The sequence below is a fragment of the Hemitrygon akajei genome, chromosome 28 (assembly GCF_048418815.1).
Source record: "Hemitrygon akajei chromosome 28, sHemAka1.3, whole genome shotgun sequence".
In the NCBI taxonomy this organism is placed as follows: Eukaryota; Metazoa; Chordata; class Chondrichthyes; order Myliobatiformes; family Dasyatidae; genus Hemitrygon; species Hemitrygon akajei.
Window position 1 is genome coordinate 6,760,310 of NC_133151.1, and position 71,788 is coordinate 6,832,097.

Consider the following 71,788-nt stretch of genomic DNA (forward strand, 5'->3'; position numbering starts at 1 on the left):
GGCAAGGGCCGATACAGCTTGGCACCAGTGTCGTCACAGGAGTTGCCGGATGGAGGTTGAAGGCAACGTCGGACTGTCTTAGGGACTCCAGCTCCGGATTTGGCCTCAGGTTTTACTCCTGAAGCCTTTCCCATGAGTGAGTTTGGCCGCAAGGCAGCCTAGGTTTGAAATCGGAGTTTTCCCTCTCTTAGATGGGCTGCCTTCCCAGGCTGAGGGGCTCCATCTACCCGAAACACTGGTTTTAAGGTGCCAGGACCCGCCTTCACCCCTTCTCCTGTCACTAGAAACAGTTCCGCCGGGCTTAGAGGCTAAGCCACATGAGAAGGCCAGGAGTTGGACTTGGTTGTCGGAGGCTGTTTGAGGCGCATGCCGTGAGGAGCACTTTTAGGTCGTGGGAGCTTGTCCCCACTACCACTCCTCGGCTTGATAACCTTGACAACCAGATGGTAGTTAATTGATCATTGTGATTAGGCTAGGGTTAAATCGGGGGATTGCTGGACGGCATGGCTCAATAGGCCAAAATGGCCTCACCATTCCTACTGCCTTTTTTTTCCTATTTTCTGCACTGGTTATTTAATATAAGTGCACACACACACACACACACACACACACACACACACACACACACACACACACACACACACACACACACACACACACACACACACACACACACACACACACACACACACACACACACACACACACACACACACACACACACACACACACACACACACACTTTCTGTAATTCAGAATTCAGAATCCAGAGTTTAGAGCTTGGGTCTGAGGACTAGTTTTTGATTTGGATTATTGTTTACTTCAAGTGTTTGCATGATTTGTGTTGTTTTTCCCTTTCTCTTGTGCATCGGGTGTTGGTTGTTTTCTTTTGTTTGATTCGGTTCTTCCAGGTTTCTGCCTTCGTGGCTCCCTGTGAGCAAACCAATCTGAAGGCTGTATAATTTATGCAACACACACAAAATGCTGGAGGGACTCAGCAGGCCAGACAGCACCTATGGAAAAAAGTACAGAAGCGTTTCAGCTCGAAACGTCGACTGTACTTTTTTCCGTAGATGCTGCCTGGCCTGCTGAGTCCCTCCAGCATTTCGTGTGTGTCGCTCGAATCTCTAGCATCTTTACTTTTATTGTCACCAAACGATTGATACTAGAGCGTACAATCATCACAGCGATATTTGATTCTGCACTTCACGCTCCCTGAAGTACAAATCAAAGTCAATATAATAAAAATTTAAATTATAAATCATAATTAGAAAATAGAAAAGGGAAAGTAAGGTAGTGCAAGTCAGGTCCGGATATTTGGAAGGTACGGCCCAGATCCGGGTCAGGATTTGTTCAGCAGTCTTATCACAGTTGGAAAGAAGCTGTTTACAAATCTGGCCGTACGAATCTTCAAGCATTTGCAGATTTTCTCTCGTGGTTCTATAATTTTTACATTCTTTGATAATAAATGTTTTTGAATCTTGAGTCAGAATCAGGTTTAATATCGCCGGCGTATGTCACAGTTCCACAGGATCTTTTCTTTTCTATTATCGTGTATTGCATTGTCCTGCTGCCGCAAAATTAACAAATTCCATGACATACGCCAGTGATATTAAACCGTATTCTGATTCTGTACTCAATAAATAAAATCTGTGAACGTAGACTCAGTGGGCACTTTATATATAGTTACAAGACGAACCTAATCAAATGACCAGTGTGGGGTACATCAGTGTCAATAAACGGGATTCCGATTCTGTAAGCGGAACAGCAAGTTACTGTGCTGGAGAAGACATAAACCGAAATATCCCACCCCACAAGAGTAAGCAGTCGACGTGTTTCGGGCCGAGACCCTTCATCGGGTCCTGAAGGAGAGTCTCAGCCCGAAAGGTCAAGTGTTGTCTCTATCCCGTAGGAGGCTGCCTGGCCTGCTGAGCTCCTCCAGCACTTAGTGTGTGTGATTGCTCCGGATTTCCAGCTTCTGCAGATTTTCTCGTCTTTGTGCTGACACTGTGAAGCGGGTGAAGAGGAGGAGGGGCTAATGCCTGGGTAATTGTCACACAAAAGCCACCCAGGGAGAGGTTTGAGGAGGGGGAGGATCAGTAACTCACAGTGATCTGTGTTTTTCAGTCGGAGATTTCATTAAGCATTCTGAGTGTGCAGACACAGTAATTAGATCAACTTCGACCAGATCCAATTCACCGGTGCAAATTGTCTCAGCCGGCACACTCTCTCACCTATGAGTCAGATTAACAGTCCAAATGCATTATCTAGAGGTGACCTGATAGAGGTGTATAAGATGATGAGAGGCATTGATCGTGTGGATAGTCAGGGGCTTTTTCCCAGGGCTGAAATGGCTAGCATGAGGGGACTTAGTTTTAAGGTGCTTGGAAGTAGGTACAAGGGGGATGTCAGGGGTAAGTTTTTCCACACAGAATGGTGGGATGCACTGCCAGCGATGGTGGTGGAGGCGGATGCAATAGGGTCTTTTAAGAGACTCCTGGATAGGTACATGGAGCTTACTAAATTAGAGGGCTATGCAGTAGGGAAATTCTCAGGAGTTTCTAGGTCAGCACAACGTTATGGGCCGAAGGGCCTGTGATGTGCTGTAGATTTCTGTGTCCTATGGCATTCGCTGGTGCCTTTCGTGAGGGGGACGAGCTGAGACAGCTCAGAATTAGAATCAGGTTTATTATCACCAGCGTATGTCGTGAAATTTATTAACTTAGCAGCAGCAGTTCAATGCGATACATAATCTAGAAGATAAGAATACAATAATAATAAATAAATAAATAAATAAATAAATAAATTACAGTATATGTATATGGAATAGATTAAAAATCGTGCAAAAAACAGAAGTAATATATATTACAAAAGTCAGGTAGTATTCATGGGTTCAATGCCCATTTAGGAATCGGATGGCAGAGGGGAAGAAGCTGTTCCTGAATCACTGAGTGTGTGTCTTCAGGCTCCTGTACCTCCTCCCTGATGGCAGAGGGGAAGAAGCTGTTCCTGAATCGTTGAGTGTGTGTCTTCAGGCTCCTGTACCTCCTCCCTGATGGCAGAGGGGAAGAAGCTGTTCCTGAATCGTTGAGTGTGTGTCTTCAGGCTCCTGTACCTCCTCCCTGATGGCAGAGGGGAAGAAGCTGTTCCTGAATCGTTGAGTGTGTGCCTTCAGGCTCCTGTACCCCCTCCCTGATGGCAGAGGGGAAGAAGCTATTCCTGAATCGCTGAGTGTGTGCCTTCAGGCTCCTGTACCCCCTCCCTGATGGCAGAGGGGAAGAAGCTGTTCCTGAATCGTTGAGTGTGTGTCTTCAGGCTTCTGTACCTCCTCCCTGATGGTAACAGTGAGAAAAGGGCATGCCCTGGGTGCTGGAGGTCCTTAATAATGGATGCTGCCTTTCTGAGACGCCACTCCCTGAAGATGTCCTGGGTACTTTGTAGCCTAGTGCCCAAGATGGAGCTGACTAAATTTACTACCTTCCGCAGCTTCTTTCGGTCCTGTGCAGTAGCCCCTCCATACCAGACAGTGATGCAGCCTGTCAGAATGCTCTCCACGGTACATTTATTGAAGTTTTTGAATGTATTTGTTGACATGCCAAATCTCTTCAAACTCCTAATGAAATACAGTCACTGTCTTGCCTTCTTTATAACTGCATCGATATGTTGGGATCCAAAGTTCAAAGGAAATTTTTATTTTTTAATTTGAGAAAGCGTGGAAAAAGCTCTTCCAGCCCCTTGAGCTTGCCACCCAGCAATGCCCCGATTTAATCCTAGTCACGGCACAATTTACAGTGACCAATTACCGTACCAACCAGTACGTCTTTGGACTGTGGAAAGAAACCAGAACACCAGGAGGAAACCCGTTCAGTCACGGGGAGAACTTACGAACTCCTTACAGGCAGTGGCGGGAATTGAACCCAGTTCACCTGAACTGAGAACCATGAGATTTGTTTCCTGTGACAAATACGAAAAAAACACAGTCGGATCAATGAAAAACCACACATAACGAAGAGGGACAATGGGACAAAGTGCAAAAGATAACAAACTGTGAAAAAACAAAAAAATAATAATAACAAATAATTAAGTAACAAATATTGAAAACGGAGTTTGTACGTTCTCCCCGTGACCAAGTGGGTTTCCTCCAAGTGCTCTGGTTTCCTCCCACATTCCAAAGACATACCGGTTGGTAGGTTAATTGGTCATTGTAAATTGTCCCGTGATTAGGCTAGGATTGTTGGACAATGGGGCTCAAAGAGCCAGAAGGACCTACTCCGTGCCATATCTCAATAAATAAATAGCCTGTAGAGTCCTTGAAATTGTGTCCAAGGGTATCAGTTCAGTGCTGGGGTGAGTGAAATTGTCCACGCTGGTTCATGAGCCTGATGGTCGATGGGTAATAACTGTTCCTGAACCTGGTGGTGTGAGTCCTAAAGCTCTTGTACCTCCTTCCCGATGGCAGCAGTGAGAAGAGAGCATGTCCTGGATGGTGGGGTGGAGGGGGTGGGGGGGGTGTCTGCAGTGTCAAAAGGGAGAGACCAGGGGGAGTGTTGAAAGAACACCAGACATTTGAGATGAGGAATGTGCAGATCCTGAAAACGAGCCTGATGAAGACCCTGAGACCCTCCGGCGGTCGGGCCACAGCTTTCTACGTGATATACAAGTTTTCGTACAAGCCAGAACGGTACGATGGAGAGAGCAAGTTGTTGCCCATGCAGCAGGCTCCCCATCTCCACGCAGCAGACGGATCCAAAGGAACGGCAGGGACCAGAACAGTTTGTCACCAGCAGGAGTTGCCAGTCAGGTTGGACTCAGCGTAGGACTGCCTTAGGGACTCCAGCTCTGGATTTTTCCTCAGTGTTCACTCCTGAAGCCTTCCCCATGAGTGGGTCTAGCCACAAGGTAGCGGAGGTTTCAGCTCAGAGTTTTCCTTCTCCCAGATGAGCTGCCAACCACGGCTGACGAGCCCCATCTGCCTGAAGCGATTGGTTTTAAGGCGCCGGTAACCCGCCTTTGCCCCTTCTCCTGTCAGTAGAAACAGTTCTGTCAGGTTTAGTAGCTAAGCCAGACGTGAAGGCCAGGGGCTGGACTTGGTTGTCAGAGGCTACTTGAGACTCACGCCATTGGGAGCATTTAGTGTTGTTTTCTGCTTTTTTTTGTGCTATATCAGATCTCGAGGCACAATTATTTTGTTCTCCTTTACACTTGTGTGCTGGAAATGATGCGAAACAATCTTGAAGAAGTACGTGCTGTGCTGAGCCCTTTAACAATAGAGGGAGATGTGCTTCTCCTGCATCAGGCAGAGGCTCCTGATACACACTCAGCTGGAGCTGCTCAGATACCTGTCGAAATGGGGCTTAGCACATTAAAAGATAAGGAATGGGGCTGCATGTATAATTGTTCTGGACACAATGCCTGTGGTAGATAGCATTGTCCCGCAGGAGATATTGTCTATACCATTGCAAGCCGATAAAGTACAGTGTAGAATTGTTGAAGGTAGCTCAAGATAGGGAGCCCTGGCTGGCTAAAAAGGATTATGCTTTTTTTCTCTCTTAGCTCGTTCTGGGTCAGAGTTACACAATGGGGATTAGCTGCATAAAACTAAGGAGGCTTTTGCAAAGTGTAAGGACAAGAGATTCTGCAGATGCTGGAAATCCAGAACAACAACACACACAAAATGCTTGAGGCTTTCTGCAGGGCAGGCGATATTTATGGGAAGAATCTCAATCAGGTTTACTATCACCGGCGTATGTCGTGAAGTTTGTTAACTTTGCGCTAGTGTTCATGGGTTCAATTGCCCATTCAGAAATTGGCTTCTGTACCTCCTTCCCGACGGTAGCAATGAGAACAGAGAACGATTTTGGTGATGGGGGGTCCTTAATGATGGACGCCGCCTTTTTGAGGCATCGCTCCTTGAAGATGTCCTGGATACTACAGAGGCTATGAGTTTCGAACCCTCTGTAGCTTCTTTCTACCCTGTGCACCCCCCCCCCCCCACACACACACACACATACCAGATGGTGAGGCAGCCTGTCAGGATGCTCTCCACGGTACATCTGTAGAAATTTGAGTGGTTTAATTGACAAACAGAATCTCCTCAAACCCCTAATGACATATAGCCGCTGTCTTGCTGCCTTTATAGCTGCATCAATATGTTGGCACCAGGTTAGATCCCAGGAACCTGAAACTGCTCACTCTCTCCAATTCTGATTCCTCTCTGAGGATTAGTTTGGGTTCCCTCGTCTTACCCTTCCCGGAGTCCCAATCAGCTCTTTGGTCTTACTGACATTGAGTGCTAGGTTGTTGCTGTGACACCACTGAACTATAGTAGCTGGTATATCTCACTCCTAGACGCCCTTTCGTCACCATCTGAGATTCTGCCAACAATGGTTGTATCGAATTTATAGAAGGCACTTGAGCTATGCCTAGCCACACCGTAATGGGTATAGAGAGAGTAAAGCAGTAGGCATACCCTTGAGATGTGTCAGTTTTGATTGTCAGAGAGGTGGAGGTGTTATTACCAATTGGCACAGATATATAGAAATTGATCTGTAGTAGTTGTGAAGTATGCAAATATAGCTAATAACTAATGTCAGGTCCGTATGTTACGAATCAGTGGTTTCCCATTGTTCTCCATTTTCTTTTCTGATTGAAACATATAAGATTATTAAGGGATTGGACACGCTGGAGGCAGGAAGCATGTTCCCGCTGATGGGTGAGTCCAGAACTAGAGGCCACAGTTTAAGAATAAGGGGTAGGCCATTTAGAACAGAGATGCGGAAAAACTTTTTCACCCAGAGAGTGGTGGATATGTGGAATGCTCTGCCCCAGAAGGCAGTGGAGGCCAAGTCTCTGGATGCATTCAAGAGAGCGTTAGATAGAGTTCTTATAGATAGCAGGGTCAAGGGATATGGGGAGAGGGCAGGAACGGGGGTACTGATTGTGTATGATCAGCCATGATCACAGTGAATGGTGGTGCTGGCTAGAAGGGCTGAATGGCCTACTCCTGCACCTACTGTCTATTGTCTATTATTGCCTTCTGGTTAGGAAGTCGAGGATCCTAACCGCAAGGAGGTACAGAGGCCCAGATTCTGTAGCTTATCAATCAGTACTGTGGGATTCATGGTGCTAAACACTGAGCTGTAGTCAGTAAACGGCATCCTGACATGGGTAATTCTGCTCCTATGTCTTATGGTCGATCCTCAGGTGTCTGTATTGTCCAGGTGATCTAAGGCTGCGTGAAGAGCCAATGAAATCACGTCCGCAATAGACCCATTATAACGATAGGCAAATTGCGGTCAGCCCACGTCCTTGCTGAGGCAGGAGTTGTTTCTAGCCATGACCAACCTAAAAAGAGAAATAAAGCATTGATGTTTCTGGCCGAGACCCTTCGTCAAGTCCTTATGAAGGGGCTCGGCCCGAAGCTGACCTTTCACCACATGAATGGTAAGGCTCTCCTGACGGATTTTTGAGTCTTCCTTACTACTTCGGAAGTCTTTGGATGGAGGGAATAATGCTGATGGATTGGATTGCATCATGGCCTGGTACAGAAGCACCGATGCTCTTGAGTGGAAAGCCGTGAATAAGCCCCAGTCCATTTTGGGTAAAGCCCGCCCCACCATTGAGCAGATTTGCACAGAGCCCTGTCGCAGGAAAGCAGAATCCATCATCAAAGCCCCTCACCGTCTCCTCTTTCTGCTGCCATCGGGAAAAAGGGACAGGAGCCTCAGGACTCTCATAGCCAGGTTCGGGAACAGTTATTACCCCTCAACCATCAGGCTCTCGAACCAGTGGGGATAACTTCACTCAACTTCACTTGTCCCGTCATTGAAATGTTCCCACAACCTATGGATTCGCTTTCAAGGATACATCATCTCATCTTCCCGATATTTATTGCTTGCTTGCTTGCTTATTTATTTATTGTTTGTTTGTATTTGAATAAAGTTTGTTTTCGTTTGCACATTGGTTGTTTGTCCGTTCTGTGGGTGCAGTCTTTCATTCATACCACCATAGTTTTTGGATTTATTGAGGGGTCTGTAAGAACATGAATCTCAGGGTTGTACATAATGACATAAGACCATAAGATATAAGAGCAGAATCAGGCCATTTGGCCTATCAAGTCTGCTCTGCCATTTCATCATGACTGAGCCATTTTCCCTCTCAGCCCCAATCTCCCGTACCCCTACATGCCCTGACCAATCAAGAATCCTTCAGCCTCTGCCTTAAATATACCCAATGGCCTGGCCTCCACAGCCACCAGTGGCAAAGAATTCCACAAATTCACCACTCTCTGGCATCTATATGCAGTACTTTGATAATAAATTTACTCTGAACTGTGACCTGCTGAGATTTGCGTTGTGTATTGAAGTTCCAAGCGGACGGACAGGGACTCCAGAGCACGAGGGCAGTAACAGTAGCCTGGCAAAATTCAAAGTAAATGTATTACCAACATATATGTATGTCACCATGTACGAGGGGTGATTGATAGGTTTGTGACCTAAGGTAGAAGGAGTCAATTTTAGAAAACCTAGCACATTTATTTTTCAACATAGTCCCCTCCTACATTTACACACTTAGTCCAGTGGTCGTGGAGCATAAGGATCTTGGACCTCCAGAAAGTGTCCACAGTAGGGGTGATTGATAAGATCGTGGCCTAAGGTAGAAGGAGATGAGTTATACAGCTCTCGTTAAATGCACATGCAGTTCAACTCTTTGAGTGATCATGCAGAAAGTTTGAACTCATCTCCTTCTACCTTAGGCCACGAACTTATCAATCACCCCTGCTGTGGACACTTTCTGGAGGTCCAAGATCCGTATGCTCCACGACCACTGGACTAAGTGTGTAAATGTAGGAGGGGACTATGTTGAAAAATAAATGTGCTAGGTTTTCTAAAATTGACTCCTTCTACCTTAGGCCACGAACTTATCAATCACCCCTCATATAACCCTAAGATTCAATTTCTTGAGGGCATACTGAACAAATCAGAAGAATAACAACTATAACAGAATCAATGAAAGACTGCCCAACTGGGGCTTACAACCAGAGTGCAGAAGGCAAAAGCTGTGCAAATGGAAATAGAAATAAACAGCAATAAATAATGAGAACATGAGATGAAGAGTCCTTGAATGTCAGATCATTTTTAGTGGGAAGGGTGGGGTAGTGTAGTTATCCCCTTTTGTTCAAAAGTCTGATTGTTGGGGGTGGGTGTAGTAACTGTTCTTGAACCTGGTGGTTAAAGAACATGTATATTAAGAAGTTAAATTAAATAAATAGTGCAAAAAAAAAGTGGTGAGCTAGTGTTCGTGGGTTCAATGTCCGTTCAGAAATCGGATGGCAGAGGGGAAGAAGCTGTTCCTAAAATGCTGAGTGTGTGTTTTCAGGCTCCTGCACCTCCTCCCTTCCCGATGGTAGCAATGAGAAGAGGGCATGTCCTGGGTGGTGGAGATCCTTATTGACGGATGCTGCCTTTTTGAGGTATTGCTGCTTGAAGATGTCCTGGAAGCTCGGGAGGCTGGTGGAGCTGTCTGAGTTTATAACTTCCTGCAGCTTTCTTTGACCCTGGGCTGCAACCCCCTCACCACCCCCTATACCGGATGGTGATTCAGCCAGTCAGAATGTTCTCTGTAGTGTATCTGTGCAAATCTGTGAGATGCAACACTGAGCATCATAAGAAGTCATTCCTGCCTGTGGCCATCAAACTTTACAACTCCTCCCTCGGAGTGTCAGACACCCTGAGCCAATAGGCTGGTCCTGGACTAATTTCCACTTGGCATAGTTTACTTATTATTATTTAATTATTTATGGTTTCTATAATGCAATATTTCTACCTATTCTTGGTTGGTGTGACTGTAACGAAACCCAATTTCCCTCGGGATCAATAAAGTATGTCTGTCTGTCTGTATCCTTGGTGACATACCAAATCTCCTCAATCTCCTAATGAACTGTACCTGCTGTCGTGCCTTCTGTGCAGCTGCACCAATATGTTGGCCCAGCAGAGATCCTCAGAGATGTTGACACCCAGGAATTTGAAAATACTCACTCTTTCCCACTTCTGATCTCTCTGTGAGGACTGGATCTTACTGACGTTGAATGCAAGGTTGTTGCTCCGACACCACTCAACCAGCTGACCTATCTCGCTCCTGCACGCCTCCTCACCATCCGAAATTCTGCCAACAATAGTTGTGTCATCGGCAAATAGAACTAGCCTAGATATGAATCATGGTCAGCATGGATTAGTTGGGCCGAAGGGCCTGTTTCAGTGCTGTGTGACCCTGTAACATTTTTTTCCCTTCTTGCAGGTTTTGCATTTTAACATCCTGTTAGTCCCCTGGTTTAGACAGAACTTCTACTGTGAATAGTTTCTTGTGGAGTGTATCTCTGTGGGGTCAAAGGTGAAGGTTCAACTTCAGCTGGGCAAATAGAATGGCTGCAGTTTTGTTTGCTGTTCTTGAGGGCACTGAACTGTACTGGAGTGTCTCACCGATCTGCATGAATCTGTGTGTGCCTTCCAACTGCAGCTCCTGTCACTTCCCCTCCCACGGAGCAGATAGTCAGGGCTGAGGGGGTGCCACACTGTGGGAGGGGTGGTGAAGAGGGAGTGTCACACTGTGGGAGGGGCAGTGAGGAGGGAGTGTTACACTGTGGGGGGGCAAGGAGGGAGTGTCACACTGTGGGAGGGGCAGTGAGGATGGAGTGTTACACTGCAGGAGGGGCGGTGAGGATGGAGTGTTACACTGCAGGAGGGGCAGTGAGGAGGGAGTGTTACACTGTGGGAGGGGTGGTGAAGAGGGAGCGTCACATTGTGGGAGGGGCAGTGAGGATGGAGTGTTACACTGTGGGGGGGCAAGGAGGGAGTGTCACACTGTGGGAGGGGCAGTGAGGATGGAGTGTTACACTGCAGGAGGGACGGTGAGGAGGGAGTGTTACACTGTGGGGGGGGCAAGGAGGGAGTGTCACACTGTGGGAGGGGCAGTGAGGATGGAGTGTTACACTGCAGGAGGGACGGTGAGGAGGGAGTGTTACACTGTGGGGGGGCAAGGAGGGAGTGTCACACTGTGGGAGGGGCAGTGAGGATGGAGTGTTACACTGCAGGAGGGGCAGTGAGGAGGGAGTGTCACACTGTGGGAGGGGCAGTGAGGATGGAGTGTTACACTGCAGGAGGGACGGTGAGGAGGGAGTGTTACACTGTGGGGGGGGCAAGGAGGGAGTGTCACACTGTGGGAGGGGCAGTGAGGATGGAGTGTTACACTGCAGGAGGGACGGTGAGGAGGGAGTGTTACACTGTGGGGGGGCAAGGAGGGAGTGTCACACTGTGGGAGGGGCAGTGAGGATGGAGTGTTACACTGCAAGAGGGACGGTGAGGAGGGAGTGTTACACTGTGGGGGGGCAAGGAGGGAGTGTCACACTGTGGGAGGGGCAGTGAGGATGGAGTGTCACACTGTGGGAGGGGCAGTGAGGATGGAGTGTTACACTGCAGGAGGGGCGGTGAGGATGGAGTGTTACACTGCAGGAGGGATGGTGAGGAGGGAGTGTTACACTGTGGGGGGGCAAGGAGGGAGTGTCACACTGTGGGAGGGGCAGTGAGGAGGGAGTGTTACACTGTGGGAGGGGTGGTGAAGAGGGAGCGTCACATTGTGGGAGGGGCAGTGAGGATGGAGTGTTACACTGTGGGGGGGCAAGGAGGGAGTGTCACACTGGAAGGGGCAGTGAGGATGGAGTGTTACACTGCAGGAGGGGCGGTGAGGAGGGAGTGTTACACTGTGGGGGGGGCAAGGAGGGAGTGTCACACTGAGGGAGGGGCGGTGAGGAGGGAGTGTCACACTGTGGGGGGGGCAAGGAGGGAGTGTCACACTGTGGGAGGGGCAGTGAGGATGGAGTGTTACACTGCAGGAGGGGCAGTGAGGATGGAGTGTTACACTGCAGGAGGGGCGGTGAGGAGGGAGTGTCACACTGCTGGAGGGACGGTGAGGAGGGAGTGTTACACTGTGGGGGGGCAAGGAGGGAGTGTCACACTGTGGGAGGGGCAGTGAGGATGGAGTGTTACACTGCAGGAGGGGTGGTGAGGAGGGAGCACCGCACTGTGGGAGGGGTGGTGAGGAGGGAGTGTTACACTGTGGGAGGAGCAGTGAGGAGGGAGCACTGCACTGTGGGAGGGGTGGTGAGGAGGGAGTGTTACACTGTGGGAGGAGCAGTGAGGAGGGAGCACTGCACTGTGGGAGGGGTGGTGAGGAGGGAGTGTTACACTGTGGGAGGGGTGGTGAGGAGGGAGCACCGCACTGTGGGAGGGGTGGTGAGGAGGGAGTGTTACACTGTGGGAGGAGCAGTGAGGAGGGAGCACTGCACTGTGGGAGGGGTGGTGAGGAGGGAGTGTTACACTGTGGGAGGGGTGGTGAGGAGGGAGCACCGCACTGTGGGAGGGGTGGTGAGGAGGGGAGACCTGATAGGGCTTCATACGATTTTACTTGTATTTATCAGGAGCGCTGCGTACGCAGGGCCCTTAGTATTATCCAGGATCCCACCCGTCCATCCAGCATCCTCTTTGACTTTCTACCATCAGGCAGGAGACTTTGATGCATAAAGACAGGAACGGTCAGGATGGGAAACAGTTTCTTCCCCCAGGCTGTCAGGCTTCTGAACTCCCTGCCGCATCGCATTCAAAGTGTCACTGGTTAATCTGTTCTATACCTGACAATATTTAATTTATGCACTTTAGTAGATCATTTCTGTGTGATTCACCTGCAGATTTTATCGTTACCTTCATAAGTTATCGTCTGTTATGTGTGCTTTACATCCTGGTTTGGAGAAGCATCTTGTTTCCATATACATTATATATGCTATATACATTTATGTAGTTAAAAATGACAATAAACTTGACTTGACACTTGACTTTAATTTAATTATTGCGATACAGTGTGAAATAGCCCTTTCTGGACTTCTGAATCACGCCGCAGAGTGATCCCCCAATTTAATTAGCCCAGTGACCAATTAACCTACCAACTGGAACGTCTTTGGATTGTGCGAGGGAATGGGAACACCCGGAGGAAACTCACGGGGAGAACGTACAAACTGCTTACAGGCAGCGGCGGGAATTGAACCCGGGTCGCCAGTACTCTCGAGCGTCATGCTAACCACTACGCGACCGTGCTGCCCAGATTATGGGGGGCGTAGACAGAGAGGATTGCCAGTATCTTTTTCTCAGGACCAAAATGCCTAATACCAGAGGGCATGAATTTAGGAGACCGTGCAGGAGATGTGCTAGCTAGAGAGAGCTTGATGTCTGGACTGGGGTGGTGATGGAGTCAGATAAGACAGAGGCACACGGCTGTGAGCTTAGCCCCCTCACTCTACTTGCTTTACACTTATGGCTGTGAGGCTAAGCACAGTTCCAATGCCATATTCAAATTTGCTGACGACAGCACTGTCGTAGGCCGAATCAAAGGTGGTGACAACCTGTAACAGCCTCTCACTCAATGTCGGCAAGAGCAAGGAGCTGATTATTGACTTCAGGAGGGGGAAACCAGAGGTCCGCGAGCCAGTCCTCATCGGGGGATCAGAGGCGGGGAGGGTCAGCAGCTTTAAATCCCTTGGTGCTGTTACTTCGGAGACCCTGTCCCAGGGCCAGCACATAAGTGCAATTGTGAAGAAAGCAGTGCCTCTACCTCCTTAGAGGTTTGCAAAGATTCGGCATGACATCTAAAACTTTGACAAATTTCTATAGGCAAACAAGGGAAAATATGCAGATGCGGGGAATCCATGTGTCACACACAAAATGCTGGAGGAATTCAGTGGGCCAGGCGGCATCTATGGAGAAAAGTACAGTCGACGTTTCGGCCCGCTTTAGCCTTGCCTGCTAAACTTCTATGGATGTGTGGTGGAGAGCATATTGACTGGTTACATCACAGCCTGGTGTGGAAAATCCTACAAAAAAACAGTGGATACGGTCCATTCCGTCACGGGTAAAGCCCTCCCAACCACTGAGTGCATCTACATGAAACGCTGTTAAAGGAAAGCAGCATCCATCGTCAGCGGTCCCCACCACCCAGGCCATGCTCTTTTCTCGTTGCGGACATCAGGAAGGAGGTACTGGAGCCTCAGGACTCGCACCACCAGGTTCAGGAACAGTTACTACCCCTCAACCATCAGGAAGGAGGTACAGGAGCCTCAGGACTCACACCACCAGGTTCAGGGACAGTTACTACCCCTCAACCATCAGGTAGAAGGTACAGGAGCCTCAGGTCCCACGCCACCAGGTTCAGGAACAGTTACTACCCCTCAACCATCAGGTAGAAGGTACAGGAGCCTCAGGACTCGCACCACCAGGTTCAGGGACAGTTACTACCCCTCAACCATCAGGAAGGAGGTACAGGAGCCTCAGGACTCGCAACACCAGGTTCAGGAACAGTTAATACCCCTCAACCATCAGGCTCCTGAACCAGAGGGAATAACTTCACTGAACTGTTCCCACTTTCAAGGATCTTCATGTTGCCGATATTTACTGCTTGCTTATTTATTATTTTTATTGTTTATTTCTTTTTGTATTTGCACAGTTTGTTGGTAGTCTGCGGTCTTTCATTGATTCTCTTATGGTTACTGGATTGATTAAGTGTGTCTGCGTGGAAATGAATTTAAGGGTTATATATGGTGACATAGGTACTTTGAAAATAAATTTACTTTAAACTTTGAACTAGGGGTGTTTGAGAGGGTTCTAGACAGGCACGTGATTATGCTGCAAATAAAGGGATGTAAGATTATAAGATATAGGAGTAGAATTAGGCCATTTGGCCCATCAAGTCTGCTCCACCATTTCCCCATGGCTGATTTATTTTTCCTCAGCCCCAGTCTCCTGCTTTCTCCCCATATCCCTTCATGCCCTGACCAATCAAGAATCTATCAACCTCGGCCTTAAATATACCCAGTGACTTGGCCTCCACAGCCGCCTGTGGCAACAAATTCCCCAGATTCGCCATGTGGATCTTCAAAGTCCGGCATGTACTTTGATAATAAGTTTACTTTGAACTTTGACCTGCTGAGTTTTGCAGGGTGTATTGCAGGGTATATTCAGCCCTCTGCCTAAAGAAATAACTTCTCATCTCTGTTCTGAAAGGGCGCCCATTCTATTCTGAAGCTGTGGCTTCCAGTCTTAGACTCCCCCACCACAGGAAACATCCTTTCCACACATCCCATTTTATCGAGGCCTTTCGACATTGGATGGGTTTCAATGAGGTCACCCTTCACTCTCGTGAATTCCAGTGAGCAGAGGCCCGGAGCCATCAAACGCGCCTCATATGACAAGCCTTTCAATCCCGGAATCATTTTCAGGAACCCTCTCCAATGTCAGCACAACCTTTTATGGGATCATGTTCAGGCCTTGTGTTCAGCACAGATGATGTGGGCTGTATTGTCCTACACTTGTTCTAAGGTCCAAAGAGGCATGTGATTGCTATGGACCAGAGCCCCCCTCCCCCAGTATCATAATGGTGGGGACAGTTTACTTATTTATTTAGAAATGCAGAGCGGAACAGTCCAGCGACCCACCGATTTCACCCCAGCCTAATCACAGGACAATTTACAAGGCCCAATTAGCCTACTAAGTGTTACGTCTTTGGACTGTGGGAGGAAACGGGAATACCCAGAGGAAACACATTGCGGTCACGGGACGGACGCACGGACTATGTCGGAATTGAACTCTGACGCCCCAAGCCGTGATAGTGTCGCACTAACCGCCACAGTAGCCTGGCGCCCCAAAATTGTCTGTGGTGGGGGGAGAGAGTGGTGGTGGTGGTGTTTTTCTTCTTCCCCCTCCCACCCCCCACTGTTTGAGAGCCTGAAGGTTACAAAAGGAACATTGCTTGGTTCTGTGAAGTAGGGGGCAAAGTGCACAGAGACACAAGGTCAGTAGTCAATCATTGGCTCTAGGTGGTCCGGCAGCCAAGGCTGAGAGAGTGTTTGCTTTAGTGTTTGTAGATAAAGAGCTCAGGCTGACTGGCAGGGAACAGGGCTCGATCTTGGCTGCACAGACCTGAGCTCAAGTGACGTCGAGGAGCTTAAAGGAAGGCACGGGAGAGTGGTGGTCTGCAGATGCCGGAAATCTGGAGGAACTCAGCGGATCTGGCAACATCTGTGGAAGGATTTCCCTCCACAGAGGGTCGTAAACTCGGGGTGGTGCGGCGGCCCTAGTGGTTAGCACGACGCTTTAAAGTACCAGCGACCTGGGTTCAATTCCCGCCGCTGCCTGTAAGGAGTCTGTACGTTCTCCCCATGGGTTTCCTCCCACAGTCCAAAGACCCACCAGTTGATCAGCTAATTGGTTATTGTAAATTGTCCCATGATTAGGCTGTAGTTAAACTGGGGAATTGCTGGGCGGTGTGTCTCGAAGGTCTGGAAGGGCCTATTCCACTCAGCCAGCTCCATCACGGAGGACACCTTCAGAAGGAGGTGCCTCAAGAAGGCGGCATCCACTCACTCAATGAGTTCCGAACAACTTGGTTCCCTCTGCCATCGGATTTCTGAATGGTCCAGGAACCCACAAACTCCACCTCGGCTGCCTGGAGTATGGTCCAGTCTGGAGCGGCAGTTCGAACGGGCAGGAATTTGAGAAGCCGCAGAGAGCTATGGACTCAGCCCCACTATTGCTAGTAACTGCAGGAGGTGCTGCCTTGAGAAGGCAGCGTCCATCAAAGATCCCATACAAAATGCACAAACTCCTCACAGGCAGCGGTGGGAATTGAACCCAGATTGCCAGTGCTCTGAGCCATTGTGCTAACCACTACGCTACCATCAAGTTAGCTTTACATTGCACCCGTGTGTAAGTGTACCTGTGCACATAACAATAAACTTGACTCTGATTGGCTCTACCTCTCTCTGCCACCCACAATGGTAGATTTCGTGGCCCCTCTGAACCATCAGTGTGAAGTTAGGGCTCTTCGGAAGATTGTTTGTCCCTTTCCGCGCATCGGGCGGCAACCTTGCCGTTTCTTTAGCAATCTTGTCTGTTTTTTATGAGGCTGAGTTGCCCACTTGACGCTCAACCCAGCATGGATGGAAAACGTGTAAGGGGCTGGCCGGATTCGAATTCGGGACCACTCGCCTCGCAGTCCGGTGCGGATGCCACTTCACCACTGTTTGGAAGATAGGTTAGCTGTATTTGTCACGTAGTGACAAGGCATCGCCTTGTGTCAATGTCCAACACGGTCAGAGAGGATGTGATGGAGGCAGCCCGCAAGTGTCGCCACGCCTCCAGCGTCAGCATAGCGTGCCCAACACCTACTAACCCTAACCCGTACATCTTTGAAATGTGGGAGGAAGCTAGAGAACCCAGAGGATTTTTATGAATGACCTGGATGAGGAAGTGGAACGGTGGGTTAGTAAGTTTGCTAATGATACAAAAGTCGGGGGTGTTGTGGATAGTCTGGAGGGTTCTCAGAGGTTACAGCGGGACATCGATAGGATGCAAAACTGGTAGCAACATAGAAGCATAGAAAATAGGTGCAGGAGTAGGCCATTCGGCCCTTCGAGCCTGCACCGCCATTCAGTATGATCATGGCTGATCATCCAACTCAGAACCCTGTACCTGCTTTCTCTCCATACCCCCTGATCCCTTTAGCCACAAGGGCCACATCTAACTTCCTCTTAAATATAGCCAATGAACTGGCCTCAACTGTTTCCTGTGGCAGAGAATTCCACAGATTCACCACTCTCTGTGTGAAGAAGTTTTTCCTCATCTCGGTCCTAAAAGGCTTCCCCTTTATCCTTAAACTGTGACCCCTTGTTCTGGACTTCCCCAACATCGGAAACAATCTTCCTGCATCTAGCCTGTCCAATCCCTTTAGTATTTTATATGTTTCAATAAGATCCCCCCTCAATCTTCTAAATTCCAGTGAGTATAAGCCTAGTCGATCCAGTCTTTCTTCATATGAAAGTCCTGCCATCCCAGGAATCAATCTGGTGAACCTTCTCTGTACTCCCTCTATGGCAAGAATGTCTTTCCTCAGATTAGGGGACCAAAACTGCACACAATATTCTAGGTGCAGTCTCACCAAGGCCTTGTACAACTGCAGTAGAATCTCCCTGCTCCTGTATTCAAATCCTTTTGCTATGAATGCCAACATACCATTTGCCTTTTTCACCGCCTGCTGTACCTGCATGCCCACCTTCAATGACTGGTGTACAATGACACCCAGGTCTCGTTGCATCTCCCCTTTTCCTAATTGGCCACCGTTCAGATAATAATCTGTTTTCCTGTTCTTGCAACCAAAGTGGATATCCTCACATTTATCCACATTAAATTGCATCTGCCATGAATTTGCCCACTCACCTAACCTATCTAGGTCACCCTGCATCCTCTTAGCATCCTCCTCACAGCTAACACCGCCGCCCAGCTTCGTGTCATCCGCAAACTTGGAGATGCTGCATTTAATTCCCTCGTCTAAATCATTAATATATATTGTAAACAACTGGGGTCCCAGCACTGAGCCTTGCGGTACCCCACTAGTCACTGCCTGCCATTCTGAAAAGGTCCCATTTACTCCCACTCTTTGCTTCCTGTCTGCCAACCAATTCTCTATCCACATCAATACCATACCCCCAATACCGTGTGCTTTAAGTTTGCACACTAATCTCCTGTGTGGTACCTTGTCAAAAGCCTTTTGAAAATCTAAATATACCACATCCACTGCCTCTCCCCTATCCACTCTACTAGTTACATCTTCAAAAAATTCTATAAGATTCGTCAGACATGATGTTCCTTTCACAAATCCATGCTGACTTTGTCCGATGATTTCACCTCTTTCCAAATGTGCTGTTATCACATCTTTGATAACCAACTCTAGCATTTTCCCCACCACCGATGTCAGACTAACCGGTCTATAATTCCCAGGTTTCTCTCTCCCTCCTTTTTTAAAAAGTGGGGTTACATTAGCCACCCTCCAATCCTCAGGAACTAATCCAGAATCCAAAGAGTTTTGAAAAATTATCACTAATGCATCCACTATTTCCTGGGCTACTTCCTTAAGCACTCTGGGATGCAGACCATCTGGCCCTGGGGATTTATCTGCCGTTAATCCCTTCAATTTACCTAACACCACTTCCCTACTAACATGTATTTCCCTCAGTTCCTCCATCTCACTGGACCCTCGGTCCCTTACTATTTCCGGAAGATTATTTATGTCCTCCTTAGTGAAGACAGAACCAAAGTAGTTATTCAATTGGTCTGCCATGTCTTTGTTCCCTATGATCAATTCACCTGTTTCTGACTGTAAAGGACCTACATTTGTCTTGACCAATCTTTTTCTTTTCACATATCTATAAAAGCCTTTACAGTCAGTTTTTATGTTCCCTGCCAGCTTTCTCTCATAATCTTTTTTCCCTTTCCTAATTAAGCCCTTTGTCCTCCTCTGCTGGTCTCTGAATTTCTCCCAGTCCTCAGGTGTGCCACTTTTTTTTGCTAATTTATATGTTTCTTCTTTGGACTTGATACTATCCCTAATTTCCCTTGTCAGCCCTTGCACTACCTTCCCTGGTTTATTCTTTTGCCAAACTGGGATGAACAATTGTTGTAGTTCATCCATGCGATCTTTAAATGCTTGCCATTGCATATCCACCGTCAACCCTTTAAGTATCATTTGCCAGTCTATCTTAGCTAATTCACGTCTCATACCTTCAAAGTTACCCTTCTTTAAGTTCAGAACCTTTGTTTCTGAATTAACTATGACACTCTCCATCTTAATGAAGAATTCCACATATTATGGTCACTCTTACCCAAGGGGCCTCGCACGACAAGATTGCTAACTAACCCTTCCTCATTGCTCAATACCCAATCTAGAATGGCCTGCTCTCTAGTTGGTTCTTTGACATGTTGGTTCAGAAAACCATCCCGCATACATTCCAAGAAATCGTCTTCCTCAGCACCCTTATCAATTTGGTTCACCCAATCTATATGTAGATTGAAGTCACCCATTATAACTACTGTTCCTTTATTGCACGCATTTCTAATTTCCTGTTTAATGCCATCCCCAACCTCACTACTACTGTTAGGTGGCCTGTACACAACTCCCACCAGCGTTTTCTGCCCCTTAGTGTTATGCAGCTCTACCCATATCGATTCCACATCCTCCAGGCTAATGTCCTTCCTTTCTATTGCGTTAATCTCCTCTCTAACCAGTAATGCTACCCCACCTCCTTTTCTTTCCTGTCTATCCCTCCTGAATATTGAATATCCCTGGATGTTGAGCTCCCATCCTTGGTCACCCTGGAGCCATGTCTCTGTGATCCCAACTATATCATATTCATTAATAACCATCTGCACATTCAATTCATCCACCTTGTTACGAACGCTCCTCGCATTGACACACAAAGCCTTCAGGCTTGTTTTTACAACACTCTTAGCCCTTATACAATTATGTTGAAAAGTGGCCCTTTTTGCTCTTTGCCCTGGATTTGCCTGCCTGCCACTTTTCACTTTACTACTTTTTGCTTCTACCCTCATTTTACACCCCTCTGTCTCTCTGCACTTGTTCCCATCCCCCCCCCCCGCCACATTAGTTTAAAGCCTCCTGAACAGCAGTAGCAAACGCTCCCCCTAGGACATTGGTTCCGGTCCAGCCCAGGTCTGAGAAGTGGCAGATTCAGTTCGAATCAGATAAGTGTGAAGTGCTTCATTTCGGTAGGTCAAATTCGAAGACAGAATATGATATTAATGGTTAGACTTTTGGCAGCGTGGGGGATCTGCAAGGTATTGGGGTTCATGTCCATAGGACACTGAAAGCTGCTGCACAGGTTAACAGTGTTGTTAACAGATGGCATATGGGGTGTTGGCTTTCATCAACCATGGGACTGAGTTCAAGAGCTGTGAGGTGATGTTACAGCTATGTATGACCTGAGTTAGACCCCACTGGGAGTAGTGTGTTCAATTCTGGTCACCTCTCTACAGGAAGGATGTGGACACTACAGAGAGAGATAGGCTGGATGGCCGAATTCTGATCCTATGTCTTATGGTGTTATGTTTAGTGTTAGGAGATGTGGTTACGCTTCAGGTGGGGGGTGTTGGCTAGTGTTGGCAATAAATCTTGGTGGTTGCGGAACCTTTGAACAGCAGAACAGATGAAGGCCGAATGGCCTGTCCCTGTTTTGTAAACGTTTGCAATAAAAAAAGGATTTGTATGCATTGAAAGTCCTTTTACTCTCGTAAAGTCCTTAAAGTCCTTTTGATTTTGATTTATACAAAGGATTAATATTAATTTTCATCAGTTCTTTGACAAGATTGCAGTTATCTACAAAGCACATACATACATGCGGATAAGAGTCTATTTTTCTTTGGTGCACAGTCTATATCGAGCTCAGAACCGGTCGGGAGCACAGAGACTGGTAGGCAGGTGGCTCGCTAGCTACCGGCATGAGGTCCAGTCCAGTTTTGGAGAACATGGAGTTCACGGAGACATCGGTGGTCATCGAGGGTCCGTAGCCGGAGAACTCTATCATCTGCTCGTAGGGCTTCACGTCCACCCTGCTGGCCTGCTGCTCTGCTGACATGAGGTTGGTGATTGAGAAAGGGTGGTTCAGGGGGAACTGAGGGTCAGGCTTGAGGTAGACCTCAGAGGAGAGCTGGGAGAGGAATGATGGCTGGGAGGGCACCAAGGAAGCCGACTTGGTGTCCAGGGGGCTCTCCTGACTCGGGATGCCAGGGCTGGCCTCTGGAGATGCCTTGCCCAACTGCTGGTAGAGGGGCCTCCCCTGGTTCCTCCCCTGTTCCGAGCCGGGCGACCCGACGGAAGAGTCTGTGTCCCCGCCCGCCGCCGGCGACGCGTCCCTCGGCCCCGAGCCCTCCGGCGCGGGGGTCACGCCGTCCTTCCGCCGGGCGGTCGCCGCCTCGCTCCGCCGCTCGCACTTGAATCGCTTCTGCCTCCTGAGGTAGCAGCCGTTCTCGAACATGTTGCCCGAGTCCGGGTGGAGGGCCCAGTAGGAGCCTTTCCCCGGCTTCTCTGGCGACCGGGGCATCTTGATGAAGCAGTCGTTGAAGGACAGGGAGTGGCGGATGGAGTTCTGCCAACGCTGCTGGTTCTGCCGGTAGTAAGGGAAGAAGTCCATGATCCACTGGTAGATCTCGTTGAGGGTCAGCATCTTCTGCGAGGATTGCTGGATGGCCATGGTGATGAGGGAGATGTAGGAATACGGAGGCTTGGCGTGCGTGTAGTTCCGCCTGAAGCTCTTGCTGTCCCCCGCAAACTCCAGACTGCCCCGCCTGAGCGCTGGGCCGATGACGGGGTTGACACTGCAGTAGGAAGCAATCTGGCTCATGGCGCTGGGTTGGGCTCCGACCTGATCCATCGGAGAACCCATCGAGCTCTCCAGCCCGGTGACCTCAGAGGCCGCACTGGTCACGGCTCCAGCGCCAGCCCCCATACCCGGCAGCAGGTGGTGGTGGCTCATCACCCCGGGGTTGATGTAGGACACGTTGATGGTGCCAGGGTGCCTCGCCTCCTCCTCATAAGGGCTCAGGTTGATCCCCAGGTTCATGTTGTTCATCGGCTGGTAAACCTGGCACAGAGCAGAAAGCAATGGTTAGGAGCCGAAATTTACACCCAGTGGCGAAAGGACAGGATTGAAGATTGGCCTTGTTTGTCACGCGTACAACGAAACGCACGGTGAAATGTGCTGTTTGCGTCAGCGGCCAGACGTGGCCCGAGGACGTGCTGAGGGGCAGCCACACTTACGGTGCCAACGTAGAGCACCCACGGCTCACTCACCCTAACCAGTACGTCTTTGGGACATGGGAGGAAGCCCGAGCACCCATCAGGCAGACTTTTCAGCCCAATAAGTCTGTGCTGGTCCATCATTCTATTTGTTTGTTTATTTATTTATTTACAGCACTGTAACGGAGGGGGTGGGAAAGAAGAGGGGGACAGTGAGTCAGGAGTGAAGGAGAGGAGAAGAGAGGGGGGGAGAGGGAGAGAAGAAGGGGACGGGGCAGAGAGAGGAAAAATAAACTGACTGAGAGAGGAGGGGGAGAGAAAGGGGATAGAGGGAGAAAGAGTGGGGAAGAGAGAGGGGAGAGGGAGAGGGACGTGAAGGGGCAGGGAGAGGGAAAAGAGGAGATGGAGAGAAGAATGGGACGGAGGAGCAGGGAGAGAGGAGAAAGGGGGCAGAGAGAGTGAGGGGCGAAAAAGAGGATGGAAGATAGAGGGGAAGGGATGAAGAAAGAGAGGGAGAGAAGGTAGCAGAGAGGGATAAGTGAAGGAGAGAGGGAGAGGGGCAGAGTGACTGAGAGAGGAGAGGGCAGAGAGAGAGAGTGGGGGGAGAAAAAGGGGATGGAAGAGAGAGGGGAAGGGGTGAAGGGTGGGAGAGGGAGAGAGGGGAAAGAGAGGGAGGGGGAGTGGGGCAAGAGAGAGGGGAGAGGGAGAGAAGGGGAAAAGAGAGTGAGTGCAGTGGAGAGAGGGAAAAGGGGCAGAGAGAGGGGAGAGAGAGGCATGGAAGAGAGACAATGAGCTGGAGAGAAAGAGAGAGGAGGAGGAGGGTGGGAATGAGGGAGAGAGGGTGGAGAAAAAAGAAAGGAGAAGGGAGAGCATGAGAGAGGGGATAGAAAGAGGGAGGGAAGGAGAGGTGGAAGGGCTTTGGATGGAATCATAGAACTCGGACCCTGGCAACTGATGGTGCTGGAGCGATGGGAATCAGTGGGGATGGTTGTGGTGGTTGGGAGTCGTAGGTCAGAAAGGGAATTGGAAGAAAGTTCTCGGGCGGCTGGGTGACCCTGAGAACGTTCTGGGGCTGCAGACCTTCTTATCCCAGGCAGTTTTACCTAATTTGCTGATGCCCTCACCTCAATACAGGGAGGGAGGCATGAAGTGAGATATTTGTGAGGGGGGGCGGGGGGGTTTGAAGTGTGCTGGTAGGAGGAAGGGTTGGGGGGGGGACGGACGGCCGTGGCTTTGCACCACACCTCCAGCCGGTCGAAATCTGGCCCAGGAGAGGAGACTGGAATGCAACAGGACACCCAGTGAGGAATTCCAACGATGCAAGGATTCAAAGTACATTTACTATCAAAGTACGCATAAACTACATACAAGATTTGTCTCCTTACAGGCAGCCACAAAGCAAGGGACCCAAAAGAACCCAGATTTTTAAAATAGCACCAACACCCAATGCACAGAGAAAAAGAAAAAAAAAACACAAATCATGCAAACAATAAAAGCTAGCAGCAGGATTCCGAACCAAATTGAGCAGCTGGAGTAGGCCAGATGGAAGAGAGGCATTTCACTCAACGTGCTGCCGTAACTCTTTGTAAATTCTCACCAGCCCCACACCCCCACTCCCCTCGCTCTCTCTCCCCGCATCTCAAGCCGGCAAGTGTAACATACACGTCGCTTGGCAATAACTTCACTGGGCTTTGATCTGTCTGGATGGCGGGAAAGCAAAACCTTTTCACTGTGCAGATAACAAACCGATTACAGTTCCAATGCTAGGAGTTACGGTCCTATAGGTTACGGGGCGAAGGCAGGAGAATGGGGTTGAGAGGGATAATAAGTCAGCCATGGTCCAAATGGCCCAAGTTTGCTCTTATGCCTCATGGACAGTGAGGTGTACCCAAAAGAGTGGCCTCTGTAAACTCCCTTGAAATTCATTTTCTTGCAGGCATTTACCAGAAAATAGAAAGTGCAAGATAATTTGTGGAAGAACTCTACATAAACAACGACTGACAAACAACCAGCGCACAGAAAGAGAAAACTGTACAGGTAAATCCAAATCAGGTTTATTAGCACCGGCATGTGACGTGAAATTTGTGAACTTAGTAGCAGCAGTTCAATGCATTACGTAATATAGCAGCAAAAATAATAATAAATAAAATAAAAATAATAAATCAACAAGTAAATCAATTATGTATATTGAATTGTTTGGGGGGAAAAAACATGCAAAAACAGATATACCGTATATTTAAAAAAAAAGTGAGGCAGTGTCCAAAGATTCACTGTCCATTTAGGAAAGGGATGGCAGAGGGGAAGAAGCTGTTCCTGAATCGTTGAGTGTGTGTCTTCAGGCTCCTGTACCTCCTCCCTGATGGCAGAGGGGAAGAAGCTGTTCCTGAATCGTTGAGTGTGTGCCTTCAGGCTCCTGTACCTCCTCCCTGATGGCAGAGGGGAAGAAGCTGTTCCTGAATCGCTGAGTGTGTGCTTTCAGGCTTCTGTACCTCCTACCTGAGGGTAACAGTGAGAAAAGGGCATGCCCTGGGTGCTGGAGGTCCTTAATAATGGACGCTGCCTTTCTGAGACACCGCTCCCTAAAGATGCCCTGGGTACTTTGTAGGCTAGTGCCCAAGATGGATCTGACTAGATTTACAACCTTCTGCAGCTTCTTTCGGTCCTGTGCAGTAGCCCCTCCGTACCAGACAGTGATGCAGTGATGACAGAAGACTCTCCACGGTACAACTATAGAAGCTTTTGAGAGAAATTGCAGATGGAGTTTAAAATGGGCTAGTGTGAGTGTGGTCATTGACTTATTTATTTTGAGCTACAGCACAGTAATAGCTTGTCCAGGCCAACGAGCCCACCCAGAGCAGAATCAGGTTTAATATCACCTGCACGTGTCATGAAATTTGTTGTTGCCTTTTTTGAGGCACCTCTCCTCAAAGATGTCCTGGATGTCTGGTGCACAAGATGGAGCTGACTGAGTTTACAACTCTGCAGCTTACTTCAACCCTGTGCAGTAACCACCCCTCCCCGCACCAGACGGTGATGCACGCAGTCAGAATGCTCTCCATGGCACATCTGTAGAAATTTGCAAGTGTCTTTGGTGACAAGCCAAGTTTCCTCAGACTCCTAATGAAATGCAGCTGTTGTTCTGCCTTCTTTGTAACTGCATCAATATGTTGGGCCCAGGATAGATCCTCAGAGATGCTGACACCCAGGAACTTGAAACTGCTCACCATTTCCAGATCCCTCTGTGAGGGCTGGTGCACGTTCCTTCGTCTTACCCTTCCTGAAGTCCACAATCAGTTCAGTCCCCAACCACCTACTCCCATGTGACCAATTAACCCGCCGACCTTGGCTTTTCTCTTTGGAGACTTGATAGAGCTGTACAAGATGATAAGAGGCATAGGCTGAGTGGAAAGTCAGAGTTTTTTCCCCTAGAGCAGATCTGTCTAATATGAGGGGGTCAGTTACTACCTTATAATCATCACTCACCTCAACACTGAATTGATTCTACAATCAATGGACTCACTTTCAAGGACTCCACAGCTCAGGCTCACAGTGTTAATTATAACAGAATCAATGAACGGCTGCCTGATTAAGGCCATTCAGATTGCAGAAGACAAATGCAACAAGAAGAAACAGTAATCATAAATAAGCAATAAATATCGAGAACGTGAGATGAAGAGCCCTTGAAAGTGAATACATTGTTTGTGGGAACGTTTCAATGATGGGGCAAGTGAAGTTTGGTTCAAGAGCCTGATGGTTGAGGGGTAGTAACTGTTCCTGAACCTGGTGGTGCGAGTCCCGAGGATTTTCTACCTTCCTGATGACAGCACTGAGAAGAGAGCATGGGTGGTGGGGTAAAGATAGCTGATGCGATGGTAAAGAAGGCTTATGGTGTGCTTGGCTTTTCTTTAGTTAATGTATTGAGTTCAAGAGTCAGAAGGTTATGTTGCAGCCTTATAAAACCCTGGTTAGGACGTGTCTGGGATATTTTATTCAGTTCTGGCCTCCCCAATGCAGGAAGGATGTGGAGGTTCACCACGATGCTGCCTGGATTAGAGAGTATGAGCTATGAGGAGAGGTACGATAAACTTTGGTTGTTTTCCCTGGAGTGGCGGAGGTGGAGGGGGGACGTGACGGAAGTCGATAAAAGTGGAGAGATATGGATTAAGTCGACAGCCAGTATCTTTTCCCCAGGGTCAAAATGTCTGATACTAGAGGGCATGTATTCAAGGGGAGAGGGGGCAGGTTCAAAGGAGACGTGTGGGGCAAGATTTTTACACAGAGAGCAGCAGGTACCTGCTACGCACTGCCAGATGGTTGGGGGAAGCAGATGCAATAGAGGTATTAAAGAGATTCTTATGCAGACGCAGGAATACACCAGGAATGGAGAGGGTCCAGAGGAGGTTTACGAGAATGGCCCTGGGAACAAAAGGGTTAATGTATGAGGAGCGATTGATGGCTCTGGGCCTGTGGTTGTGGAGTTTAGAAGAATGAGGAGGGATCTCACTGAAACCTATCAAATATTGAAAGACCTAGATTGAGTGGACGTTTAATGGGGAGAGTCAGGGACCAGAGGGCACAGCCTCAGGATACAAAGACCAGAGAATGGGGAGGAATTTCTTTAGCCAGAGAATGGTGAATATGTAGAATTTATTGCCACACCGACTGTGGTGGCCAAGTCATTGGGTGTATTTAAGGCGGAGGTTGATAGGTTCTTGATTAGTCTGGGTGTCAAATGTAGATACGGAAGAAGGCAGGAGAATGAGGTAATAAGGGAGGGACGAGGGATAAAAAGTCAGCCATGATGGAGCGAGAGCAGACACGAGGGGCTGAATGGCCTAATCCTGCTCCTATGTCTTATGAGCCTTATGTGCAGGCAGAAGGGATTAGTGCAATTGGCCTTCACTAGCTCAGTTAGTTTGGGATGATATAATGCGCCAGTGGGCTGATCCCTGTGCTACGTTTCCAATATCCCATTGTCATTTCTGAGATCTTGCTGTGCGCCAGTTGATACTGAATTTCCTCCATTAAGCGCACGGATCATTCCTGGATTGGGTCTGGATGGAATCCTGTTTCCCTGGTGCCCCGTCCAAAGCGCGCAGTCCGACCGACCGGCTCCTCTCCTTCTCGGCTCGTCCTCTGTAAATTGACTTCAGAGCTCCTTGGGCTCTTCGTGTCACTGTTTCTGTGTAAACAGGGAAGTGCCTTCCTCCGAGACATGTCGGAGGCCACCCAGCAAGCGTCCTCCCGCCCCTTCCATTGTTCTCTTTGAACTCTTCAACTCTAGGTATTAAACTTTAAAAAGACTCTGACAGGTAGGGCCATCAGGTCGGGCAGGGATAAGTGCACAGCAGAGTTGAGACTGCGCTCCTTTGAATCTGAATCGGAATCAGGTTTAATATCACTGGCATGTTGTGAAATTTGTTATCTTTGCAGCAACAGTACAATGATAATATAGAAAAAAATGAATTACAGTAAGTATATGTATATTGTTAAATTAAATAAGAACAGAAATTAAAAAGTAGTGAAGTAGTGTTCATGGGTTCAACATCCATTCAAAAATTGGATGGCAGAGGGGAAGAAGCTGTTCCTGAGTCGTTGAGTGTGTGCCTTCAGGCTCCTGTACCTCCTCCCTGATGGTAGCAATGAGAAGAGGGCATGTCCTGGGTGGTGGGGGTCCTTAATGATGGATGCTGCCTTTTTGAGGCATCGATCCTTGAAGATGTCCTGGATACTGCGGAGGCTATTGTCCATGATGGAGCTGACTGAGTTTGCAATTCTCTGCAGCTGATTTCAATCCCCCCCCCCCACCCACCAATACCAGATGGTGATTCACCCAGTTAAAATGCTCTCCAAGGTACAACTGTAGAAACTTGCAAGTGTGTTTGGTGACGAACCAAATTTCCTCAAACTCCTAATGAAATACAGCTGTTGTGCCTTCATTGTAGCCGCCTCGATATGTTGGCCCCAGGATAGATCCCGAGAGATACCAGTATTGAAACTCAGGAACTTGAAATTGCTCACTCTCTCCACTTCTGATCCCTCTATGAGGACTGGTGTGTGTTCCCTCATCTTACCCTTTCTGAAGTCCACAATCAGCTCTTTGACTCCCCAACCCTGGGAAAAATGCATGCACATTCACACTATGCCCTTCGTCGTAAGCAGACCTCTCAATCTCATACATGCCATTGCATAAAGTCTCTGTTCAGCCTCCCTGCATAACTCAATCCCTCGGATCCCGGCAGCATCCTTGTAACTGTACCCGTGCACTCTTACATTCCTGGGCATTCAAATTGATGTACCAGACCATGATACATCTGATCAAGATAGTTTCAACTAGAGCATGGTACAACCATTCAAGACAGTTTCAATCAGATCAAGGTACAACCATTCAAGACAGTTTCAATCAGATCATGATACAACCATTCAAGACAGTTTTAATCTGATCATGATACACTGGTCAAGATAGTTTCAACAGTGCATCTGTAGAAGTTTGTGGCAAGCGAAAAAGCTCCTTATCCTTTGGCAGAGGTTATCTTTCCAAAGTGTTTGAAGGACTTTGAGAGACAGTATTAGTTCACTCAGGTATCCACTGACCCTTTCTACGTCTCTTTGGTGACAATGATGACCCTCAAAGACTCCCACTGCTCCAGAGGATTTGTCCCAGAACCAACACATAAGTGTCATCACAAAGAAGGCCTGACAGCACCTTTACTTTCCTAAATGTGTGCTTGTTCGTTCATTATATGACATAGGCAATCATGGTCTTTCCATTTCTACAGAAGAGGTTTGCCAATGACTTCTTCTGGGCAATGCCTTTACAAGACGGTTGACCCCCCAGCCATTATCAATACTCTTCAGAGATTGTCTGCCTGACATCAGTGGTCGCATAACCAGCACTTGCGTTACACCTTGCCCAAGGGTGACCTGCAGGCTAGCAGAGGGAAGGAACACCTCACGCCTCCTTTGGTAGAGACATATCTCCATCCCTCCAAAAACTTTTGACTAACTTCTGTAAATGCACAGCGGGAGAATATCCTAACTGGTTGCATCACTTCGGTATGGAAACACGAACGCCCAGGAACAGGAAAGTCTACAGAAATTGGTGGATACAGCCCAGTCCATCTCAGGCAGAACCCTCACACATTGAGCACGTTTACAAGGAGGGCTGTCACAAGAAAGCAGCATCCATCACCATCCAGGCCATGCTCTCTTCTCGCTATGATCATCAGGCAGAAGTGCAGGAGCCTTAGGTCCCACACCAGCAGGCTCAGGAACAGCCATTACCCTACAACCATCAGGCTTCCGAACCAGCGTGGATTACTTCACCCACCACAGCTCTAAACTGTTTCGACGACCTACAGAAACACTTTCAAGGACTCCTCGCGTGATTTAGCATCTGCACAGGTTGTGTTCTTTCGCACATAGGTTATGTATCAGCATTCATTAATTTATGTATAATTTTTAATAAATTTTGTAGTATTTTGCTATTTTTCTATATGAAAATGAATCTCAAGGTAGCGTATGGTAACATAGCCATACTTAAAACTTTACTTTGATTATGACTGTGAAAGCTCTCCGCCTCTCTCTCCTTTCACGTCGTTTAAAAAACAATTTACCTTTTGCTCGCTAACCCTAATGCCCCACCCAGTCCTTCTGGGTGAGGCAACACTTCACCTGTAAACCTGCTGGGGTCGTCTGTTGTGTCCAGTGCTCCCAATGCAGCCTCCTCTACATTGGTGAATCGTGTTGCAAATTGGAGGGACTGCCCCACCCGCAAAAGAACTGGCACTTCCCAGTGGCCAAACATTTTAATTCCCATTCCCATTCCTGTTCCGACACATCAGTCCATTTGGCCTCCTCCTGTGCCGAGCTGAGGCCACCCTCAGGGTGGAGGAGCAACACCTTATATTTTGTCTGGAATATATCCAATATTCCTTCCTCTATTCCCCACTCTGTCCTTTTACCTCTTCTCACCTGCCTATGCTCCTTCCGCCAGAAAAAGCAGGATCTCCTGGTGGCCATTTTAATTCTACTTCCCGTTCCCATTCCAACATGTCACTCCTGCCTCCTCTACTGCCACAATGAAGCCACACTTAGGTTAGAGGAGTAACACCTTGTGTTCTGTCTGGGTAGCTTCCAACCAGGTGGGATGAACGTCAATTTGTCACACTTTCAGTAACTGCCCTCCCCCTTCACCATTCCCGTTTCCCTCTCTCCTTACCCGTCCCATACCGCTCTCTTTCTTCCACAGTCTTCTGTCCTCTCCTATCGGACTCCCCCTCCTCCAGCCCTGTATTTCTTTCACCAATCAACTTCCCAGCTCTTTACTTCACCCCTCCCCCTCCCCCGGTTTCGCCTATCACCTACCACAATATAGTTCTTCCTGCCCTCCCCCCACTTCTCATTTCCCCCCCACTCCTGATGAAGGGTCTTGAAACATTGACTCTGTACTCGTTCCTCCAGCGTTTTGTGTGTGTGCCCACGTTTCTGACACCTGCAAATTTTCTCATCTTTGTGATATTGAAGAGGCCTGGATGAACATAGAGAGGAGTCTAGGAACTGAGGGCGCAGCCTCAGAATAAAGAGACGTCCCTTCAGAACAGAGAGACGAGGAGGAATTTCTTCAGGCAGGGGGTGGTGGATTTGTGGAATTCATTGCCACAGAAAGCCGCGTGGGCCAAATCATTGGGTGTATTCAAGACAGAACTCGATAAGTTCTTGATTGGCAAGGGAGTTAAGGGTTACAGGGAGAATGGGCTGCGATAAGAAAAAGAATCAGCCATTGTCAAAGACTTTTGACATTAATTAGTAATTTAATTAGCTTAGCACGTCAGTGTTGGCCGAAGGGCCTGTTCTTGTGCTGTACTGTTCCGTGTCCTGTGCTTGCGGAGTTCTCTGGGACATTCGGAGTTGAGGAAGGGTGCTGGAAGGTGGGGGGGGGGGGGGGGAGGGGATGGAAAGCCCAAGGTTACTACCCAGTGATAACTGGCTGGAGCTCTGATAAGATCGCTTTGCTGAATTGAATGCAAATAGGGTCTATTTTCCCAGCACCACCCCCCACCCCCACCATCCCTGCCAGTTAATCTCCTGAAATCACTGACTCATACCCTGATGCATTTTGCAAACTCACAAGCATGATCTTGGGCACAACATCGCCCGGGTTGGAGCGTTTCGGTGTCAAAGCAAGACTGGGTTTGTTCTCCCTGGAGGAGCAGGGAAGGCTAGGAGGGGACGTGACTGCGGTATATAAAATTATATAGATAAGGCAGTCTGCAGGAATCTTTACCCCAGATCAGAGGCAGGAAATAAAGATTTTTTTAAATTTATTGAGCTACAGTGTGGAACAGGCCTTCAAGTCCTGGCGCCTACAATTTAACCCTGGCCTAATCACAGGACAATTTACATCAACCAATTAACCTACCAACCAGTATGTCTTTGGACTGAGGGAGGAAACCGGAGTACCCGGAGCAAACCCACGGCATTACAGGAGAACGTACAAACTCTTTCCAGGCAGTGGAGCGATAATAGTAAAGAGATTATTAACTGTATTTGTCACAGGTACGTCGAAACCACTCATTTCACTGAACGTTTTGATGTACATGTGACAAATAAAGTTCACGTTTAAAATATTTAAAAGAAACTCAAGATCATGAACATAAGTCAAAAGGCAGCGCCTCAGGGAGGCAGTGTCCATCGTGGAGGACCCTCACCATCCAGGACACGCCCTCCTCTCCTTGCTACCATCAGGGAGGAGGTACAGGAGCCTGAAGGCACAGCACGTTCGATGTTATAGGACAGGGCGCGTGCGGTAGCGTAGTGGTTAGCGTGACGGTTTACAGTGCAGGTGACCCGGGTTCGATTCCCACCGCTGCCTGTGATGAGTTTGTACGTTCTCCTGGTGACCTCGTGGGCTTCCTCCGGGTGTTCTGGTTTCCTCCCACAGTCCACTGACACGCTACTTGGTAATTGGTCATTGTAAATTGTTCCTTGATTAGGCTAGGGTTAAATTGGGGATTTGCTGGGTGGCAGGACTCAAAGGGCCTGTTCCATGCTGCCTATCTCCATATCCCTCCATTCTCTGTATATTCCTGTGCCTATGTAACTTACTTACAGATTGTTACCCCGCTGGTGGTAATGAAGATCCTCCATCTCTGGTGGTGCTCAGGGCTTCCTTCATCGTGTCAGTAGCTTCCTCTCGGTTTTCACCACCGTCAGTCGTACAAGTCCCGGGTGGAGACTCAGATACCATCACACTCAGTTTCCGTAACAATTTTGTTTGACCAGTCAGGGTTTTTAGCCCTGAGCTGAACCCCTGAACCTGATAGTGGACCACCCTTAGTTTGGCCTCTACCCTTTGACCCTGTTTGCCTTGGGTGACCCGGCCAAGAGCCGAAGCACAAAGCCCTGACTCCAACGTGGCTCTGTGCGTCATTGAGCTTCCAAACCCAACCACAAGGCTGTGGTCCTCTTGGAGGATACCTATGTAGGAACCTTATCATGTCATATCTGCCTACAGCACCACCCCTAGCAGCACATTCCAGGCACCCACTACTCAAAGCTAAGAGTATCTCACCATATACAATCCTGAGATTCATTTTCTCATAGGCATACTCAATAAATTTAGAGAGTAATAACTGTAATAGAATCAATGAAAGACCACCCAACTGGGCATTCAGCCAGGCTGCAGAAGACTGTGCAAATGCAAAAATAACAATGATAATAATAAATAAATAAGCAATAAATATCGAGAACATTGAGATGAGGAGTCCTTGAAAGTGAGTCCATTGGTTGTGGGGGCATTTCAATGATGGGGCGAGTGAAGTCATCCCCTCTGCTTCAGGAGCCTGATATTCACCGTTCCTGAACCTAGTGTTGAGGCTTCTGTACCTTCTTCCAGATGGCGGCAGTGAGATATCCTAGACGGTGGGGGTCTCTGATGACGGATGCTGCTTTCCTGCAACAGTGTTTCATGTAGATTTGCTCAATACTTGGGAGGGCTTTACCCGTGATGGACTGTTTGCGCATAAACAAAACTTGCCCCACACATCTCCTTTAAACTTCTCCCTCTCACTTTAAATGCATGCCCCCCCCCCCCCCCAATATTAGACATTTCGACCTTGGAGGGAAAAAAAGATACTGGCTATCTATCTAAGCCTCTCACAGTCTTCTATCAGACCTTCCTTCGGTTTCTGCCGCTCCAAAGAAAACAACTCAAGTTTGTCCGACCTCTCCTCATAACACATGCCCTCTAATTCAGGCTAGCTGGCCGGTGGTGCAGTGGCATCAGAACCGGGCTTTCGGGCGAACGGTCCTGGCTTCGATTCTGACTGGCTCCTTGCACACCTTCTGCACTAGCTAGCAGCTCAGCTTCAAGAACAAACAGAGAAAAATGTTCAAGAAATGGCGAGGTTTTCCACCCAGTGCACCGCAAGGCGTGGAGAGGAGCAATTTAATCCAGGTAGCATCCCGGTGAAGCTCTTCGAACATGAAACACAGCACAGTACAGGCCCTTCGATCTACGATGCTGTGCTGACCATTTAACCTATTCTAAGATCAATCTACCACTTCCCTCCATTTTTCTATCATCGATGTGCTTATCTAAGAGTTTCTTAAATGCCCCTGATGTACCTGCCGCTATCACCCAACCAAGCAGCAGGTTCCACGCACCTACCACTCTCTGTGTAAATAACTTACCTCTGACATCCCCCCCCACCCCATACTTTCCTCCAATCACCTTAAAATTCTGGCCATTCCACCCTGGGAGAATGTCCCTGGCTCATCATCTTATGCACATCTATCATCTCCTTCTCCTTCACTCCAGGGAGAAAAGCCCCAGCCTGCTCAACCGTTTCTCATCAGGAGTGCTCTCTAGTCCAGACTGCATCCTGGTAAATCTCCTCGGCAGCCTCCATAAAGCTTCCAGATCCTTCCAGGGTCCTGGAGGAACTTTGTTTCATTTTTACTGTGTACTGTACCAGCAGTTCTGGTTGAAATAACGCCAAAAGCAACTTGATTTGATAATGAGGCAACCAGGTCTGAACACAATACTCCAAGTTTGGCCTGACTAGAGTTTCATAGGGCAGCAACATTACCTCACAGCTCTTGAACGCTATCATCCAACCAATGAACGCCGACATACCATACGGCTTCTGCAAAAAGCTTCCATATTCCTCCTCCAATTGGGCAACCTGAACTGAACGCAATAGAACATGAAGACTACAGCGCCAGAATTTTGGCCAACAATGCTGTGTCAAACCAGCTACGAAGTAAATCAGAAACCCCCAAATACTCTTCCCTACTCCATATCCATATCCCTCCATCTTCCTCACATCCATGTGCCTATCCAAACGTCTCTTAAAAGCCTCTAATGTGTTTGCCTCCACCGCCACACCAGGCAGCACGTTCTGAGTGAAAAACTTACCCCTCACATCCCCCTTTGAACCTACCCCCTCTCACCTTCAAAGCATGCCCTCTGGTATTAGACATTTCAACCCTGGGGGAAACAGACGCTCCCTGTCTATTTATGCCTCTCATAATCTTGTAAACCTCGATCAGATCTCCCCTCAGCCCCTGGTGCTCAAGAGAAAACAACCCAAGTTTGTCCAGCCTCTTGTGATGGCGCTTGCCCTCTGAACTTGGTAAAATGCCCCATAAAGCTTGAACTTTCACCTCGACTGCCGTTCACGTTCTTGTTTTCCTCCTAACCCTTTCCTGTTTGCGCGACCTGATCGAGGCCCATCTCTGCAGCTGTGACCCGCAATGGCCGGCGCAGCGCTGAACTGATTCCAGGGCTGTGGCCCCGCTCGCATCGGCGGCTCCCTGGCTGCGGACTGGCTTTCGGGGACTCTGGGGTTAACGTTATTTGTTCGCCCGATTTGTTCTTCTTTTCCGCACATTTGGGTGTTTGGTGGTCCTTGTTCAATGGTTCAGCTTAATATCAGAGAATGCGTACGACCTGAAATTCTTACTCTTCACATAGACATCCACGAAACAGAAAACGGCCCAAAGTATGAATGATAGGGAAAAAAAACGTTAGAACCTCAATGCTCCCCCACCCCCCCCACACACTCAAGCAGCAACAAAAGCGTCAGCACCCCCACCGAAAGCAAGCCCCGCCCAAAGAGATCACGATCTTGTTGTTCCTTTCTGCGCACCGGGCGGCAAACTTGCCGTTTCTTTAGCACGATCGTCTACTTTTTAACGAGGCCGAGTTGCTAGCTTGATGCTCGAACCAGCACGGGTGGAAAGTGTGCAATGAGCCGGCCCGATTCGAAGGCAGGACCATTCGCCTCGATGTTTTGTTGCTGCCTCTGAGAGGACGGATCTCAGGGTTGTATACTCGGTACATACTTTGATGAGAAGTGTACAGAACAGTAGAGTAATAAAGGCAAACATGTCATACATCTCCTTCACTTTCTTGCCAACCTGTGCAGCCGCTTTCTGGGAGCCGTGGACTTGGAGAATTATTGACGTAGCGAGTGCTACTGGGGGGCAGCACAGAGAATGAAAGCTGGCCTGAGGGACATTGGTCAAAGTTCAAAGTATATTTATTATCAAAGTATGTATGCAATAGACAACCCTGAGATTCGTCTTCTCCACAGACATCAAACAAAGAAAACAATAGACAAGAGGTGCAGGAGTAGGCCACTCGGCCCTTTGAGCTAGCACCGCCATTCAATGTGATCATGGCTGATCATCCACAATCAGTACCCCGTTCCTGCCTACTCCCCATATCCCTTGACTTCGCTATCTTTAAGAGCTCTATCTAACTCTTTCTTGTAAGCATCCTGAGAATTGGCATCCACTGCCTTCTGAGGCAGAGCATTCCATAGATCCACAACTCCCTGGGTGAAAGTTTTTCATTAACTCCGTTCTAAATGGCCTACTCCTTATTCTTAAACTGTGGCCTCTGGTTCTGGACTCCCCCAACATCAGGAACATGTTTCCTGCCTCTAACGTGTCCACTCCCTTAATAATCTTATATGTTTCAATCAGATCCCCTCTCATCCTTCTAAATTCCAGTGTATACAAGCCCAGTCACTCCAATCTTTCAACATATGACAGTCCCGCCATCCCGGGAATTAACCTCGTGAACCTACACTGCATTCCCTCAATAGCAAGAATGTCCTTCCTCAAATTTGGAGACCAAAACTGAACACAATACTCCAGGTGTGGTCTCACCAGGGCCCTGTACAACTGCAGAAGGACCTCTTTGCTCCTATACTGAACTCCCCTTGTTATGAAGGTCAACGTACCATTAGCTTTCTTCACTGCCTGCTGTACCTGCATGCTTACTTTCAGTGACTGATGAACAAGGACACCTAGATCTCATTGAACTTCCCCTTTTCCTAACTTGACGCCATTCAGATAGTAATCTGCCTCCCTGTTCTTGCCAGCAAAGTGGATAACCCCACATTTATCCACATTAAACTGCATCTGCCCACTCACCCACCCTGTCCAAGTCACCCTGCATTCTCCTAACATCCTCCTCATATTTCACACTGCCACTCAGCTTTGTGTCATCAAACCTCCACCCCTTGCAAAAAAAAAATCGCAAAAAATGGCAACAAGAGCATCACGTGCAAAACAAAAGAATCACTGGCCAGAAGCCAGTTGACTATGTGAGAAGGTTGAACTGTGGTAGATATACTCAGTGGCCACTTTATTAGGTACACCCGATTGGTAATGCAAATATCAAATCAGCCAATCGTGTGGCAGCAACTCAGTGTGCAAAAACATGCAGACATGGTCAGGAGTTTCAGTTGTTGTTCGGACCAAACATCAGAACGGGGAATGAATGTGATCTGAGTGACTTTGACCGTGGAACGTTTGTTGGTGCCAGATGGGGTGGTCTGAGTATCTCAGAATCTGCTGACCTCCTGGAATTTTCATGCATAACGGAGCATACACGGAATGGTGCAAAAAAAAACAAACAAACAAAAAAATCCAGTTAATGAGAGAGATCAAAGGAGAATGGCCAGACTGGTTCAAGCTGACAAGTAACTCAAATAACCACGCTTTATTTGAGCATCACTGGATAGCCAACACGTCAAACCTAGAAGTGGATGGTCTACAGCAGCAGAAGACCATGCTGGGTTTCACTGCTCTACCTAACAAAGTAGCCACTGGGGGCATAATGGTCTCATCTGCCAAACTTATACCCTGTAGCTGAATTTGAAAATAAAGCAGGATTTCAACAAGGCCCACTTATTCTGCACATCAAAGCAGATCCCAGTGTTCCTCAAAAGTTATATTGATTGCCCTGTCGTACATACTATTTTTTTTTACAAATTACTATAAATTGCACATTGCACATTTCGACGGAGACGTAACAAAGATTTTTACTGCTCGTGTACGTGAAGGATGTAAGTAAGAAAGTCAATTCAATTCAAAGCTGAAAACCTGGTTCTGCGATTAGCTTGTCTCACACAAAATGCTAGAGGAACTTAGCAGGTCAGAAGAGTACTTCTAATTCTGGCTCGTGCCCCCTTTCCAGTCCTAATGAAGGGTCTCAGTCTGAAACATCGACTCCTTACTCCTTTCAGCTTTAGTATCACTGGCATAGGTACGTCATGAAACATATAGTTTGGCGGCAGAAGTCCATTGCAATACATAACTTTTATAAACTATAAATTACGATAAGAAATACTGTACACATATTTATGAAAAAATAAATAAGTAGTGCAAAAAGAGAGGAAAAAGTAGTGAGGTACTTGTTCAATGTCACGAGTTCAATGTCCATTCGGAAATCTGATGGCGGAGGGGAAGAAGCTGTTCCTAAAATGCTGAGTGTGTGCCTTCAAGCTCCTGTATCTCCTTCTTGATAGGAGCAATGAGAAGAGGGCATGTCCTGCGTGATGGATCCTTAATGATAGATGCTGAGTATTTTTTTGAGGCATCGCCTTTCGAAGATGCCCTCGATGGTGGGGAGGCTGGCGCGCATGATGGAGCTGTATTGGTCATTGATGCAAACGACGCATTTCAGACAAAGGTGACAGTGATACACTGATACAAATCCCAGTACCACCACTTGTAATCAGCCAGTGGAGGAACCATGAAGGAACACAGAGCCCTCTGTGAACACTGGAGACTGCTGAACAGAAAGGACAGGTTACTCTGGCATGGCGCTGAACAGACCTCCAAGAGGACCACTGTGCCTCACTATGCTGGCTGGAGTCAGGACTCTGTTGCTCCTGGAAGGGTCACCCATGCCAAACAGGTCAAAGGGTAGAGGTCAGACTAAGAGTGGTCCACCGGTCCTCCAGGTTTGAGGATTCAGCTCAGGGCCGACAACCCTGACTGGTCAAACAAAACTGTTACGGAAGCAGCAGTGAAAATTCTTTCTACAGCTGAGTGCAACGGTATTCCTGAGTCTCCACTCAGGACGTGCAAGCCCGAGCTACACACACGACTAAGGAAATCCTGAACATCGCCAGAGATGGAGGACCTTCATTGCTGCCCCAAACACCAGCAGCACTGAATAGGATATAAAGAGTCCATAATTCTGATTAAACTATAAGACACAGGAGCAGAATTAGGACAACTGGCCCAACGCATCTGCTCTGCCACTGCAAAATGGCTGACTGATTATCCCTCTCAACCCCATTCTACTGTTCCTCCCCGTCACCTTTGATGCCCTGACTAATCAAGAACCTATCAACCTCCACTTTAAATGCACCCAGTGACTTGGCCTCCACAGCCGTCTGTGGCAATGAATTCCACAGATTCACCACCCTCTGGCTAAAGAAAATGCCCCTCATCTCTGTTCTAAGGGGACATCCCTCTATCCTAAGGCTGTGCCCTCTGGTCCTAGACTTCCCCCACTATAGCACACAACCTCTCCATGGCCACTCAGAGTTCAAAGTTGAAAGTACATCTGTTATCAAACTACATACATGTACAACCCTGAGATTCATTTTCTTACAGGCATTCACAGAAAATACAAAGAAACAGGAAAAAAAACAATAAATATCGAGAACATGAGATGAAGTGTCCTTGAAAGTGAGTCCACAGGCTGTGGGTACAGTGCAGTGTCAGGGCGAGTGAAGTTATCCCCTCTGGTTCAAGACCCTGATGGTCGAGGGGTAATAACTGTCTTTGAGCCTGGTGGTGTGGGTCCTGAGGCTCCTGTACCTCCTTCCTGAGGGCAGCTGAGAGAAGAGAGCACAGCCTGGGTGGTGCTGGTCTTTCAGATGAATTTAAATGAGATCCTCCCCCCCCCCCCCCCCATTCTTCTAAACTCCAGTGAGTACAGGCCTGGAGCCATCAAACGCCCCTCATATATTAACCCTTTCATTCCCTGGTGGATGTTCCCCACATCCTTAAGATAAGGTGCCTAAGGCTGCTCACAGTGCCACTTGGAGAGGTCAGAATAAGCAGGGTCAGAGATAACACGATTAAAAACCTGTACCGGGTGAAAGGCTGGTAAGGAAGGTGCCACTGGGAGCTGAGCAGGGGGGCCACAGGGAACTGCCGGCTGCGTCCTCCTCCCATGACGCATCGTGAATCTACAGCCGACCCGCCCACTGAGAGCACTCAGGTAGCCATGAGATCATGGAGTATCGAATTACAGCTCAGTACCGGCCCGTTGGCCCACAGCCTCTTAACCTGCCCCAAGATCAAGCTCTCCTGCTTAGCCCTCCATTTTTCTGTCATCCATCTGCCTACCTAAGAGCCACTTGAATTTCCCTAATGTATCTGCCTCCACCACCGCCCCGGCAACACGTTCCAATCTCTCTCCACTCACTATAGAACCATAGAACACTACAGCACAGTACAGGCCCTTCAGCCCTCCATGTTGTGCCGACCCATATACTCCTTAAAAAGTACTAAACCCACACTACCTCGTAACCCTCCATTTTTCTTTCATCCATGTGCCTGTCCAAAAGGCTCTTAAATACCCCTAATGTTTTAGCCTCCACCACCATCCCTGGCAAATCATTCCAGGCACTCATAACCCTCTGTGTAAAAAAACTTACCCCTGATGTCTCCCCTAAACTTCCCTCCCTTAATTTTGTACATATGCCCTCCGGTGTTTGCTATTGGTGCCCTGGGAAACAGATACTGACTATCTACCCTATCTATGCCTCTCATAATCTTGTAGACCTCTATCAAGTCCCTTCTCATCCTTCTACGCTCCAAAGAGAAAAGTCCCAGCTCTGCTAACCTTACTTCATATGACTTGTTCTCCAAACCAGGCAACATCCTGGTAAATCTCCTCTGCACCCTCTCCATAGCTTCCACATCCTTCCTGTAATGAGGTGACCAGAATTGAACACAATACTCGTGCGGTCTCACCAGAGATTTGTAGAGTTGCAGCATGACCTCTCTACTCTTGAACTCAATCCTCCTGTTAATGAAGCCTAGCATCCCATAGGCCTTCTTAACTACCCTATCAACCTGCGCAGTGACTTTGAGGGATGAATGCATTTGAACCCCAAGGTCCCTTTGTTCTTAAGTAACTGACCATTAATCCTGTATTCAGCCTTCTGGTTTGTCCTTCCAAAGTGCATCACCTCACACTTGTCCGGATTGAACTCCATCTGCCATTTTTCTGCCCAACTCTGCAGCCTGTCTATATCCTCTGTATATTCTCTACATAAAGAAAAACCTACCTCTGACAACCCCCCCACCCTTTCCTCCAATAACTTTAAAATTATGCCCCCCCCCCCCCCCACTGTATTAGCCATTTCTGCCCAGGAGAAAAAAAATTCTGGGTATCCACTCTATCTATGCCACTTACCATCTTGTGCACCTTTCATCCTCCTTCGCTCCAAAGAGAAAAGCCCTCGCTCGCTCAACCTTTCCTCATAAGACACACTCTCTAATCCAGGCAGCGTCCTGGTGAATCTCCTCTGCACCCTCTCTGAAGCTTTACGTCCTTCCTCTAATGAGGGGACCGGAACTGGACACAATCCACCAAGCGTGGTCTAACCAGAGTTTTATAGAGCTGTGACATTACCCCACTCTGTCTGTGCCTCTTTATCACCTTGTACGCTTCCATCAAGTCACCTCTCATCCTCCTTTCCCCTCTAAAGAGAAAAAGCCTAGCCTCGACTGATCGATGTTTCATAAGCACAAACGATTCTGCAGATGTTGCAAATGTAGAGTAACACACACACACATACAAAATGCTGGAGGAACTCAGCGGGTCAGGCAGCATCTATGGAGGGGAATAAACAGTCGATGTTTCGGGCCGAGACCCTTCATCGGGATCGATGTTTCACAACCAAGGAATATTGGGCTGCGATTGGTAGAAACAGAACAGCCGCAAGAAGATGTGAGGGTTGACAAAAAAAAAAGGTTACTACGTATATTGAGAATCGGGGTGTTTGGGGTGTCCAGGGACGGGTGAGGTAGGGGTGTGCCTGTCCCAGCGTGTGAAGTCAGTTCTGGTGGACTAGGCAGATGAGATCCAACGGCCAGGAAGGCTGTTTTACCAAGCGCTGTGGAGAGCGACGGGCAGTGACAAGGCACAGAAGGCGTCACGGTCATCCACTGCAACCAGGGAAGGCCCCATTTGTGAGGACTACCACTGGAGCTGGACTTCTGAGGTCCAGACAGCAGAACAGCCCCAGTACAATGGCTTTTCCACTTTAAAAACTCTCCCACACAGATCTCCTGTCATCGTCAGACAAGACGGGCAACCAACATATTGAGAAGGAGGGTGTAAAATAGGTGTGTCAACGCTGGGATGCTTAACAGAGAGTTTTCTGACAGGATTATTGTTACCATTACGGAGAACGAGATTTCGAGCAGTCTCGAGGTGGCTGACTTTACTTTCTCAGTCCTCTGGGATTTCCGGCAGGCTGTGAAAATCTCTCTAAAGTCTTTCACTGGGAGTGATTTCCAAGCCGTGCCAACGTGGACGACCTTCAGGGACTGTGTTCTACAGCCCTTGACTGGGCAACGCGGTGGCGTTGTTATCACCTCAGCTTGGCAGCCCCAGAGTCCCGAGTCAATAGTGACCTCGCCTGCTGACTGCGTAGGGCCTGCCCCCCCCCCCCCCCCCCAGTTTCCTCTAGATCCCTAGGACGTGCGAATGGTTCCACTGGCCGCAGTGAATTGCCCTCCCCCCCCCCCCCCACCCTTCCTTTGTGAGTACGTTTGCCGGTTCTTGAGATTGGTTCTGAAGGTAGGTGTGGGGGGTAACTCCAGCTCTGACCCTAATGGGACGGAAGCAAACAGTGAGGGAAGCAGAGAGAAGGAACAAAAGAGTTGCTTTTCTATAGTGCCTGGCACCACCTTGTGTTCAAATCCCTCCCTCTGTGATCTCCACCAGCCCCACTGCCCTCTTCCTATTCCGCCATTTCCGTGTTCCACTATTCCCATTTATCTGCCATTGCCCAGGCCCAGAGCACAGGAATTCCTTCCCCAAACCTCTCCATACCTTTCTCTCTCTCTCTCTCTCTCTAGCTCCCTTTTTCTCTCTCTCTTTCTCCCTTTCTATCTCTCCCCCTCCCTCTCTTTCTCATCCTCTTTCTACCTCTCCCTCTTTCTCATCCTCTCTCCCCCTCTATCTCTCTCTCTTTCTCATTCTCTACCTCTTTCCCTCTCTCTTATTTTCTCTCATTCTCTTTCTACCTCTCTCCCCTATCTCTCTCTCCTTCTCCCCTCTCCCTTTCTCTCTCTCTTTCTCATTCTCTCTATCTCTCTCACACTCTGTATCTCTGTCTCTCCATTTCCTCTCTCTGTCTCTGTATATATATATGTTGCTCTCTCCCTCTCCTGTCTCATATCTACCTCTTTCACTCTCTCTGAATCTATATATATATTGCTCCATCTGTCTCCACCTCCTCTTCTCTCCCCCCTCTCTCTACCTACCTCTCTTCCTCTCTCCTTCAGGACTCTCCGTAAAGCAACCTCTTTTTACTTAGTTCCCTCCCGAAGTGGCTCGGGGTCCATTCCCACCGCTGGCGAGCTGGGTAGGGGCTCTGAGAGACTGCAGCCACTTTGGAGGTGCTGCACAATTTTTTTCTCTCCAGAACCCTGTCTGTACAGAGGGGCTGTAGTAATGCGACCAGGCCAGTGGAAAACCAACAGCGACGTGGTCACAACACACAACTCCTGACTTGGCCAAACTTTCCAATCCTTTGGAAAAACCTCACACTCCGCTGCTTGCTAGTAGTGATCGCCCCCTTCCCCCGCACTCAAACCCCTTCCCAACTCTATCAAGGGACAAATCTCAACAGCAGACCGCTCCCTACACCTCCAAAACCTGACTCCGAAAATCTAACACTCCGAAAGCCTTTGAGAGATCTAAAACGCTTTCTCATCAAGAGACTATCAAAAAAGATTGAGTTGAACCTACCTCATTCCCAGTGTAGTAGCAATCCCAGTCGGAGAAATCCACGCCGTCCAGTTTAATCCCATTTAGCATTGTGAAGGGGTCTCCTCCTGCTCTCCCACTCTGAGTCCCAGGCACTGAAGCTGTACAAACTGAGCAGAGAGTGGCCAGTGCTCCTGTAACACTGCCCCTCTCGCTCTGTGTGTGCCTCAGTCCTTCTCTCCTTGAGCCTCTAGCTAAAATTTAAATAATTATTTCCCACCTCTTTAGCCTGTCCTCTCCACCCCCCTCCTATCTCCCTATTGTACACCTGGGCCAAAACAACTGACTCATTTAAATGCAGTTACCGGGTTTTAGATCAATGTTTGCTGTGTGCTGCAAATGCCAGCAAAAAGTGAATTAACTTTATTTGTTTGGAGGCTGGGCTTATTTGTAGCCGGCCCTGCCAGTCCCCCGACAAGCTTCATTAATCGTTTCAAAACAGGGAGGTTTCTTCCGCCTCGCGATCCCTCCTGGACATTTTCTCCCGGAGATCCTGGTCTCGCGCCCCAAGCCATCGTTTCTGGGGAGCACCGAGCTGGGACGGGTGCTGAGGGGAAGCGTGGTGAAGAAATGGCGACATGCGTGCGGCAGAGGCGTCGAGGAGGGGGCACTGTGCTGCAGGAGGGGAAGCGAGGGAGCACCGAGCTGTGAGAGGGATGGCGGAGGGGCACCGCGCTGTGGGAGGGGCAGCGAGGTGGGAGCAATGTCATCGGGTCACCAAGAGGACACAATCACCGTGAAGAATCGTTGGAGATGGATCGGGCGCGTGAAGAGAAGAGAGACCAACTCTATCATCAATGCAGTTCTTCATTGGACCCCTGAAGGGTGGAGGAACCATGGGAGGACAAAGAAAACCTAATCCCGCTCTGTAGAGACAGAAATCAAGTCAAGTCACTTTTATTGGATCATTTCGACCATAATTGCTGGTACAGTGCATTGTAAAAATGAGACAACGTTTTTCCAGGACCATGGTGTTACATGACACAGTGCTAAAACTAGACTGAACTACGTAAAAAACAACACAGAAAAAAAACTACACTAGACTACAGACCTACCCAGGACTGCATAAAGTGCACAAAACAGTGCCGGCATTACAATAAATAATAAACAGGACAATAGGGCAGTAAGGTGTCAGTCCAGACTCTGGGTATTGAGGAGTCTGATAGCGTGGGGGGAAGAAACTGTTACATAGTCTGGTCGTGAGAGCCCGAATGCTTCGGAGCCTTTTCCCAGATGGCAGGAGGGAGAAGAGTTTGTATGAGGGGTGCGTGGGGTCCTTCATAATGCTGTTTGCTTTGCGGATGCAGCGTGTGGTGTAAATGTCTGTGATGGCGGGAAGAGAGACCCCTATGATCTTCTCAGCTGACCTCACTATGTGCTGCAGGGTCTTGCGATCCGAGACGGTGCAATTTCCGAACCGGGCAGTGATGCAGCTGCTCAGGATGCTCTCAATACATACTCTGTAGAATGTGATAAGGAGGGGGGGGGGTGGTGGGAGATGGACTTTCCTCAGCCTTTGCAGAAAGTAGAGACACTGCTGGGCTTTCTTTGCTATGGAGCTGGTGTTGAAGGACCAGGTGAGATTCTCTGTCAGGTGAACACCAAGAAATTCGGTGCCCTTAACGATCTCTACTGAGGAGCCGTCAGTGTTCAGCGGGGAGTGGTCACTCCGTGCCCTCCTGAAGTCAGCAACCATCTCTTTTGTTTTGTTCACAGTCAGAGACAGGTTGGTGGCTCTGCACCAGTCGTAAAGCCGGAATGTCGTAAAGCGAAGAAGCAATCACCATTAATTTATATGGGAAAAATTTTTGAGCATTCTCAGACCTAAAAAATAACCTTCCAAATCATGTCAAATAACACATAAAACCTAAAATAGCACTAACATATAGTAAAAGCAAGAATAATGTGATAAATGTACAGCCTATGTAAAGTAGAAATATTGTATGTATGGTGTAGTTTCACTTATCAGAATCGGGACGCCAGCGAGCTAAAATCGATTTGGAGGAAAAAAAATCAGCACGTACACTCATAGGCACACAACTACCCGCACAAGGCTTCACGGTCATTGTAGTCTTTCTTGGGGTAAACACACGTATAAAGCGGGAGTCCTTTTTTCGTAAGAGCGGAAATCCTCTTCGTTTAGCGAAAACAGGTACTAATGTAGGTCTTTTGTAACAGCGAGCTGTCGTAAAGCGAACGTTCGAGAAACGGGGGGGGGGGGGGGGGTCACCCGTGCATTTACTATCAAAGCACGTATGCAGTGTGCAGGGCTGACACTTCCCCACCGACAACCCCAAAACACCCGCGCACGTAGCACGCAGGCCCACCGGTGTGCGGACACGCCCTGGTGCTCGCAAACCGGATCCCCCTGCTATTGGTAGGTAGCCCCGCTGCCCTGTGGGCAGCCTCGGGGAGAGACAAAGGCTACGGGAGTGAACCCAGACGGCAAATCCGGAGTGGAGTCCCAGTGGACGTCATCGAACGTCCTCCCGGCAGCTCCTACGGCCGAGCAGGTGCCAAACGTATCGCTTCATAAGCTTTCCTTTGGAGGCCGAGAGGGGGACCTTGACGACTGGGCATCTCAGGATCTCCACACCTTCCACCCAGGGTTGTGATGATGATCATCATCACCCATTGTCCTTCGAGTCAGACGGATCCCAACCATCACCAACCAAAGAGAGAAAGAGAAGCAACCAGAAAAGGCCCCCTTTATTCCCACTCGCTTCTTCCTGCCCATCAGCCATTTCCTCTATCAATGCCAGTATCTTTCCCGTAACGCCACAGGAATTTATCTTGTTGAGCAGCCTCATGTGTGGCACCTTGTCAAACGTCTTCTGAAAATCCAAGTAAATGTCACCCACCGCCTCTCCTTTGTCCCACCGCTGCCTGTTACTTCCTCGAAGAATTCTAACGGATTTGTCAGGCAAGATTTCCCTTGACAGAAACTATGCTTACTTTGACTTATTTTTATCATTGGTCTCCAAGCACCTCAAAACCTCATCCTTAATAATAGACTCCCAACCACCGAGGTCGAGCTGACTGGCCTATAATTTCCCTTTCTTTTTGTCTTCCTCCCTTCTTAAAGAGTGGAGTGGCATTTGCAATTTTCCAGTCCGTCCGGACCATGCCAGAATCAAGTGATTCTTGAAAGACCATGACCAAGGCATCCATATCTCTTCGGATTCCTCTCTCAGGACTCTGGGATGTAGTCCATCTGGTCCAGGTGACTTATCCACCTTACGACCTTTGAGTTTGTCTGGCACTTTTTCCTCTGTAATAGCAACAACACTCACTCCTGCACCCTGACACTCACGGACCTCTGGCACACTGCTAGTGTCTTCCACAGTGAAGACTGACACACAAAGCACCCATTAAGTTCATCTGCCATTTCTTTCTCCCCCATTACTACCTCACCAGCATCATTTTCCAGTGGTCCAGTCTCAACTCTCACCTCCCTTTTACTCTTTATCAGACAGACAGACATACTTTATTGATCCCGAGGGAAACTGGGTTTCGTTACAGCCGCACCACCAAGAATAGTGAAGAAATATAGCAATATAAAGCCATAAATAATTAAATAATAATAAGTTAATCATGCCAAGTGGAAATAAGTCCAGGACCAGCCTATTGGCTCAGGGTGTCTCACACTCTGAGGGAGGAGATTTAAAGTTTGATGGCCACAGGTAGGAATGACTTCCTATGATGCTCAGTGTTACATATCGGTAGAATGAGTCTCTGGCTGAACGTACTCCTGTGCCTAACCAGTACATTATGGAGTGGATGGGAGACATTGTCCAAGATGGCATGCAACTTGGACAGCATCCTCTTTTCAGACACCACCATCAGAGAGTCCAGTTCCACCCCCACAACATCACTGGCCTTACGAATGAGTGTGTTGATTCTGTTGGTGTCTGCTACCCTCAGCCTGCTGCCCCAGCACACAACAGCAAACACTGGCCACCACAGACTCGTAGAACATCCTCAGCATCGTCCAGCAGATGCTAAAGGACCTCAGTCTCCTCAGGAAGTAGAGACGGCTCTGACCCTTCTTGTAGACAGCCTCAGTATTTCTTTTTTTTTGGTGAGCAAATGTACATTTTATTTAAATGAATTGTTTTAGTACAAGGCTAAAATAAGCAAATAATTCCATTATACCTCATGAAAAAGTTAAAGGCTAAGCACTGCCACAGATCTCTGAAAATTGATGGTTCAGGCTCCAACCTGGGCAAAAGCCTCAGGTAACTTGGAAACAAACGTACAATCACACAAATCAACTTGAGATTTGGATTTTGCCACCTTCATAGCAACGTAACAATGGAAGAAAGACTGAGCAGCCACCGTAGGCATGTTCTCATCACATTGTTCCACAGTCAAGAATGCCAACGGTAACACTTGTCTTTCCACTCTGCCATCCCTTTGATTCCGCTTGTTGTACGACATCCATGCCTTCTGCCACACGGCCAAACACAACATGTCTTCCATCCAACCAACTAGTTGGGGCAGTGCAGATAAAAAATTGTGTTCCATTTGTATTGGGCCCAGCATTTGCCATTGACAGTGTCCCTGGTCCTTCATGTTTTTGAGTATGAAGTTCTCGTCAGGAAATTTGTTACCATAGATGGATTTGCCCCCTGTGCCATTGCCTTTTGTGAAATCTCCACCTTGGCACATAAAGCCAGGAATTATTCGGTGAAAAATGGATCCCTTAAACCTGTGGCTTGGTACAAAGCACACGGAAGTTCTCTGCAGTTTTTGGAACAACATCGCTCCTTTGCTCGAATACAATGCGGCCCCCTAGCTGCTTATCAAAACCAATGTCAAAGAAGACGCGAGGGTTGCCCATTCTCTTTTTTTTCCCTCACACCACTCAGTGCTGACCTCAACCGAACACTCTGCTAGGAGTGCTAATTCCCCTCAGTGTGATATTTCACATTTGCTCACAGTTTGTCTTCTTTTGCACGCTGATTGTCAGTCCCGGACTGTTCATGAATAGTTTCTCTAATATACTTTTTTTTTCCCGCCCCGTCAGAGCCTGCAAGAAATTGAATCCCAAACACAAGAGATGGTGCCGATGCTGGAAATCCAGAGCAACACACACGCAAGGTGCTGGAGGAACACTCGGAAGGTCAGGCAGCATCTATGGAGGGGAATAAACAGTCGACGTTTCGTGCTGAGACCCTTCTTCAGGTCTCAAGGAAATTAATCTCAAGTTAGCATATAGTAACTATTATTTAGCTACAGCGCGGAATTGGCACTTAGCGCTGCACCGCCCACTATCCCCCGATTTAGTCCTCGCCTAATCACGGGACAAGTTAAAATGACCAATTAGCCTACCAACCGGTAGGTCTTTGGACTGTGGGAGGAAACTTGGAGGAATCCCACGTGGTCACGGGGAGAGAACGTACAAACTCCTCGCAGACAGCAGCGGGAATTGAACCCGGGGTTGCTGGTACTGTAAACCGTTGTGCTACGCTACCGTGCCGTCCCAGTACTTTAAATGTACTTTAATGTTAAATTTACTTTGAACATGGTGCGCAGTCTTGGAACGGCACCTACAGACAAACGGGCTGGCTCGCCTGAAAGTGCCGTCACAGACAGCGTAGGTACCAGGACAGCTCGGTAGTGTAGTGGTTAGCACGACTCTTTACAGTACGGGTGACCCGGGTTCAATTCCCGCCACTGCCTATGAGGAGTTTGCGTGTCCACGTGGGTTTCTTACCACAGTCCAAAGGCATACCAATTGCTAGGTGTGGAGATACATCTCTACCAAAGGAGGTGTAAGGCGCTCCTTCCCTCTGCTAGCCTACAGGTTACCCTTGGGCAAGGTGTAGCACCTGCTTAGCTCCCCCCCCCCCCCCCGGGATGGTGGATGGTCGTATGGTGCACATCACAAGTCCTGGTTATGTGTTATGTGACCACCGACGCCAGGTAGAGTATTGATAACGGTCACGCGTCTTGTAAAGACTCTGGCCCAGAAGAAGGCTATGGCAAACCACACAGAATGCTGGCGGAACTCAGCACGCCAGGCAGCGTCCACAGAAAAGAGTACACAGTCAATGTTTTAGGCCGAGACCCTTCATCAGGACTGGGGAAAAGAAAGATGAGGGGTGGAGGGAGGGGGAGGAAGAAATACGAAGTGGTAGGTGACGGGTGGAACCGGGAGAGGGGGAGGGGTGAATTAACAAGCTGGGAAGTGAAAGAGGTAGGGGTAGGGAAGATCTGATGGGAGAGGACAGAGGCCACGGAAGAAAGGGAAGGGGAAGAGCAGCAGAGGGAGTTGATGGGCAGGTAAGGAGATGAGGTGAGAGAGAGAAACAGGGATAGGGAATAATGCAGTTACTGGAAGTTTGAGAAAACACTTCTGGAGGCGAATTTGCAAGAACAATCATGGTCATGGTAAGACCATGGTCGCCCACGTCAGTACGTCACGGCGCATAATGATGGTGTCATACGACATGACACATAATGATGGTGACCATAAAGCAGATGATGCTACACTGGAAAAGTGTAGAGAAAAGATATACAAAAGTGTTGAGGGACTGAGACACACAGATACACGCACATAGATACAGACACCAGACACGTACACACAGCACACGCATGCCATATGCACATACATGGATCGACGGTGCACACATGCAGAAATACACACATGACAGATATTCAGATTACAATGATAATGGCATCTGTTGTCTCGAAGGACAATGGAAGTATAGTGTGCGCTGTGGGTCAGTCTGTATTGGTTCTGTTGCCGCGACCTCTCCAGGGCACAAGCCTGGGCGGAAGGTGTGGAGATCCTGAGACGCCCAGTCATGAAGATCCCCCTCTCGGCCTCACCGGTGGAGTCCAAAGGAAAGCTTATGAAGCGATATGTTTGTCACTGGCTCGGCCGCAGGAGCTGCCGGGAGGATGTTCAGTGACGTCCAGCCACCTTAGGGGCTCCGCTCCGGACATGGGACATTGGAAAAAAAGTTGAATTTCCCCATGGGGATGAATAAAGTATCTATCTATCTATCTATCTATCTGCTGGCTGGGTTTTACTCCCGTAGCCTTCGTCTCTCCCGAGGCAGTGGGGCTATTTACCCACAGCCGGGGATCTGGATCACGAGCACCAGGGCATGTCCACACACTGGTGGGCCTGGCGTGCTACGTGTGCAGGGGCCGGACCTCCTCCCTGTCCCCTGTAGTTCAGCCCGAGTCCGAGAGGAGTTCGGTTCCCGTGTGTCACCGGCGAGGAGGCGCGACGTGAGGCTTGCTGTCGGAGAGGCTGTGTACTGGCAGGGAGAGACTGACACGTTCAGCTCTCCTTTCGCGAGACAGCCGGCCAGCGGTGCAAGCTGAGAGTGAGAGCGACAGGCACAGCCTACTGCACGACCACACTAGACACGTCACAACAATCATTTTGACACCATGAATGCACAGATGCACTCACATACAGATAGACAGCACACACACACACACACACAGAGTCACATAGTGCTCCTGGTTAGCTGGTGGTGGGAGCGGGGGGAGGAGAGCAGTACCCCCCCCCCCCCCCCACTGTGAGCAATTATGGAGCTGTGAACGGTGACCCTGCGGACACAGGAAATCTCTCAGCACCTGCCCTGCTGCAGGAAGCAGCCTCCTCAGTCATTCACACTTGCTGCTTAAAGATGAAAATCAGGTCGCTCTCCAATTCAGGATGGGGTTTGTGGGCTCCCCCTCCCCCCACCTGCCCCTATTCCAACCAAGGGGCAACTCAAACAAAGCAGTTGGCTGCTTGCCCTCATAAGCCAATTTAATTCAGGATAACCGATACACGGATAGGGTTATAGATAACCCGATACATGGTTAGGGTTATAGATAACCCGATACACGGATAGGGGTAACAAAGGAAACTTAAGGTGCCAGAGTATGAAGCATTACACATTGCCAGGGACGGCCGAGGAGGCCAAGTCACTGGGTGTATTCAAAGCAGAGGCCAATACAAATACAATACCGTAGATTCCGGATTTTAAGCCGCTACTTTTTTCCCACATTTTGAACAGCTTTGAACTTTGCGGCCAATAATCCGGAGCGGCTAATGCATTTTTTTTTTCATGCCGCCTCGTAAACATTTTGCCTCGTAACAGTAGACCAATAAAATTGATGAGTAGTTCACAGAGGTCCAATGAAATTGTACGATAAATCAAGCGCACTTTCACAATTAAATTATTGTAAATCAGTCATTTGTACTCACCCTCATCAACATGGAAAACACTCGAAGCATTGTGCTACCTACCCTCTTAGTTTAAACTATATTTGTTTTCTGTACTACATCGCGGGATGCTATGACGACACACCCGGTTTCGCGGCGTCTTGTGGGAAAATGCCGTTTGCGATGAAACGGAAAGGAGGGGGTCGAGCGGCGGAGCGGCTTTGGATCTGAGCGAAATCTGCTTTTAAATGCCGTTTGCGATGAAACGGAAAGGAGGGGGGGAGCGGCATTACGCGAGCGGCTTTGGATCCGAGCGAACTCTGCTTTTAAGTTAAAGGTATCAATAACTTTTCCTGGTAGGCTGCAGTATATATATTTTTTACCAGTCGTTAGGAGATATTGGAATGTTGTTCAGTAAAGAAGTATACGCAACGTATATTTAAAAGTAGCCGCGTACGGGCACGGTTCGAAAAAAAGCATTTGCAATATGTATTTGTTTTTGTTACCATATGGATTTAATTAAAAGTTAAAAAAAATCCTCACGTGTAATATCTTTCTGTGTAAATATCTCATATTACAACGTGGGACACCTGCGGCCGAAAATCCGGTGCGGCCTAAAATCCGGTGCGGCCTTTACATTTAAAAAAATGATTTTATTTCTAAAATTAGTGCCAGCGGCTAAAAATCAGGTGCGCTCTGTAGTCCGGAATCTACGGTACTTTATTGTCACCAGACAATTGATACTAGAGCATACAATCATCACAGTGATATTTGTTTCTGCGCTTCGCGCTCCCTGATGTACAAATCAAAGTGAATATAATAAAAATTTAAATTATAAATCATAATTAGAAAATAGAAAAGGGAAAGTAAGGTAGTGCAGGTCAGGTCTGGATATTTGGAAGGTACGGCCCAGATCTGGGTCAGGATCCGTTCAGCAGTCTTATCACAGTTGGAAAGAAGCTGTTCCCAAATCTGACCGTACGAATCTTCATGCTCCTGAACCTTCTCCCGGAGGGAAGTGGGACAAGAAGTGTGTCGGCTGGGTGGGTCGTGTCCTTGATTATCCTGGCAGCACTGCTCCGGCAGCGTGTGGTGTAAAGTGAGTCCAAGGATGGAAGATTGGTTTGTGTGATGTGCTGGGCTAGGTTAATCAATAGGCTCTTGATTGATAAGGGGTTTAAAGTTTATGGGGAGAAGGCAGTAGACCGGGGGTTGAAAATAAAAATTAATTGTTTCTCTCATTACTACCATCGAGGGGGGGAGGTTCAGGAGCCTGAAGACTCACACAGCGTTCTAGTAACAGCTTCTTCCGTTCCGCCGTCAGGTTTACATCAACGCACAGCGCGGAGTAGGTCCTGCCCAGCAATTCCCCTGACTTAATCCTCGCCCAATCGCGGGATGATTCACAGTGACCAATTAACCTACCGACCGGTACGTCTTTGGACCGTGGGAGGAAACCAGAGCACCCGGAGGAAACCCACGCGGTCACAGGGAGAGAACATACAAACCCCTCACAGGCAGTGGCGGGAATTGAACCCCGGCCTCATCCGAACACAGCCTCACTATTTTGCTCTTTTTTTTAAAACTACTTTTAAAAATATATTCATTATAGCAATTTTTATGTCTCGCACCGTACTGCTGACACAAAGCACCAAATTTCACTGACTGTATCAGTGAAAATAAACCTGATCCTGATTCTGGTGGCGGAACAGACGCGATGGGCTGAATAGCCTAATTCTTTCCCTGTACCTTATGGTCTAAAGCGCCGGGAGGACTCAGTAGCAGAAAATGGACGGTCGACATTTCGGGTGTTGGGGGATGGGGGGGGGGGGGGGAAGAAAATTTGATACAAGTTTTCCATAAGACATAGGAGCAGAATTAGGCTGTTTGGCCCATTGAGTCCATCATGGCTGATTTATTAACCCTCTCCATCCCATTCTCCTGCCTTCTCCCTGAAGCCCTGACTAATCAAGAACCTATCAACCTCCTTTAAATATACCCAACAACTTGTCCTTCACAGCTGTCCCTGACAATGAATTCCACAGATTCACCACCCTCTGGCTAAAGAAATTCCTCCTCATCTCTGTTCTAAATGGATGTCTCTGTATTCTGAGGCTGTGCCCTCTGGACCTAGACTCACCCACTATAGGAAATATCCCCACCACGTTCCCAATTTTTTAATGCCATGGACCCCTGCCATTAACCCAGGGATCCATGAACCCCAGGTTGGGAGGCCTTGATCTAGGCCTTTCAATATTCAATAGGGTTCAACGAGATTGACCCAGAGCGTTGGCGATCTCTCCCCACACCACCACCACAGATCTGATTGACGCACTGTGCTCCTCCAGCCTGTTGTACTTTGCCTCGAGCCAAGCTAATACGCTGAGATTGGGGCAGAGTGACAGCGTATCAAATCACCGCGTTCAACATACACTCCGACAGAGAATTCAGTCATCATTATCACTTTGATAACGTGGGCGAACCTGCTCGTCCGTCTGTCTCCTGTGAGGAGGACTCCATTCTCTCTGCCGTTTTCACTCTTGTCTCTGACCATCACCATGATTGTTCTTGGGCAAATTTTCCTACTGAAGTGGCTTGGGCAGGGTGCCTTTACAAGTCGGTTGACCCCTGGCCATTATCAATACTCCTCAGAGATTGTCTGCCTGGCGTCAGTGGTGGCAGAACCCACTGCTCGTACGGCCGTCCACCACCCGCTCCCATGGTTTCACGTCACCCTGATCAGGGGGCTAAGCAGGTGCTACACCTTGCCCAAGGGTGACCTGCAGGCTCGCAGAGGGAAGGAACACATTACACCTCCTTTGGTAGAGATATATCTCCACTCTGCTACCTGGAAGAATCCAATACTGTATCCAAAACCCAGATGCAGAGGGCTGGGGGGGGTGGGTAGAGATTGGTTACAGAGACAGGGAGAGGTGTAGGGGTCGGAGGGGGTTACAGAGACGGGGTGGGGTGTAGGGGCCGGAGGGGGTTACAGAGACAGGGAGAGGTGTAGGGGTCAGAGGGGGTTACAGAGACGGGGTGGGGTGTAGGGGTCGGAGGGGGTTACGGAGACGGGGAGGGGTGTAGGGGTTGGAGGGGGTTACGGAGACGGGGAGGGGTGTAGGGGTCGGAGGGGGTTACGGAGACGGGGAGGGGTGTAGGGGTTGGAGGGGGTTACGGAGACGGGGAGGGGTGTAGGGGTCGGAGGGGGTTACAGAGACAGGAGAAGTGTAGGGGCTGGAGGGAGTTACAGTAACAGGGAGGGGTGTAGGGGCCAGAGGGGTTACAGAGACGGGGAGGGGTGTAGGGGTCGGAGGGGGTTACAGAGACGGGGAGGGGTGTAGGGGTCGGAGGGGGTTACAGAGACAGGGAGGGGTGTAGGGGCCGGAGGGGGTTACAGAGACGGAAAGGGGTGTAGGGACCGGAGGGGGTTACAGAGATGGGGAGGGGTGTAGGGGCTGGAGTGGGTCACAGAGACGGGGAGGAGTGTAGGGGTCAGAGGGGGTTACAGAGATGGGGAGGGATGTAGGGGTCGGAGAGGGTTACAGAGATGTGGAGGGGTGTAGGGGTCGGAGGGGGTTACAGAGACGGGGAGGGGTGTAGGGGCTGGAGGGAGTTACAGAGACAGGGAGGGGTGTAGGGGTTGGAGGGGGTTACAGAGATGGGGAGGGGTGTAGGGGTCGGAGGGGGGTTACAGAGACGGGGAGGGGTGTAGGGGTCGGAGGGGGGTTACAGAGACAGGGAGGGGTGTAGGGGTTGGAGGGGGTTACAGAGACGGGGTTGGGGTGTAGGGGTCGGAGGGGGTTACAGAGACGGGGAGGGGTGTAGGGGCTGGAGGGATTTACAGAGACGGGGAGGGGTGTAGGGGTCGGAGGGGGTTACAGAGATGGGGAGGGGTGTAGGGGCCGGAGGGGGTTACAGAGACAGGGAGGGGTGTAGGGGTCGGAGGGGGTTACAGAGATGGGGAGGGGTGTAGGAGCTGGAGGAGGTTACAGAGACGGGGAGGGGTGTAGGGGTCGGAGGGGGTTACAGAGACGGGGAGGGGTGTAGGGGTCGGAGGAGGTTACAGAGACTGGGAGGGTTGTAGGGGTCGGAGGGGGTTAGAGAGACGGGGAGGGGTGTAGGGGTCGGAGGGGGTTACCTAGAGGGGGAGGGGTGTAGGGGTCAGAGGGGGTTACAGAGATGGGGAGGGATGTAGGGGTCGGAGAGGGTTACAGAGATGTGGAGGGGTGTAGGGGTCGGAGGGGGTTACAGAGACGGGGAGGGGTGTAGGGGCTGGAGGGAGTTACAGAGACAGGGAGGGGTGTAGGGGTTGGAGGGGGTTACAGAGATGGGGAGGGGTGTAGGGGTCGGAGGGGGGTTACAGAGACGGGGAGGGGTGTAGGGGTCGGAGGGGGGTTACAGAGACAGGGAGGGGTGTAGGGGTTGGAGGGGGTTACAGAGACGGGGTTGGGGTGTAGGGGTCGGAGGGGGTTACAGAGACGGGGAGGGGTGTAGGGGCTGGAGGGATTTACAGAGACGGGGAGGGGTGTAGGGGTCGGAGGGGGTTACAGAGATGGGGAGGGGTGTAGGGGCCGGAGGGGGTTACAGAGACAGGGAGGGGTGTAGGGGTCGGAGGGGGTTACAGAGACGGGGAGGGGTGTAGGAGCTGGAGGAGGTTACAGAGACGGGGAGGGGTGTAGGGGTCGGAGGGGGTTACAGAGACGGGGAGGGGTGTAGGGGTCGGAGGAGGTTACAGAGACTGGGAGGGTTGTAGGGGTCGGAGGGGGTTAGAGAGACGGGGAGGGGTGTAGGGGTCGGAGGGGGTTACCTAGAGGGGGAGGGGTGTAGGGGTTAGAGGGGGGTTACAGAGACAGGGAGGGATGTAGGGACGAGTGGGTCACAGAGACGGGGAGGAGTGTAGGGGTCGGAGGGGGTTACAGAGATGGGGAGGGGTGTAGGGGTCGGAGAGGGTTTCAGAGATGTGGAGGGGTGTAGGGGTCGGAGGGGGTTACAGAGACGGGGAGGGGTGTAGGGGCTGGAGGGAGTTACAGAGACAGGGAGGGGTGTAGGGGTCGGAGGGGGTTACAGAGAAGGGGAGGGGTGTAGGGGTCGGAGGGGGGTTACAGAGACGGGGAGGGGTGTAGGGGTCGGAGGGGGGTTACAGAGACAGGGAGGGGTGTAGGGGTTGGAGGGGGTTACAGAGACGGGGAAGGGTGTAGGGGTCAGAGGGGGGGTTACAGAGATGGGGAGGGGTGTAGGGGTCGGAGGGGGTTACAGAGACGGGGTTGGGGTGTAGGGGTCGGAGGGGGTTACAGAGATGGGGAGGGGTGTAGGGGCTGGAGGGAGTTACAGAGACAGGGAGGGGTGTAGGGGTCGGAGGGGGTTACAGAGACGGGGAGGGGTGTAGGGGCCGGAGGGGGTTACAGAGACGGGGAGGGGTGTAGGGGTCGGAGGGGGTTACAGAGACGGGGAGGGGTGTAGGGGTCGGAGGGGGTTACAGAGACGGGGAGGGGTGTAGGGGTCGGAGAGGGTTACAGAGATGGGGAGGGGTGTAGGGGTCGGAGGGGGTTAGAGAGACGGGGAGGGGTGTAGGGGTCGGAGGGGGTTACAGAGATGGGGAGTGGTGTAGGGGTCGGAGGGGGTTAGAGAGACGGGGGGGTGTAGGGGTCGGAGGGGGTTACAGAGAGGGGGAGGGGTGTAGGGGTTAGAGGGGGGTCACAGAGACGGGGAGGGGTGTAGGGGTCGGAGGCGGTTACAGAGATGGGGAGGGGTGTAGGGGTCGGAGAGGGTTTCAGAGATGTGGAGGGGTGTAGGGGTCGGAGGGGGTTACAGAGACGGGGAGGGGTGTAGGGGCTGGAGGGAGTTACAGAGACAGGGAGGGGTGTAGGGGTCGGAGGGGGTTACAGAGACGGGGAGGGGTGTAGGGGTCGGAGGGGGGTTACAGAGACGGGGAGGGGTGTAGGGGTTGGAGGGGGTTACAGAGACGGGGAAGGGTGTAGGGGTCGGAGGGGGGTTACAGAGATGGGGAGGGGTGTAGGGGTCGGAGGGGGTTACAGAGACGGGGTTGGGGTGTAGGGGTCGGAGGGGGTTACAGAGACGGGGAGGGGTGTAGGGGTCGGAGGGGGTTACAGAGACGGGGTTGGGGTGTAGGGGTCGGAGGGGGTTACAGAGACGGGGAGGGGTGTAGGGGCTGGAGGGAGTTACAGAGACAGGGAGGGGTGTAGGGGTCGGAGGGGGTTACAGAGATGGGGAGGGGTGTAGGGGCCGGAGGGGGTTACAGAGAAGGGGAGGGGTGTAGGGGTCGGAGGGGGTTACAGAGACGGGGAGGGATGTAGGGGTCGGAGGGGGTTACAGAGACGGGGAGGGGTGTAGGGGTCGGAGAGGGTTACAGAGATGGGGAGGGGTGTAGGGGCCGGAGGGGGTTACAGAGACGGGGAGGGGTGTAGGGGTCGGAGGGGGTTACAGAGACGGGGAGGGGTGTAGGGGTCGGAGGGGGTTACAGAGACGGGGAAGGGTGTAGGGGTCGGAGGGGGTTACAGAGATGGGGAGGGGTGTAGGGGTCGGAGGGGGTTAGAGAGACGGGGAGGGGTGTAGGGGTCGGAGGGGGTTACAGAAACGGGGAGGGGTGTAGGGGTCGGAAGGGGTTAGAGAGATGGGGAGGGGTGTAGGGGCTGCAGTGGGTTTACAGAGACGGAGAGGGAGGGCTGTAGAGGCCAGTGTGGTCTACTCTCAGGTCTGGCTTCCAGTTAATTCAATGTGTACGTTCCCGCTCCTCAGCTTTCCTCTGTCAACCCCACCCAAACCTCTCCATCTGGAGGGTAATGCTTTGCAGGCAGTGTCCCACCCTCTGTATCTCAGCTGGCAGCCTGTCCAGGCGCTGGGTGTGTGCTGTGACTCTGCCTGAGTCAGCGGGAGCCGGGACCCACCCCTGCCTCTGTTTGCCCAGTAACCAGGTTCCTCCCGCCCCCGGAACCTCTGAAGTTGCATCAGCCGGCCCGCGCCCAGCCCAGATCGGCTGCAACCTCCCTGTTGATCCAGATTCTGATTCAGAATTAAGGGGATGGAAGGGTTAGAGGAGGTGAAAAGGTCAGCACAGCTTTGTGGGCTGAAGGGCCTGTATTGTACTTTCCTCTCTACCCTGAGGAAAGGACCTCTGACCATCCACCTGATCTACATTCCTGGTGATCTGGTCCCTATCGGACACTCAGCTCTCACCTGCGGCACCAAGTAGCCGTCTGCATTTGACAGCGGCCACACCCCGATACCCCGCTTCGACAGGCGGGATAAACCAGGTGAGGGTATCCCGCAGACCTCATCCTCCGGTGAGACAGGAATATCTCTGTCCCAGCGTCTCCCGGCGGACTGGGACCTACGGTGAGATCCAACGGCTGGGAAGGCAGTTCTCCCACGCTCCGTGGAGACCGAAGGGTATGACGAGGCACAGAAGCCGTCATGGTCACCCACTGCAACCAAGGACGACCCCAGTCTGCGACGACCACTCGTCCCACTGGACCCGGAATTCCGGTATCAGGAGAGCGGAACTGCCCCAGTGGCTTTTCCACATTAAAAACTCTCCTGCACAGGTCTCCTGTCATCGTTGGATGCGACGGACAACCATCATAAGGTCAGCCCTCACCTCCTACGCTTCAAGGTTGTAAGTCCCAGCCTGTCCAGTCTCTCCTCATAACTGAAGTGCTCTGGTGCAGCCGTACCTGGAGTACTGTGTGCAGTTCTGGTTTTCTTGCTCGAGGAAGGATATACTGGCTTTGGAGGCGGTGCAGAGGAGGTTCACCAGGTTGATTCCCGAGGTGAGGGGGTTAGACTATGAGGAGAGACTATGAGGGACTGTACTTACTGGAATTCAGAAGGATGAGGGGAGAGCTTGTAGAAACATATATAATTATGAAAGGGGTAGATAAGATAGAGGCAGGAAAGTTGTTTCCACTGGTAGGTGAGACTAGAACTAGGGGACATCGCCTCAAGTGTTGGGGGAGTAGATTTAGGACTCTCTTTTCCCAGAGAGTGGTGAATCTGTGGAATTCTCTGCCCGACGAAGCAGTGGAGGCTGCCTCAGTAAATATCAGATCAGCCATGATCTTATTGAATGGTGGAGCAGGCTCAACGGGCCAGATGGCCGTCTCCTGCTCCTATTTCCTATGTGCCGGAATCATCCTTATCCATTTTTTCTTCGCCCCCTGCAGCTTACTGAGATCCTGCACACAGCTTCCTATTCCTAACATCCCCGCTCCTGTACTCAAGATCTTGAGAAAGGCTTTGCTGAAGGCCATGTAGGTGACATCTACCTCCCTGCCCTTGTCAATCCTCTTAGTCACCTCTTTAAAAACTCAGTCCAGCATCCCTTGTGGGCCGTCTTTGATCACTCCTCGGCTTTCCAAGTGCAGACTCAGAATCAGATTTATCTTGTTTTCGCCAAAATGCGTCACTTGCGTTAATAGCCAACATCTCCAAGGACGTGCTGGGGGGAGCCCGCAGGTACTGCCACACATACTGGCACCAATGTAACATGCCCACAATGCTTGACTGAACAGCAATGACAAAATAAGCTTCTGTCAGCTCTCTCACCCGCTTCCCCACCCACACCCAGACAGTCCTCCAACTCCAGGACATGTCTCACATTGCTAGGCTTCAGCCGTTGTGCTATGATTCCTGGACTTCCGCTACACGTTCCAGCACCAACATAGCATGCCCATGATGCTCAGCAGGGCACAGCAGGCAACCACAGAACAGCACTGAGACAAGCCCCATTCCTCAGGAGCCCACGCACATACACAGTCCTCTAACCCCGGAACCTCCCCATTAAACTGAAGGTTTACAATGCTGTTGTGGTTTCATCACTTCTATATGGCTGTGAAACCTGGACACTGTATCGCAGACATGTCAAACAGCTTGAACAATTCCACAATCACGCTCTGCGATCAATCATGCAAATCCGCTGGCAAGACCATATCTCCAACCTGACAGCCCTGGACCGAGCCAATTCCACAATCGTTGAAGCCAAGGTTTTGAAGGCTCAGCTCAGATGGACCGGCCGTGTGATCCGCACGAATGAGTTCAGAATGCCACGTCAGTTGTTCTACAGAGAACTGGAGCAGGGCAACCGTGCCCAAGGTCGCCCAAGGAAGAGGTATAAGGACAACCTCAAGTCAAACCTTAAGTGGGCCAAACTCCAGCCCCGCGATCTCAAACACACTGCTGCTGATCGGTCCAAGTGGCGCAATCTATGCTCCAAGGCAGCAAACAACTTCCAAGCCAACTGGCGCATGGAGCACCTCAAGGCGAGTCAAGAAAGACACAGGAAAGCATCTGCTCCTGCCCCAACAGGCGGTGCTCCTTGCCCCATCTGCGACCATATCTGTGCTTCGGACTTCGGTCTCAGAAGTCATATGCGTGCCCACAGACCTTGACTGTGCAACACATTCATCTTCCTCGGACTTCGAGAGACTACTACTAAGACTAACCCCAGAACAGGGCATCGTCGGCCTCCAGTCCCCAGTGAACTCGCGGATTCTCACACACTGGGCCTGATCAACCCTTGGGCTTCGATCTGGAATTCCAGTCAACCTGCTCACATTCTGGTGCCAACGTGGCATGCCCACCATGTCCAAGAGGACAACACAGGGCACATGGGCACTTAGCATGACCGTTATTACAGCTCAGGGCATCGCAGCTTCAGAGATCAGCTTGGAAAGAGTTTGTACGTTCTCCCTGTGACCGCGTGAGTTTCTCCCACAGTCCAAAGATGTACAGGTTAGTAGGTTAATTGGTCCTCATAAATTGCCCCGTGATTAGTCTAGGGTTAAATAGATAGGTGGCAGGGCAGAGTGACTTGCTGGGTCAGTAGGGCCAGTTCCACGCTGTGTCCTTAAATAAATAATTGAGTCAACGCATTGAGTTCAAAAGTCAAGGGGTTATGTTGCAACTTTTTGAAACTCTGGTTGGGCCACATCCGGAGTATTGCACACAGTTCCGGTTGCCCCACTATAGGAAAGGTACTGAGGCTTTGGAGAGGGTGCAGAAGAGGTTTCACCAGGATGCTGTCTGGTTTTGAAGGCATGTGCTATCACAAGAGGCTGGATAAACTTGGATTGTTTTCTCTGGAGCTCCAGGGGCCGAGGGGAGATCTGATCGAGGTTTACAAGATTAGGAGAGACATAGAGTGGAGAGAGAGAGTATCTGTTTCCCAGGGTTGAAATGTCTAATACCAGAGGGCATGTATTGAAGGTGAGAGGGAGTAGGTTCAAGGGGGATGTGAGGGAGTGGAGGATGCCTGGTGTGGTGGTGGAGGCAAATACTTTAGAGGCTTTTAGGAGATGTTCAGATAGGCTCACGGATGTGAGGAAGATGGAGGGATGTGGATATGTTGTAGGCAGGAGGGAGTAGTGTTTGGGTGTTTGTGATTCGCTTTTTAGCTGGTACAGCACAACAGTGTGGGCCAAATGGCCTGCTCCTGGGCTCTACTCTTCTACGTTCTATAAACTAGACAGCAGCACAACCACCGAGCAAGTGTTCTGGCTTCTGTGTTCGACGGTTGTAAGCCCTCCCCAGAATCCTGGCCCAGTGTCTCTCTCAGTCAGTGGTGGGGTGGGGGGGGGGGGTTGTCACTGCTTTGATGTTTGTGAGATCTTGCTGCGTTCAAAGTTCAAAGTAAGTATTATCAAAGTACAAATACGTCACCAGATAAAACCCTGAGATTTATTTCCCTGCGTACTCAATCAATCTGTAGGAAAAATCATCATAACAGAATCAATGAAAGACTTGCGCATTCAGAGGGCAGAAGACACCACACTGTGCAAACACAAAAAAGATATAAATAATAATAATTAATAAATAAGCAATAAATATCGAGAGCATGAGATGAAGAGTCCGTAGGTTGTGGGAACATTGCAGATGAAGTTGAATGGTTATCCACTTTGGTTCAGGAGCCTGATGGTTGATGGGGTGGTAACTGTCCCTGAACCTGGTGGTGTGAGTCCTGAGGCTCCTGTACCTTCTACCTGATGGCAGCAACGTGAAGAGAGCACGGCCTGGGTGGTGGGGGTCCCCGATGATTGACGCTGCTTTCCTGTGACAGTGTTTCATGTAGATGTGCTCAGTGGTGGGGAGGGATTTACCCGTGATGTACCGGGCCGTATCCACTACTTTTTGAAGGATTTTCCATTCAAGGGCATTGGTGTTTCCGTACACTCTCCACCGCACATCTCTAGATGTTTGTCAAAGTTTTAGATGTCATGCCGAATCTCCGCCGAGTCTTAAGGAAGTAGAGGCACTGCCGTGCTTTCTTCTGCGTATCCCGTCCATAGAGTCGTACAGCAAGGAAACAGGCCACTCAGCCCCAACTGGCCGTGCTGGCCGAGATTGACATCTGACCAATTCCTATCTGTCCACGTTTTGCCCATAAGCCTTCCCTATCCACGTACCTGTCCTCGCGCCTTTTTGATGCTGAGTTAGACATAGATGCTGGAGGAACTCAGCAGGTCGGGCGGCATCTGCGGAGGGGAGCAAACCCCTGAGGTTTGGGGCTGAGACCCTTCATCGGGAGCGGGAAGGAAGGGGGCAGAAGCCAGAATAAAACGGTGGGGAGGAGGACAAGCTGGCAGGTGATAGGTGAGGGGGGGAAGGTGCAACAAGGTGCCCATCAGGAGTTAGTTATTCCTCCTTTGGATGTTCCACGTTCATGGAGTCAAAGAGTCATTGTCACCAACAGAGGTCACCTTTAAAAAGTATTTTTCTTCTTTTAGTATGCAGTTTCTCAGTGCAACCTTGCGGGATGCAGTGTCCTTGGACTATTTACTTTTCATGGCTAATTGTTTGTCTTCGGACTCGCCCTGCATGGTCATTTCGTTTTGCAATTGTCTCATCTGGGATCGTGGGTATTGTTAAGCTCTCTTTGTATTTATCACTTTATTTCAATCTGGGGCAATTGAATTAGCACGGGATTTTGAACGGCTGGCCCTGCAGCCGATGTCTTTGGAGGTTATTGGTCCGTCAGGACGTCAGGGCTGTCTGATTGCTCCCAGATTCCTAAGTGCTCCAGGGTGTATTTCAGGTGGGCCTTGTCAACCCCCCTTTGCTCGGTCGTTGTGGATCCTCATCTGGTGAAACGCTGACCGAGTGTCTCGTAAGTGATTTCACTTCATCCAGATTCTATATGGTTTGCCAGACTTCTTGCTAGTCTTGGTTTTATATTGCTATATTTCTACACTGTTCTTGGTTGGTGCGACTGTAACGAAACCCAGTTTCCCTCGGGATCAATAAAGTATGTCTGTCTGTTCTGCTGGTTGACCTCTGTACTAAATCTTTCGTTTTGTTTGAATTGGTGATTCCTGCACTTGAGTTCACTGGTGACCCTGACAGTCATGGAAGATCACAGCACAGAAACAGGCCATTTGGCCCACCTAGTCCATGCTGAATCATTTAAAGCTGCCCACTCTCATCCACTTGTACGTGTCCGAACTGCTCAAGCGTTGAAATCGAACCCACTTCCATTGGCTGCTTGATCCACAGTCTCGTCATCTTCTGAGTGAAGAGGTATCCCCTCACGTTCCCCTTAAACATTTCACCTTTCACCCTTAGCCCATGAACTCTGGTTGTATCCCACCCAACCTCAGTGGAAAAAGCCTGCTTGCATTTACCCCTCATAATTCTGTATACCTCTATCAAATCTCCTCTCAATCTTCCACATTCTAAGGAATAAAGTCCTAATTATTCAATCTTTTCTTATAACTGAGGTTCTCCAGACCCAACAATATTGCTGTAAAATTTCTCTGTACTCTTTCAATCTGATTTACATCTTTCCTGTAGGTAGGTAACCAAAACTGCACAGAATGTTCCAAATTAGGAGTATTACTCCAGCTCACCAATTTCAACATTATATCGTAACTCCTGGACTCAATATACATTGATTTAGGAAGCCCAAAGTGCCAAAAACTTTCTTTACGACCCTACCTACCTGTGACGCCACTTCACTATGGACTTGTATTCCCAGATGCATTTGTTCTACCACACTCCTCAGTGCCTGGTAGGTTCACTGTGTAAGACCTACCCTGGTTGGTCCTACCAAAGTGGAACACCTCGCTCTTGTCTGCAGTAAATTCCATCTGCCATTTTTCAACCTATATTTTCATCATCCCAGATCCCGCTGCAAGCTTTGATAATCTTCCTCGCGTTCCACTACAGCGCCAGCCTTGGTGTCATCGCAAATCTGCCGATCCAGTTAACCACGTTATCATCCAGATCATTGACAGATGACAAACAACAACGGGCCCAGCACCGATCCCTGCGGCACTCCACTAGTCACAGGCCTCCAGTCAGAGAGGCAACCCTCTACTACCACAAAGCCAACATCTAATCCAATTTACTACCTCACCCTGAATGCCGAGTGACTGAACCTTCTCAACCAGCCTCCCATGCAGGACCTTGTCAAATGTCTTGCTGAAGTCCATGTAGACAACATCCACTTTCCCGGTGTCTTCCTCGAAAATCTCTATAAGGTTGGTCAGATACGACCTATCATGCACAAAGCCATCCTTAATCGGTCCATGTCTACCCAGATACTCATATACCTGGCCCCTTAGAACACCTTCCAGCGACTTCTCCACTACTGATGTACGGCTCACCGGCCTGTAATTTCCTGGACTATATTTAGAGCCTTTTTTAAACAACAGAACAACATTAGCGATCCTCTCATCCTCCAGCACATCACCTGTAGCTAAGGATGCTTTAAGTCTCTCCTTTCCCCCACATCCCAAAAATTAGGGTTAGTAAGTGTGAGCATGCTCCAATGGGAGAAGAGAAGGGAGCCGGCGGTCAACGATCCAGGTTCGATGCCCGCCGCTGCCTTTAAGGAGTTTGTACGCTCTCCCCGTGACCTCTTCCAGAGGCTCCCGTTTCCTCCCACAGTCCAAAGGCATATGTGTTAGAGTTAGTGAGTTGTGAGCACGCTACGTTAGTGCCAGAAGCATGGGGGATACCACCAGCACATCCCCGGACTGCGTCGGTCATTGACGCAGAAGAAGCATTCAATGTACACGTCGCAAATAGGACTGATCTTTATTTTTTCTTCTGACTCAACAGAGGCTGAGGTCAGGGTGAGAGAGGTCAGAAAGGAGGAGGGAAAGAGGGCGGGATAGAAGGAGTGTGAGGGAGGAGGAGTGGTAAGGAGGGTGGGAGGAAGGACGAGGGAATGAGGTTACTGGTGGAATAAAAGCTCAGTTGTAGTGGCCCTAAGAGAGAGAGTGTGTGTGTATATATATGTGTGTCTATGTGTTCCTGTGCGCCTGTGTGTGTGTGTGTATGTGCCTCTGTGTGTGTGTGTGTGTGTGTGTGTGTATGCCTCTGTGTGTGTGTGTGTGTGTGTATGCCTCTGTGTGTGTGTGTGTGTGTGCCTGTGTGTGTTTCTGTGTGTGTGTGTATGTGTGTGTGCGTGTATGTGTATGTACGCGTGCCTCTGTGTGTGTGTGTGCCTGTGTGTGTGTGTATATGTGTGTGCGTGTATGTGTATGTACGCGTGCCTCTGTGTGTGTGTGTGCCTGTGTGTGTGTGTATATGTGTGTGCGTGTATGTGTATGTACGCGTGCCTCTGTGTGTGTGTGTATATGTGTGTGCGTGCATGTGTATATGTGTGTGCGTGTGTCTATTTGCATTTATTTAGCTGGGGAGGGAAGTGGTGTCATTCAGCTGACCACCAGGGGGCGGGCTGGACTGAGGATTTGAAGCGCCCGCCCGCAGTCTGGCCGAGCGCGTCAGTCAGACGAGCAACAGCTCGGACTGTCTAATCTGCCTCTGTTCCCTCTGCGTATAGTCAGTCAGCGTGGAACAGACCCTTCGGCCCGCCATGTCAGTACTGGTCATCCACACTGAACCCATCTCAGTTCTGATGACGAGTCTGGGATGTTAATTCTGGGACTGGAAACCGAGCCAGTCCGATCTCTCCCGACAGCTGAAACGCTCCTGGAAACCATTAGAAACGGGAGTAGAATCGGGCCACTCGGCACATCAAGTCTGCCCCACCGCCCTTCAGCTTCATCCCTGTAAACCCTTAACCAAGCAAGAACCTATCAACCTCTGCCTTAAACACACCCAGTGACTTGACCTCCGCAGCCCCGTGTGGCAACGATTCCTCCGGGTGCCCCGGTTCCCTCCCACATTTGTGACACCACTCGGCCAGATTTTCAATCTCCCCTCCTGTATGCTGATTCATCACCACCTTTGGTCCGGCCCATGGTGTCATCAGCAGACTGGAACATGGCATTGGAAGTGTGCTTAGCCTCACAGTCAGAAGGGTAAAGCGAGTGGAGCGGGGGGCTGAGCACGCAGCCTTGAGATGCTCCTGTGCTGATGGAGATCGTGGATCACTCTAATCCTTCCCTTCCTCACAGCCCTCCATTTTTCTATCATCCATGTGCCTTTCTCAGAGTCTCTGAAATGCCCCGAATGTATCTGCCTCTCCCACCAACCCTGGCAGGGCGTTCCACTCACCCACCACTCTCTGTGTCAAAAACCCACCTCTGACATCCCCCCCCCCACTATACTTTCCTCCAAGCACCTTTAAATTACACTCCCTCGTATTAGCCATTTCCACCCGGGAAAAAGTCCCTGACTGTCCACTCGATCATCTTGGACTCCTCTATCAAGTCACCTCTTATCCTCCTTCACTCCAGAGAGAAAAGCCCTAAGCTCCCTCAGCCTATCCTCTCATAAGACACGCTCTCTAATCCAGGCAGCATCCCGGAGAATCTGCTCTGCACCCTCCCTTTCTTAACACCGACACGTTCCGACCACATCAGCCTGTGCCATGCTCCCCTGGTGTTTGTCAAGGTCCCTCTCACTAGTGAATGCTGAAGCAAAGGACCTCCCCTACCTCCTCCAACTCCAAGCAAACTTTCCCAGTCTAGTCAACACACACTACACGCTGGAGGAACTCAGCAGGCCGGGCAGAATCTGTGCAAAAGAGTGAGCAGTCAACGTTTCAGGCCGAGACCCTTCAGCAGTTCTGAGTAGGAAGGGGGACACCTCCGTTCCGACCCCACAAGTGGAACATCCCGGTGGCCGAACATTTCTATTCCCATCCCCGGTCCGACATGTCGATGTGTCGCCTCCTCTCGTGCCACGACGAGGCCGCCCTCAGGATGGAGGAGCAACACCTTATAGTCCAACTGGGTAGCCTCCAACCTGATGGCATGACTATCAATTTCTCCTTCTGGTTAAAAAAAACACCCTCCCCCTCCCCTCTTCTATTCCTCACTCTGGCCTCTTACCTCTTCTCACCTGCCTATCACCTCCCCTGGGTCCCCTCCTCCTTCCCGTTCTCCCACGGTCCGCTCTCCTCATCTTGTCAGATTCCTTCCTCTCCAGCCCTTGACCTTTCCCAGCCACCTGGCTTCACCTGTCTCCTTCTAGCTATCCTCCTTCCCCTCGCCCCCATTTTTGATTCTGGCGTCTTCCCCCCCTCCCTTCTCGGTCCAAAGAAGGGTCTCGGCCCGAAACACGCAAAGTGCCAGTGGAACCCAGCAGGCCAAGCAGCATCTATGGGGATGAGTAGACAGTCGACATTTCGGGCCGAGACCCTTCATCGAGACTAGCCGAGGAGGGGACCAGGCAAGGTGGGAGATGATGGGCAGGTGGAGCCCAGCTGTGGGTGGAGTCTAAAGATGGGGGCTGCGATGTGATAGGTGGAACCAGGAGCGGGACGGTCGATGGACAGGTGGGGCACGTTGGGCAGGCGCAGTTCAGTGACAGGGGCATCTCGTCCATGGATGCTGCCCGGCCCGCTGAATCCCTCCAGCATTTTGCGTGCATTGCTATTATTCTCAGGACTGAGAGGGAAGGAGGAGAAGCTGGAAGGTGATTGGTGGAGCCAGGTGGGTGGGAAAGGTTAAAGGCTGGAGAAGGAGGAGCCTGATAGGAGAAGAGAGCGGGCATGTTACTGTCCTGTCAATACATGAAGTTCACTTTCATGGAACTTACACTCTGGGGAACTTTATTGGATTCAGGAGGTACCTAATAGAGTAGCCGCCTGAGTATATTTTTGTTACGTTCTTGGTCTTCGTGTCGCCGTGGTCTCAGGCGTTTGTGCGCTCAGGGACACTGTCCCGCACGCCACCATTGTAATGTGCGGTCCGTCGCCTTCCTGTCAGCTCGAACCAGCCCGGCCCCTCTCATTTCGCACCGTTCTCTGTGAACTCTAGAGGCTGCCGTGCGTGAGAATCCCGGGAGAATCTGAGATACTCAAGCCACCCCGTCTGGCGCCACGGCCAAAGTCACTCAGACCGCATTTCTTCCCCCACGGTCTGGACCTCTTGACCGTGTCGGCGTGCTTTAATGTCGCTGCCGCGTGATTGGCTGATTAGGTATTGGCATTAACGAGCAGGTGTACAGGTGGCTACGGCGTGTGTGTTGCAGAGCAGCCTGAGTGCGTTACCCTGTGGGTACGGCAGCAAGTCTCCCTCTCCCTCTCCCTCCCCCTCCCCGCCCCTTCGCTCCACCTGCCCTGCACTAACAGGCAGTGATCTCTGATGTACGCGCCAGCCTACACTCTCTGACACCTCGGAGGTGTCGTTTACGTTCGTCACGCCAGAGAGACTGAGGAGCAGATGGAGCTGTCGGCAGCTGAGGCGGGATTGTGTGTGTGTGTGTGTGTGTGTCTGTGTGTGTGTGTCTGTGTGTGTGTGTCTGTGTGTGAGTGTGTCTGTGTGTGTTTGTGTGTGTGTGTGTGTCTGTGTGTGCGTGTGTCTGAGTGTGTGTGAGTGTGTGTGTCTGTGTGAGTGTGTGTGTGTGAGTGTGTCTGTGTGTGTGTGTCTGTGTGTGTGTGTGCATGTGTCTGAGTGTGTGTGTATGTGTGTGTTTGTGTGTGCGTGTGAGTGTGTGTGCGTGTGAGTGTGTGTGTGTGTCTGTGAGTGTGTGTGTGTGAGTGTGTGTGTCTGTGTCTGTGTGTTTGTGTGTGCGTGTGAGTGTGTGTGTGTGTCTGTGTGTGTGTGAGTGTGTCTGTGTGTGTTTGTGTGTGTGTGTGTCTGTGAGTGTGTGTGTGTGTCTGTGTGTGTGAGTGTGTGTGTCTGTGTGTGTGAGTGTGTCTGTGTCTGTGTGTTTGTGTGTGCGTGTGAGTGTGTGTGTGTGTTAATGTCTTCGCGGGTTGAGATCAGCTCTTCTCAGACAGCGGCTGGTTTTCAGTCGGAGTCTGAGGAGACGTGGTATGTCACCAAAGAGACGCTGGCAAATTTCTACGGGTGGACCGCGGGGAGTATTCTGACCGGCTGCATCACCGTCGGATAAGGAGGGGCTAGGGTCAGAAAAAAAACTGCAGAGAATTGCAAACCCTCAAAAAGGTGGCATCCATCATTAAGGACCCCCATCACCCAGGACATGCCCTCTTCCCATTGCTACCATCAGGGAGGAGGTACAGGGACCTGAAGGCACACACTCAACGATTCAGGAACAGCTTCTTCCCCTCTGAATCATCACACAGCCCATGAACACTGCCTCACTACTTTTTTTTAGCAGTATTGATTTAATTTTGTTTGACCAGTTTCGGGTTGTTAGTCCGGAGTTGAACCTCCCCAGCCCGGAGGACCACTGGGCCTCTGCCCTTTGACCTGTTCGGCGTGGGTGGCCGGAGCGCAGAGCGGATTTGCCAGCATGTTCGCAGGATTTCATGGACTAGAACTTTACTGAATGGAGCGTCAGGAGATTGATGGATGGCCTTACAGAGGGGACATCTACGAGGAGGGTGGACCCAGTCTTCCCCAGGGTTGGGCATCGAGGTGAAAGGGGGGAGATTTAACAACAACCCGAGGGGCGACTTTCTCACCCAGAGAAAGGTCCGTAAATGCAACATTTAAAAGCCACTTGTTTCACCGATTGGGAAGAGGGAGGAGCTTCCCAGCCTGGAGTCCACGGACACCCGGGTTAATGGTAGGGGTCCATGTCATTTAAAAAAAAAGGTTGGGAACTCCTGTTTTCGAGGGATAGGGGTCAGAGGCAGGCAAACAGAAAGAGGATTAGATAGGGATTTTGGTCAGCAGGGATGAGATGGGCCGAAGGGCCTGTTTTCTCTCTGTATAACTCTAATGATAGCCAATCGGTTACACACAGGGTGTCTGTAATGGTGCCCGCATCAAAACATACACAGACAGACACAGTGTATCAGCGATGGCAAAACTAGTTTTCAAGTTTATTTCTAGGTTCATTGGCATGGTGAATGTCCTCTCTCACCTCCTCACCTCCCCTCCCACAGTGTGGAGATCCCTCTTCACCCCTCCCCCCACAGTGAGGTGCTCCCTCCTCACCGCCCCTCCCACAGTGAGGTGCTCCCTCCTCACCTCCCCTCCCTCAGTGAGGTGCTCCCTCCTCACCACCCCACCCACGGCGAAGTGCTCCCTCCTCACTGCCCGTCCCACGGTGAGACGCTCCCTCCACACCACTCCTTCCACGTTGAGTTGCACTCTCCACACCTCCCCTCCCACAGTTTGAGGCTTCCTTCTCACCGCCTGTCCCACAGTGAGGCATTCCCTATTCACCACCTCGCCCCTCCCACAGTGTGAAGTACCCTCTTCACCCCTCCCTCCCACAGTGTGGAACTCCCTCTTTACACCTCCCTCGCACAG

The 71,788-nt window shown here is 49.9% G+C and overlaps 1 protein-coding gene and 1 pseudogene across 1 annotated transcript; both read right to left on the reverse strand.

Moving 5' to 3' along the window:
* Positions 1 to 21,123: 21,123 nt before the first annotated feature.
* LOC140717463 (forkhead box protein A2-like) lies at positions 21,124 to 44,217 on the reverse strand. The gene is made up of 2 exons (XM_073031044.1): positions 43,994 to 44,217; positions 21,124 to 22,528 (listed from the first exon to the last, which is right to left on the reverse strand). Exons 1-2 carry the CDS (start codon positions 44,060 to 44,062, stop codon positions 21,320 to 21,322), a joined length of 1,278 nt encoding a protein of 425 aa, XP_072887145.1. The 5' UTR covers positions 44,063 to 44,217; the 3' UTR covers positions 21,124 to 21,319.
* A 4,148-nt stretch (positions 44,218 to 48,365) lies between these two features.
* On the reverse strand, positions 48,366 to 48,854 carry LOC140717464 (peptidyl-prolyl cis-trans isomerase-like; annotated as a pseudogene).
* Between the last annotated feature and the right edge of the window lie 22,934 nt (positions 48,855 to 71,788).

Bases quoted from the DNA above. Each gene is read 5' to 3' on its own strand.
- LOC140717463 (XM_073031044.1), bottom strand. From the start codon at position 44,062: ATGCTAAATGGGATTAAACTGGACGGCGTGGATTTCTCCGACTGGGAT. The intron at 22,529-43,993 runs GTAGGTTCAACT...GCTCTGTGCCAG, and splicing joins GCTACTACACTGGGAATGAG to GTTTACCAGCCGATGAACAA.